The 66,389-nt window shown below is 35.7% G+C and overlaps 1 protein-coding gene across 4 annotated transcripts; it reads left to right on the top strand.

Annotated features, from left to right (window-relative positions):
• Positions 1-21,377: 21,377 nt before the first annotated feature.
• LOC115962957 (protein NRDE2 homolog) lies at positions 21,378-52,639 on the top strand. Of its 4 annotated transcripts, none has more exons than XM_031081847.1 (11): positions 21,378-21,940; positions 22,367-23,126; positions 23,824-24,442; positions 24,592-24,763; positions 28,144-28,504; positions 37,505-37,615; positions 43,003-43,354; positions 44,877-45,102; positions 48,828-49,049; positions 49,660-49,937; positions 52,173-52,639. In XM_031081847.1, the coding sequence occupies exons 1-10, from the start codon at positions 21,456-21,458 to the stop codon at positions 49,811-49,813; spliced, it is 3,462 nt and encodes a 1,153-aa protein (XP_030937707.1). In that variant the 5' UTR covers positions 21,378-21,455; the 3' UTR covers positions 49,814-49,937; positions 52,173-52,639. The 4 variants fall into 4 exon arrangements, with proteins under 4 accessions (XP_030937707.1, XP_030937704.1, XP_030937706.1 ...); XM_031081844.1 differs by having other exon boundaries at positions 28,141-28,504; XM_031081846.1 differs by having other exon boundaries at positions 28,141-28,504; positions 52,106-52,628.
• The last annotated feature ends 13,750 nt before the right edge of the window (positions 52,640-66,389 follow it).

Genomic DNA, 66,389 nt, shown 5'->3' with positions numbered 1-66,389 from the left:
GCAACGGCTATACACCATTCGGATGAAAGAAGTTACACCCATATCTGACCATCTTGATGGATTTAATAGAGTTGTTCTAGATTTAAAAAATATTGATTGCAAAGTAGATGATGAGGATCAAGCTCTAATTTTGTTATGTTCATTTCCTCCTTTTTATTTTATTTTATTTTTAATTTTCATGTTCATTGCAAAGTAGATGATGAGGATCAAGCTCTAATTTTGTTATGTTCATTGCCTCTTTCTTTTGAGAACTTTGTCGACACCATGTTGTATGGTTCTGGGAGAGACTCTATCTTGATTGATGATGTCAAAGATGTATTGAACCCCAAGGAGTTGAAGAAGAAGGTTTTTGAAAATTGGGGCAATAATTGTGTGGACGGTCTTGTTGCTAGAGGTAGATGTAGATCAAATGAATATGGGTCTAGTAGTAATAGAGAAAAATCTAGATCAAAGTCTAGATCTAGTAAGATTCATTATGGTAAAAAGGAAGGACACTAGAAAAATGAATGCAAGCTACCCAAGAGAAAGAGAGTACTTTTAATACATTAATGTAGCTAGTGTTGCATAGGTTAATTATGAGGGTGACAATTTAGTTCTATCAATATCTACTAGTTGCTCTGGTGACGCTTTGGTTCTTGTTTCGGATTGCTCCTATCATATGACTTCTATAAGAGATTGGTTTACTACCTATCGGTCAATTAGGGGTGGTGAAGTTCTAATGAGGAATAATGTCTCTTGTAAGGTTGTGGGGATGGGAGCTGTGAGAATTAAAATGTATGACAATGTTATTAAGATTTTGTCTGATGTTTGTCACATGCCAAATTTGAGGAAAAATCTTGTCTTTGGGTATATTCGATTCTCAAGAGTTCAAATACTCTGGTGAATGTGGAGTTTAGAGAATTAGTAAAAGTGCTTTGGTTTTCTTCAACAGAAAATTGGGAATGGTCTCTATATACAACAAGGAAGCACAATAGTTGGTTTGCAACAATATCTTCATCAACAAATCTAGATTCAGATAATACTTGTTTGTGGCATATGCAATTAAGGCATATGAGTGAGGCAGAAATGTCAATATTAAGCAAACGGGGTTTGTTGAATGGTCAGAAAATTGGAAACCTAGACTTTTGTGAACATTATATCTTTTGTAAGCAATGTATGTTCAAGTTCAATGCAACTAATCACTGGACTAAGGGTAGAGTGTATTATATTCACTCAGATGTTTGGGGTCCTTATCATGTCTATTCTAAGGGTGGTTATAGATTTCTATTGAATTTCATTGATGATTATTCACGAAAAGTTTGGGTGTATTTTTTGAAACGTAAGAGTGATGTTCTTGTCACCTTTAAGCAATATATGATGTTTATTGAGAAGCAGACTACTAAAAATATTAAGCGTCTTAGGACAAATAATGGTTCGGAATATTGCTCATGTGAATTTGATGAGTTTTGCAAGAATGAAGGCATAGTGAGATACCACACTTTTAGGGGAACACCACAACAGAACAGGATTGCAGAACGTATGAACATAACTCTTTTGGAGAGGGCTCATTGTATGCTCTCAAATTCTGGTTTGTCTAAGGACTTTTGGGTTGAAGTAGTAAATACGGCTTGCTAATTGGTTAATAGGTCTCTATCAATTGTCATTAAATATAAGACTCATTTTAAGGTTGGTTTGATACTCTTGCTAATTGCTCTATTTTGAGAGTGTTTTGTTGTTCTGCTTATGCTCATGTGAATGATGGTAAACTTAAGTCGATAGAAAATAAGTGCATATTCCTAGGTTATGCATTGAGGATAAAATGTTATAGGTTATGGTGTACAATTCAGGATCCTCAGGGTTAATAATCAACCAATATATGAAATTTGAGGAATTTGCTATTGTTGACTAGTCAAAATAAAGTATTGGGAAAGTCAAAGACTAGGGTGTTAGTGAGCAGGTGGAGCTTGAGGTTAAAGTTTTGGATAAAGTCTGTGATAGTAGATTAGTTTAGCCTATTAAGGTTGAGGTGCATGATTGTATTGTCGAAGTAGATGCACAACAACAACAACAACAATTCAATATCGTTGTCGTAGACAGAGGAGACAAATTAAACCACCATAGAGTTATGCTTATGTAGATTCGATAACTTTTGCTTTGTCTGTGGTTGAGACTATTGGGGATCACGAACCAAACTTGATTGTTGCAATGAATAATAAAAGCTTGCACCAAAATCAAAAATCGATTTGACACATTACACAAAATTAGACATCGATTTGGAATCTAATTGGATATTCTCTTAGTTTATATATATATATATATATATATATATACATATATTGTGGTACCCAAACCTCCTCCAGAAGTATTTGGGCCCCAATTAATTTATATGTGGGCTTTATCACAATCCTACCAATTAGCTCCAAACTTCACCTGGTCAGTCCATACTCAATCTTTCTCCCTTTATCCCCTCTGCTTCCCTTTGTCTCCCTTTGTTTCCCTAGTATGGTTTCTTTTCTTTTTCTCAATCTCTCTCCCTATTTTTTCCAACCAACCCCCTCGTTGACCCTCTTCTCCCCTTTTATAGTCTCTCATTAGTGGGGTTATCATCATTACCATTTTCCCACTTTGCACGTATTTCCACGTCTATCAGAATCCCAAGGAATCCTCACAACTTCAGAGGATTCTCTTGGAACTTGTTCCAGACGTCAAATAGTGCTCTGTAGCAGATTCCCCAAAGGCACTAACAGTGCTTGGTTATTGACCTTAAGTTGACTGTCCCTTCCCCGACTTCCTTTTAGCTTGCTAGTTAGTATTGGGCCAAACTCGGCCCAAACACAATACAATTTACCCCGAATAGTATCCTTTGACTTTTGCCCATTTTCTCAATGGACTAATCCTATTCCTACTGTGCTGGGCCTTGTTCACATGGGCCATTCTCGGTCTTACGGGCCCAAGCCCCTACACACACACACACACACACACACACATATAAAAGATTATATTAGACTGAATGAGCTTTGTACTTCAATTGGTAGGCACCTTTTGGTGTTTCCAAGTGAGACATCTAAGATTCAAATCCCCCATCTTCGTTGTAACTATCGAATTAAAAAAAGAAAAGAAAAAAAGATTAGATTAGATGTGTATTTAAAAAAGAAGATCATCACTATACATATAGAAGTTATACCTTTGCAATTTTGAAATTACGGATTCCATTTTTTGCTTAAATGAGTAATATAAAGTTTAAGTGAGAACTATTGGTCCTTGAGTTTAAAAAATGAGCACTATTGGTCCCCAAAAGTTGCAAGTGGAATGTTATTGGTCCCTAAAGTTTCAAAATTTTAAAAAATAAGCAATATTAATCCTCAAAAATTAAAAAATGAGTGTTAATACAGAGGTACCAATATCGCTTCTTTTTCAAACTTTAGGGGTCAATGTGGCTCATTTTTTAAGTTTTTGGGACAAGTAGTGCTCACTTGAAACTATATGAACCAAAAGCACTTCATAGGTAAACTTTAAGGACCAACAGTCTATTTTAGTCTTTTTTTATTTACTATTTTTTTAATGATGTGATTAAGATTGTGATAGGATGTGACTCAATTAATCTGTACCTATGTCATTATATTTTGAGTTCTTCTAAAATCACAATATTTTTCACAACTTTGATGTGGCAAACTGTGATTGGCTACCCATCAATTTTATATAGTTCCACCAATTTTTCTCTACCACATCAGGGTCATGACATAAAATGTCCTTAGATTTTCTCTTATATTATTTAGTGGTATGACCATTAGACAATCCGATAGGGTCCTCTCCTTATACAATGAATAATTTCTCTTGTGATAGGGAGTGTTAAATAAAAAAAAAATGTTATTTCTTAAAAAAATAAAAATAAAAAATAAAGAAAATGTTATGACATAATATTTTTTTTTTTTAGAATACTAAGTATTTTTAACACACACACGGGGAGAGGGGAGAAGCTTTTTTTAAAGAAACTTGCAGTGGTGTATATCCAAAATGGCCTAATTCTTGGATACACAGCACAGACTTTAAACCTTATGACATAACATTTTGTTTCTCTTTCTAGGACTCTTTATTGTGTGCATGGAAATTTTGATTGCATAATAAAAAGATTTCAAATTTTTTGAACTGCAATGCCTATAGACCTTCGTAAAATGAATGATAAGAATTTACAGAATATATTTAAAATAAAAATCATGATTTTTTTCATTTTAAATAATAATCAAGAGACATTAAGCTTTTGACTATAGTACCCTATTCCATCAAATTTTGATAGTGAAATCTAGACTTAAATGCTCTTAAAATCACTTAAAAGCACATGCCCCTCTTTGAGGTGCTTCTAACGTGCATACATATATATATATATATATATATATATATAGAGAGAGAGAGAGAGAGAGAGAGAGAGAGAGAGAGAGAGAGAGAGAGAGAGAGAGATGGTTTTGTTGTTACGGGTCTAGCTCTAATTCCGGGTAAAAGGTTACTTAATTTTACTTTGTCTAATAGTCTTATCTTCTTCAATAATAAAATAGTATTATTCGTTATGTCATTCCTTTTTCATTTCTTTTTTGAGGAAAAAGTTATGTCATTCTGTGGGGCCTGATAATTTGCGGCCCAAGCTCACCCCTCATGTGGGCCCAAGGCCCAGGCCGAGGAGAGCAGTCTTCCAAGGACACCTAATGAAAGCCCAAGACAGGGAATGAGGACATGGCCGAGGATAGTCTTACGCTCGGCTTCTCCCAAAACGCACGGGAAAAGAGGCAAACTCGGTACAGGGAAAGGGCAAGAGAAAAGTCGCCAACACAGTAATTAGGGATTCTGCATCTGACAAGCCCATACCCAAGACCATGCCCTTGTGCTTTTTCAGAAAAGATCCCAACCACTCTAGGTATGGAATGACTAGACATGCCTGTACCCCAAAAAAAGGTAATATGAACACGTGGACACAAAAAGGGGAAGGGAACACTGATATAAAAGAGGAAGGAAGCAAAACCTGCAAGGGGGAGAAAGAGGGGGGGACGGTGGAGGGAGTCTAGCCAAACCCGCCCATGCATTATTTCCTGTAAATACTACGACAAAACCGCTCACCTGTGCCTAAGGTCATACCTTTCAAGCCCACTCTCTACAAATGATATTGTGTGGGCCTCTTTACATACGAGTCCAATATTATCTTGGAGTTGTTACAAGATGAGACCCTACAATTGGCGCCGTCTGTGGGAAGGTTTGTGTCTTGGCATAGATGATGGTTTGAGACAGTACCCTTGTCGTTTCTACCAGCCACTTACAGTGCTCTAGCGTAAAGCCTCAATAGGGGCTATGATTCTTGACTAGGGGCTACACTTATAGCGTCAGCCACGCAAATGGTTCAAGGGGCTCGGCTGAGGATTTCATTCCCTTAAAGCCAAGGCCCCATAGATGAGAAAAGCAAAAGTACAAGTTTTGGACAGAACCAAGGCCTTGCATGGTCCTCGGACTCAAGCCTCTGGGGAAACCAACTACTTAAAAGAAAAAGTACAAGTTTTGGACAGAACCAAGGCTTTGCATGGTCCTCGGACTCAAGCCTCTGGGGAAACCAACTACTTAAAAGAAAAAGTACAAGTTTTGGACAGAACCAAGGCCTTGCATGGTCCTCGGACTCAAGCCTCTAGGGAGCTCGTGTTCTAGACGAACTACTATGGGATGCAGGTCTATCTTTCAAGAGGATAGTTGGCTACCTAAAGGGGGGGGCGTAGATCTATGGATCTAGACCTTGGTTCCTGGTATGTATCCTGGTGCAGATTACAAGTTTTGGACAGAACCAAGGCCTTGCATGGTCCTCGGACTCAAGCCTTTGGGGAAACCAACTACTTAAAAGAAAAAGTACAAGTTTTGGACAGAACCAAGGCCTTGCATGGTCCTCGGACTCAAGCCTCTGGGGAAACCAACTACTTACAAGAAAAAGTACAAGTTTTGGACAGAACCAAGGCCTTGCATGGTCCTCGGACTCAAGCCTCTGGGGAAACCAACTACTTAAAAGAAAAAGTACAAGTTTTGGACAGAACCAAGGCCTTGCATGGTCCTCGGACTCAAGCCTCTGGGGAAACCAACTACTTACAAGAAAAAGTACAAGTTTTGGACAGAACCAAGGCCTTGCATGGTCCTCGGACTCAAGCCTCTGGGGAAACCAACTACTTAAAAGAAAAAGTACAAGTTTTGGACAGAACCAAGGTCTTGCATGGTCCTCGGACTCAAGCCTCTGGGGAAACCAACTACTTACAAGAAAAAGTACAAGTTTTGGACAGAACCAAGGCCTTGCATGGTCCTTGGACTCAAGCCTCTGGGGAAACCAACTACTTAAAAGAAAAAGTACAAGTTTTGGATAGAACCAAGGCCTTGCATGGTCCTCGGACTTAAGCCTCTGGGGAAACCAACTACTTACAAGCAAAACTACAAGTTTTTAAGAAGAGAATTGCAGGGTTTAGACATAGCCTAGACGTCGTATGGCCCCAAGAGTCTACCCCAGATGAGAGTTACCCATTGATAGTTGGGTTAATTCCTAGACTGACTGAAATCCGCAGCCTACCCTCGGATCCTCGATACCAAGGGAATTGGTGCAATTGTTATAGGGTCAGGTGTTGTCAAAACATGGCCAGAGCCCCTCACTGCTCGGAAGCCCCCCTTAGAGGGTATATTTATTATTTATCGTTCTCAGATGATTGCCGCGCCTGCCTTACGGGGCATTAAGCCGTTATCTTGGTTAGTTTTCTGAGTTTAACTTACTGGGAATTGTCGTTATTATACTTGATAACACTTGATAATGCCGATAAGTTCATATTGGTAGGGTTCTGTTTCAAAATTTCTTGCTCTAAATATCACTAAGGGAAAATACATGCATAGCACACTCGTTCACAAAGTAATGGCTGCCGAAAGGAAAAGTATTTAGAAAGAAATAAACTCATCTTTTATTAAGACAAAGAAACAGAACAGTGTACAATGAAGAGCTGGAATAAGCTTATACTAAAGCTAACTACGTAAGCGAAAAGAAAAGATACAAGAGAATAAAGAGAAAGCCGAGGAAGAAGCGCAGAGGAGGGGTTGGCTACTGTTCCAAGATGTTGTCTAAGGAAACTATTCCTCGACACTTTTACATGCCCATAACTCAGGCAGCCAAAGAACCCAACTTGGGGCCTACACCGTTGAAGAAAATGTGCAGGGAACCTGACCCCAGGCTAGCACCGCTTGAAGAAAAGGTGCAGAGAGCCGGAAGTGGAGGAGCCTCCGTAGAACCACGCCTGCGACAAAGCAGACGGTGCTGATGGCGAAAAACCTTACTTCTGACGCGTCAAGAATCTGACGCGACCAGTACCTGCTTCGGATTTTGGCTAAAAGAGGGAGAGATATCATCCCCACCTTACCAAAATGGAAGATCATCTTGAGTCTGTGTCTACCTTGTCCAGACCACATCACCTTGAGCCTCGGAGGGACCTGGCGCCTCTGCGGAGGGTGTAGTTTCTTCACCCCTACACGTGCCTCAAGCATATTGCACCAAGGGTGGGAAGCGCTAAGTATGGAGACTGTGATTATGGCTGAAGGGTTACGGTTGTGAAGAAAAAATTGATGGGTTTGTATGTAAGAGGAGTAACCTACTGTCCTACTTATTTAAAGGGAAAGGAGGAGATATTTAATCTACGCAGAGTTCCAAGGAGCGCTACGGACAAGAAGGGCTTAGCCTGATCTCCAACGCCACCTGCAACCAAAAAATTAAAAGATCCTCGTGAAGGCGCGTCTTGAGCAATGTAGCATCAAAGAATGCCGTGTGGCTAAAATTTAAAGGGGCACCTCTTATAATTCGGTGCATCTTCTATGCAAATGGAAAGGTACAGACATCAATGAAGTACAGAACCCAAGCGAATCATGATGTAAGCCCAACATAACCAAAACCCTCCTCTCCAACTAGAGTTGGGCAGCAGGATTTTGAGGGGCTATTGTGGGGCCTGATAATTTGCGGCCCAAGCTCACCCCTCATGTGGGCCCAAGGCCCAGGCCGAGGAGAGCAGTCTTCCAAGGACACCTAATGAAAGCCCAAGACAGGGAACGAGGACATGGCCGAGGACAGTCTTACGCTCGGCTCCTCCCAAAACGCACGGGAAAAGAGGCAAACTCGGTACAGGGAAAGGGCAAGAGAAAAGTCGCTAACACAGTAATTAGGGATTCTGCATCTGACAAGCCCATACCCAAGACCATGCCCTTGTGCTTTTTCAGAAAAGATCCCAACCACTCTAGGTATGGAATGACTAGACAGGCCTGTACCCCAAAAAAAGGTAATATGAACACGTGGACACAAAAAGGGGAAGGGAACACTGATATAAAAGAGGAAGGAAGCAAAACCTGCAAGGGGGAGAAAGAGGGGGGGACGGTGGAGGGAGTCTAGCCAAACCCGCCCATGCATTATTTCCTGTAAATACTACGACAAAACTGCTCACCTGTGCCCAAGGTCATACCTTTCAAGCCCACTCTCTACAAATGATATTGTGTGGGCCTCTTTACATACGAGTCCAATATTATCTTGGAGTTGTTACAAGATGAGAACCTACACATTCCATTATGAAGTATTTGTTAGAATTGTTTCTTGATTACTTAATTTGTATTTAAGCTTTTTAGATTTTTAAGGGTTGGATCTGTACCATCCTCATGGTTTAATCATAAACTAAAATCAATATGGATTACAAAGGTCATGAGATAAAATTGTATTGTGAAAGGAAGTAACTCAAAAATGTACATTTCTATAACTTTTGCCCGTTTTGAGTCTTCTAAAAAGATATTATATAAGGGTTCTAATTAGCTTAGCATGTAAAGTTTTCTATTTGTCGAATAAGAGATCGGGTATTTAAACCCTGCCACAGTGAAAACAAAATGGTATCTTAATCTAATGATGAGAGCAATCCTCATGAAATAAATGTCATATGTTTAAGTTCTACTATATCTATTATCTATCAAATAGGTGTTATATTTCTTTACCAAAAATCTTTTCCACCCACCACTTTATTATCATTTATCTACTTTTTTGGGGGGAAGCAAATAAAAGCTGCAAATAATTTTTATTTTTTTATTTTATAATTCGATAATTGCAATAATACATTGAAAGAGAAAAGCACTAATCTCCACTATTTTTTTCGGAACATGTTAAATGATTGATTATAATTGAAAAACAAATCACTTTATAAAGGTCCTCTATTGACAAGACTTCTAATTAATATATACACCGGTCACAACCAACCACGTTAACAATTGTAAAAAAATGTTATTATTGCATTGGTAGATTTATTAACAGAAGTGATAACAACATAGTATAGAAGACTAGAAGTGAACTTATAATTTATATATTTTTTTCAATACTTTGATCATGTTTGGTATTCATGAATAGATAGACTAAAATGGTTATTCCTTTTGAAACCATAGTTTTGTTGTTTGATTGCATTTTTATTATTGAAAAAAAAAATCCACAATAACTATTCCTTAAATATTGTAATAAGTGTGTCAATAGGAGTGTAAGATATTTTTTTCAATAAAAGGTAACAATCGAAATTATTGATTGCGTTTTATTTTTTAAAATGTTGAGAAGTATAAGGATATTCAATTTTTATGTATTCATTTAAATTTCAACCAATTATTAACTCTTTATGAAACATGTCTTTTTTAAAAAAGCTTGTTTCATATTTTATCATTTTATTCAAAGTGAATTTGTTAGTTATTAGGATTCAATATTTACAGGAGATTTTGTTAACATTTTTTTTTCTCTTTTAAAATTTATTGGATAGTAACTTTGTACAAATGATAATGATATTAATTGTAAATTGTTTCATTTTATATAATTGAATGCTAATCAAGACTCACAAATAGTATAAATATAAAGTTTATTTTAGAGATTTTATTGAAATATGATTCTATTCTATCATCTTATCATGTTGTATCAAACTTCGATACACATATTCAAATATAGTTTAATTATTGTGTTGTTACAATATTACCAAATAGATGTGTAGAAATGGAATTATTTTATCAATAATTTCCTTTATTACTTGTAATATTTACATATAATCTCAAGTAATAATCATTACTTTCAACAAAAAAATAAAAAAGTAATAATCATTGCAGTAGACAAGCATACCCTTAGAAACAAGCTTTTTTATCGTAATTATACAATGGGTAAATGGTTGTTTTGCATGGTTTGGTTAAGGCTCTATGTTGCATAAGGTCGAATTATTGTGAAGATTTATTGGGCTACAGTCTAGTTTTTCTTTTTCTTTTTTGAAAGCAAAGCCAATTTCATTCAATTAGAAATAGAGATAGAATCCAAATACAATGCCTCTAAAGCCAAAGGCGGTGAATCTTCTATTCAAACAATATCCTCACTAAGATGCTTAGCATAACGAGCTAAATAGTGTGCTACACCATTTGCACAACGTCTGATGTTATGAAAATCCACACTTCGCAAGCAATTGGCCATACATCGAATATCATCATAAAGATTTCCTAGGCGAGACAAATCTACCCGATCTGATTTGATGGAGTTCATTACATTTACATTGTCACCTTCCACAATCAGTTCTGAAAAACCAGCATCCACTTCAAATTCCAGAGCTTTTCTACATGCCAATACCTCTGCCTCCTCGCTGTCCACTACTGTATAACTCTTCGACGACAAAGCTACCATGACTTGCCCCCTGTCATTTCGAATTATCACTTCTATACCCAAAGCTATCATGTCGTCAAACACCGCTGTGTCAAAGTTGAGTTTATACATAGTTCCCTTGGGTGGCTGCCAGACCTATGCATGAACATTAGACGCCGACATTGCTAGTTGTGTTTGTGCACCTTTATACTCAGCTAAAAAGCTACTTGCTCTTGCAATAAGTCTGCCAGGTTCTTGCATATCTCCTTAATGCAAAATCAGGTTACTTCCAATATCCTTCTTAATTCAATCCCAAAAGTTCTCCATCCTTGTTGTAATTTTCTGGCAAGAATAATGATAGTTCGTCATAGCCCACCTACCTTAAGCTCTGTCATTGATAAGTACTGCCCAAACGAGTTGGACCCCCGTTGCAAAGTGTAAGCAGTATCACCTTCCCTGAATGTGAAAAATTGCTTAGGACTAACCCCAATCATGGTGTGTTCCAGATTCTGCATTATCCAAAGAGCTGCACTCTTGCCCATAAACACTGATTGCATGTAGTATTTTCCCCGTTCAAAAATCTTAAGGGAGAAAAAATTCCCTCCTTCCTCAACCACCAACTGAAACAACTTAGATTCAAAAGAAACTTCGAAATCCCCCCATACAGATCCTAGGAAATGAAAACTAAAACAGGATTTCTGGCTAATTCGAGGTAGCTGGGCCTCCTCTCGTCACAATGCTATAAAAATGAGATTTAAATCATTCCAAATTCAACTGAACATTCCCCTTATTCTTTAAATGACATGCTCTCTAGTGAAATAAATTCTCCTTCATTGTAAAGTTGCAACGATCAAGCATAACTAAAATATCAGGATTCTCATTTCTAATTTTTTTTAGTAAGTTACACATGCACCCAATGGGTCTTATCTATTTGTAGTATTAACAATATTTATTTTATAACTCAACTAAAATTAATATGAAGGATGATCTTAGTCGGATGATTTAACAATAAGAACTCAAGAATTAATTGTCTAAGGTAGTTTCATGAAATTGATTGATTTTAGGCAAAACAAAACTAGTGAATTGGTTCGCAGGGAATACTAAGCATTTAATGTGCCTGAAGTTTACAATAAATCAAAGAAATATATAGAACTAAACACTTTTCTAGATGAGTAAATCAATCAAAAACATAATAACATAAGCATTAAAACCATAAAATAATTGTTAAGAACATACCAATAAACAGTTGGGTTTCATCCATTGCCTTAACAAGGCTTCTAGCAAGCCATAATACAAATAAAACTGTAAAGAAATTTTAAGAAAACCAAAATTACTTTCTACGGCAGCTCTCCCTTGAATTTTTCCCTAAATAGCCTTTAAATAGGTCAAGGAATCCTATTACATATTGAATTCTCATTTGGAGAAAATCCCAGGTTTTCAAGCTTTACTTAACTGACTTTTTGGCCCATTTAACGTCAGAATTCGGACTTTGGGTAAACTACAAAGTTGTAGCCCTTTAATTTATATTTTCAGCCCAACTTGAATCATCTTGAGTGGACATCTGAGCCAAAATTTATGCCCAAAATACTATCTGGTGCGCAAGCTAGAATCCTAGTCCGAATTGGACTTGGATTTGGTGCAAATTTCCTTTGATTCCTTGCTCCAATTGAACTCAAATTTCATTGGGTTGTTCTACTTTAACTTCATTATGGCTCTTGTAAAAGTAAAGTCCATTAGCCTTCTTCTTTGCACAAATTTGCTCATTTAATTTCATTCTCCTACAAAAGATAATTTCACGCATTAATATTCAATTAAGCACAAAGTTGATTATTCAGCATTATTTTAAAACCAAATATAAAATGCATGAATTAACTCAAAATGAGTATGATAATGCTTTCTAATAATGATATAAATATGCAAAATTAAGCTATTATCTACATCTAGCAAAATCTGAATCTGAGTAACCAATGACCTCAAGATTATCAGATCTCTTAAAGGTGAGCATGTAATCCTTTGTTCCTTGCAAATACCTCATCACATTCTTTGCAACTTTCCAATGATCCAATCCTGGATTGCTTTGGTATCTTCTTAGCATACCAACTGCAAAGCTAATGTCGGGCCTTGTACATGTTTGGGCATACATTAAACTTCCTACTGCAGAAGCATAAAGAATTCCTCCCATTTTTTTTTCCGTTCCCATTCATTTTGTGGGTATTGCATGAGACTGAATTTGTCCCCTTTTTGAATTGGAGCAACCCCAGCAAAACATTTCTCCATATTGAATCTCTCTAGAACTCTTTCAATATATGCTTTCTGAGACAACCCTAACAGTCCACATGATCTATCTTGGAATATTTCTATTCCTATCACATAGGTTGCCTCACCCATATCTTTCATTTCAAAGTTCTTAGAAAGAAACTTCTTGGCTTCATGCAATAAGCCAGGATCACTACTAGCAAGCAAAATATCATCAACACACAAAATTAAATATATAAACTTACTCCCACTAATCTTTAGATAAATACACCGATCAACAATGTTTTCTTTAAATCCAAAAGATGTAATGGTATCATTAAACTTAAGATACCATTGTCAGGAAGCTTATTTAAGTTCGTATATTGACTTCTTAAGTTTGCAAGCTAAGTGTTCCTTAACATTAGTGGAGAAACCTTCAAGTTGATCCATATAGACATCCTCTTCTAAACAAGCATTCAGGAAAGCATTTTTCACATTCATTTGGTACAACTCCAAATCATAATGAGCTATCAATGCCAAAATGATTCTATGTGAGCCCTTCTTGGATACAGGGGAGAAGGTCTCCTGGTAATTAATGCCTTCTTTCTGAGTGAAACCTTTGGCCACAAGTCTATCTTTAAATCATTCAATATTGCCATTAGAGTCACGCTTAGTCTTAAAGACCCACTTACTACCAACTTTCTTGTATCCTTCAGGCAATTCAACAAGATCCCAGACTTTATTTTGGTCCATTGATTTCATTTCATCTTTCATGGCATCCATTCATTTAATAGAATCAACACTTTTTATGGTTTGTGAAAACAAAACCAAATCCTTACTTGTTCTTATATCAAAATCAGATTCATGAAGATAAAACATATAATCATCAGAAATAGCAAACTTTCTTTCTCTTTGAGATCTTTTTAATGCTATTTCTTGTGGTTCTTCTACCATCTATTCATTGTTGATCATCTCATTATGGAATAGTGGTTCATTAATTTGTTATTCAACATTGTTTGGCTGTTCAACAATTGTTGGAACAACAATTTCATTTGAAGTTATAAGTAGTGGAACTTGTACCCTAACTTCTTGAATATCCACATTTCGTAGATTATCACAACCACTGATTTCACCATTTTCAATGAATCTAGCATTACTGGTTTCCACAATTCTCGTACTATAGTTAGGACAGTGGAACGTATACCCTTTAGACTTTTCTGGGTAACCTATAAAGTAACCACTGATTGTTCTTGAGTCTAATTTCTTTTCAAGTGGATTATAAATTCTAGCCTCCGTTGGACAACCCCAAACATACAGGTGTCTTAAACTCAGTTTTCTTCCTACCCATAGTTCAAAAGGGTTTTTTGGATCTGCCTTACTAGGAACCCAATTTAATAAGTATACAACGGTCTTAAGAGCATACATCCACAATGATAAGGGTAATGTGGAATTACTTAACATACTCCTAACCATATCCATTAGAGTATGATTGCATCATTCAACTACACCATTTTGTTGTGGTGTTCTTGGCATAGTGTATTGTGCACAAATGCCATGCTTTTCAAGGAGTTTAGCAAACAGGCCTGGGCATTGCCCTAATTCATCATTCTTTCCATAATATTCACCACCTCTATCTGATCTAATGATTTTCACTTTTCTTTCTAATTACCTTTCTACCTTAGTAATGTACACCGCAAGGGCTTCCATTGCTTGAGATTTTTCATGCAATAGATAAATATAAGTATAACGTGAAAAATCATCTATAAAGATGATAAAATATTTTTCTTTACCGAAAGATGGAGCATCAAGAGGCCCACAAATGTCTGTATGGATAATATCAAGAAGCTCTGTACTTCTTGTGGCACCTTTCTTAGTGTGTTTGGTTTGTTTGCCCTTAATACAATCCACACACACACATATCAAGATTTGTAAAGTCTAGGTTTGGGAGAATCTCATCTTTTACTAGTCTCTCTAATCGGACTGTCGAATTGAAAGATATCACGAGACCAAGTTTTCACGGTCTGCATGCATTTCATTTAAGTGAAACTGATCACAAGTGATTAATTGAAATTAATTTTGATTGGTTAATAATTAAAATTAATTAAATGATTTGTTGTAATTGGTTAAGTATTTTTCTTGAAGTGAGATTTGTTGCATGAGATTAAAATAAATAAGCTGATAATATTTAAAGATTGTAGATAATTAGGCTTTTGGAATAATTATTTTAAAAATCCTAATTGTCACTTTGGGATGAGGTTTATCATGAAAATTTGAGTAAAGAGATATGACCAAAATACTAAAATGTGTTTTGATATGAAAAATCAGCTTACTCCTATCCAAATCTCCTTTTTTTTTATTATTATTATTTTTTTTATAGAATTTTCCCCATATGTTTTTTGCTTATTTTTTAAGATGACTGGACTTACTTTTTAAGCAAACCTAGCTTATTTTCTGAGCAACTAACACCTCTATAAATAAAGGAGGCCTCCTAACATTCAGCAGACCTAATCGCTAACCCCTTTGCCCCTTAACGTAAAAGAAACTCTAGAAGTCTTAACTTTAAGATTTTCTTTTCTGTTAAGTGAAAATACTTTAGGACTTAGAGAGACTCACTCTCTCTCTAACTCTAAAGTAACTCCCCCTGCAAAATTTATTCATGCATTGATGCAAGTATCACTTCTACTCTCTCATTAACATGTTCATTCTTTCATTAACATGTGCATCTGTATATATTTTCTCTATGAACATTAACTTCAAATATGATTTTCTTGTTTATGAATTTTTATTTCATAGAAAACATGTAATGGTTGTTTGTTCATGTTTGCTCATGTGTCTGTTCATATAGATGTAGGATAAATATAATATAATCTTAGATCTGTTGTTCTTAGTTAACAAAAAAATCAGATTTGAAAATTCTTTTTAAAATCCATTCTGTTTTTCAATAAAAATTCAGATCTGAAAATTCATTTCAAACCTATTCTGTTTTTTAATAAAAAATTCAGATCTGAAAATTCTTTTCAAAACCTATTCTATTTTCTAACAAAAAATTCAGTTCTGAAAATTCTTTTCAAAACCTATTCTACTTTCTAACAAAAAATTCAGATCTGAAAATTCTTTTTAAAATTCATTCTCTTTTTTAATTAAAAAAAAATCAGATTTGTAATTTCTCTTTGAAGTTCATTCTTTTTTTAATTAAAAAAAATCAGATTTGAAAATTCTTTTGAAAACCCATTCAGCTTTCTAACAAAAAATTCTGATCTGAAAATTCTTTTTGAAATTCATTCTGTTTTTTAATTAAAAAAATCAGATTTGTAATTTCTCTATGAAGTTCATTCTGTTTTTTTAATTAAAAAGTCAGATATGAAAATTCTTTTCAAAATCCATTCTGTTTTCTAACCAAAAATTCAGATCTGAAATTTTATTTAAAATTTATTCTGATTGTTAATAAACAAATAAAAAAATGAAATTTTTCTTTAAAATCTATTCCCCTTTTGATTAAAAAATTAGATCTGAAACTTTTCTTTTAAATTATTCTTTTTCATAATTTGAAATTTAATATGAAATTTTTCTTTAAAAATTTTTTTTTTGTAATTAAAAAAAATCGGATTTAATTTCTTCACACAAGAAGAACTACAGATCTAAGATTTTTGTATAATATTTAACTATAGATTTGAGAATATACATACAACATGTTGCATATTATTGTTTAAGGGTACTTAAGTGATCATAAAAAGTCTAGAAGACTAGACTTTGTCTGGGCATAATGGGTACTGTAGGGATAAGAGGCCTAGAAGGGGATATTGGGCCGTGAGCTGTGTCCAAGGACATTAAGTTGTCCGAGGACAAGAAGACATTAACAAGGACATACAAATTAGTGGGCTGTGAAAGAAGTCTAGTTGTAAAGGGTTAGGAGTGTAGTCCGAGGATAGACACCTCATCGGCTAAGCAGGGCAGAGGTCAAAGACCCAACCTTTCATCAAGGACAACGCGCCAGACAGTCATACTGATAATGATAAGTATCAAAAGGGAATAAGACAAAGGCAAGCTGAGAAATATCTAGGGGATAGCTGCTACCTCCGCATTGAATATTCTGCAGCTAACTCTCTGGCAGCATTAATGTGAAGGTGATACCTTTACAATAATATTCAGCCTTACAGCTACCCTTAAGGACTTCAAGAAGGTGCTGATGGGACAATGATCAAAACCAACAACTTGATTTACACATGGAGGGCTAAGATGAAGTGAAGCAGGGGAATATAAAGAATTACAAGGGGATCTTCTGAGAATTGGTAGAAGACTGTAGTCCCAAGAGCTGTAATTGTGTTTGAGTTCAACAGAAATATATAAGAATCACCCTCCTCGGACTTTGTCGAGGAAGATTTTCCTTGCATAACCCCGTTTATTTTCTTTTTTTAGCAACCTTTAAACCTACTGTGATTGTTATCCAACTCATTGAAGTCTAGTTTCTAGCCCACTCTCTACAAATTCATTGTATTGGGCTCTTTGGGTCTTAATCCTTTTCATTTTTTGGGCTTGGGAACCAAAACATGTCCTTACAGGTACCTAACACCTTCCTATTCTGTAACCTAGCCCCCGAATATTAGAATCTTAGATTGGTAGAACTAGTGCTTTATTTTGTTTTGGTAGATTGTATCTAGGACCAAAGCTTTGTAATGATTACATAGATTGTATTTAGGACCAAAGCCTTGTAATGATATTTTATCAAATTGTATTTGTATATTCAATTAATGAAACTTAAGGAATTTCAGATATGCAAATTGTACGTCATAGTTTTTTTTTTTTTTTTTTTTGGTATTTTCTTAATTTTTTTAATAAAATATAAGTGGCGACTCTACATAACCCAAAAAGAGAGGTGTTGATGCCTTTATCTTTTTTTGAGAGCACTAAAAGTTTGGTCTCTCACACATGGTTTTTCTTCATTTTTTTAGGATAGAAAAGACTTGAAGAGTGGTTTTTCTTCATTTTAGGAAAAGGGTTTCCATGGTTTTATTGAAAACCATGAGTTTTAATCCAATTTTCAAAGAGAGTTAAACTTTTTGTTTTTTGTAAAAAGGTAACTAAAAAGTTTCCAAGAAAACAAAGTTTGGTTTTGAAAATCATTTTGAAAAAGATTAGAGAAAAGGGAGCAACAATTAATTTTGGAAAATAGTTTTGAAACCCTAATTAAAACATGAGAAAAAATTGATTTAGAGAAAATGGTTTCCATTGGTTTTCTTTTATAAATGGGAACTTTGGGTTTAAAAAAAAATCCATGATTTTTATTCATCTTTGAAGACACATGGTGTAAGAAGGTTGTTTTAAGAAACATCTTTTATAAGGGAATTTTTCTTAAGCAAGTCTTAAACCTTATCACATCTAAGCTCATGGGTTCTTTTCCATATTGAAAAGTGGGAGTCTTGGAGACTTGTATCATTTTCTAGGAAACATACGCATATTACTTAGTAACAAAGTTTTGAACCAACTTAAGAAAGACTCAAAAAGGGGTTTCCATATATTTTTGAAAGATGATAGAAAAAGCTTTTTTTAAAAATTAAAATCATTTTTGAAAGAAAGAGAAAGAAAAAGGGGTTTGAGAGGAAGACTTGAAAAATGCCCCTTTGGAAGGCTTTTAGGGGTTTAGGAAGAAACTTCTTTTGAAAACATTTTTTTAAAAAAATGGATGGTCATTGGAACCATTTTTATCTTTTAGAAAAGACATTTGCTTAGAAGTTTATTTACCCAAGCTCTTTGCTCTATGGTAATCTAGAGTTTATGGTGCTAGCTAAAGAGTTAGCACCCGAAAACCCTATTACTCATGAGAAAGGGAGAGTGGAAAATAAAAGTACATAAATAAAGGACATGGAATTTAAAGACTTGAATGTAAAGGAATTTAAAGACAAGACAACAAATAAAGTGCTTGAAATCAAAAGAATTTAAAGACAAGACAATAATGTAAAATTTATTGGAAATTATTTTTAGAAAATTTTCCTAAATAAGCTCTAATCTTGCCACATCCAAGCTTATGAGTCCTTTTCCATAATGAGAAATGGGAGTCATAGAGACCTCTACCACTCTCTAGGAAACATATCCATATAATGCCTAGGTTTAGAACACATTTGAGAAAAACCCATATATGATAAGGCTTCATTTTCCCACTAAGGTTGGTTGCTCACATGGATAATGCCATTGCATACCATCTAGTTAGGAACATGAAGATTTATCATATATATTAGGGTTGTTTTCTCAAGTGAGAAGACAACCAAAGAAAAAAGGTGTAGAAAACATTTTTTAGGTGTAAAGAGAGAGAGTGAAGAGAATAATAGATGAATAGAGAACAATATGTAAAGAACAAGAAAATAAATGGACAATAAAGTAAAGAATTTCATATATGTAATGGAGTGTTTATAAGAGAAAAGGAAAAGAAATGGGTACAGCCGTAGGAAGAACTAACCCATTTCATTACAAAGCTTACCCACTTACCTAAGGCTTTTTGGAGATGGATGGTGGAGAAGGGAGGGGCTGGATTTTTAGAGAGGTTTCGTAAGGAAAAAAAGCTAGACTAAAGAAGAGAGAGAGAGAGAGAGAGAGAGAGAGGAGAATTTTTCCTATTTTTCTTGATTTGTTCATGACTTTTCCGAGAGAGAGGGGGGGGGGGGGTGTAATTTATGGGTGAGGAGAAATTGGAATGGGGTGTTGCTTGTAACACCTCACCAAAATTTTGTGCCTTGCTCCCTACACTTTCCTTTTTCATCTTTTTCTTGGTTTTGGTCTAATCATTGTGCTGTTATTTGGAAGTCTTTTCGAGCGCAGATTTCTTCATGCACTATTCTTGAAAAATTCATTTCTCCTAATCTGTGGTGGATATTGTCAAACCCTTTTAATGGAAGGTAGGTAAGACATCATACTTCAATCTTGTTAAGGTAGATTGCTCCAATTGTGGGTGAATTGGTACAGTTTTTTGAGCAAAAATGTTCCAAAAACAACTATTTTTATCTTAAAATAATAATACATTTAATCAGGATTTTGGTTTTCTTTTTTTGATATCTCATTTATTTTAACTTTGATTTTGGACTATGAGCTATCGTTTTGAACGGAATTTCATGATATACAAGATGGTCCAAAATTTACCTAATTTTGCACATTTAGAGCATCAACATCAGTGAATGCAAAATAGTATAATAATTCATTTTTGCACATTTAACCCCAAAAATCACTGACATCAGTTTAGTCAAACTTGTGTAAAATAGCATTAGAGCTACAACAACTGTACAAATATACAATGTTACTATTGATGTGTAAATTGATAAAGAAATAATAAAAAATAAGATTGAGAGAGAGATAGTATGATTTGGGAGAATAATAAAGATTAGATAAAGAAATAATAATTTAATAAAATGTAGAATAAATTAGATAATCTCTTTTCAGAAGAAATAAAATAGATAATCTGATGTAGGATATTTTGAAAAGTAGTTTTATAAAATAGAAAAGTAGCTGCTTATGCTAAAATAGACGAGTTTTTGCACGAGCTAATGCGAATGCTTTTACTATCCCAAATTGCCTCCAGAGTCCATAATATGAGCTTGAATACTATTTTTCAGATTTTGCACATTTTTAACTTGATTTGTTTAAAGATAATTACAAATTGTAAACCATTTTTCCAAGGCATTTAATGATCAAATTGTTCCCCAAGAAATTGTGGGCCTTTTTAGTCTCTCTAACTCTTAGGCCTATAAAATGAAGTTATAAGACAACTTATGTCATCATTTATTTTAGCATGCTTTATTTATTATTGAATCAATAAAAAAATCCTATGAATTATTAAAATATGTTAACTATCATTAAACAAATGTTGTGGAGTGCCACACACACCTTCACCGCACATAAACTAACTGCTGAAACTATTTTAATAGTTCAAAAATATTTTACTACTTTGTTTTTGGCATAAAGAATTCAAACAAAGTTTTGAACTGATATGCTAAGAATAAAATATTCTCAAAATTCTCCATTTGATATGATATGTTGCTTTTTCCGTTCATTAGGATATGAGACCTTATATGCTCCTAACTTGAGGTTGGTGATAAAAACAATTAGACATTAAGTGACCAACCACATTTAGAAAATCTTATGATTAATGATGACTCTATTCATCCCTCAAAACACGAGAGCTGGGGTCAGCTCATAATCTAGTATCAATTGCTCATTGACTCCATTGAAAACATAGAGGGTTCAAGTCAAATATTTTTTTTATTTTAACAATCGATTTTTGGTATAAGCGGATTTTTTTTTTTTTTTTTTGTTGGTATAGGTGGAGATTTTTTCTTTTTTTTTGAAACTGTGTAGGCGGAGATTAATTAATGGGTATTGATGTTTCGGTAACATGTTATAATGGTTTCCTTGCTTGTTGGTATCTTATCTCAAAAAAAATAAAAAAAATAATAATAATAATAAAAAATAGAGGTACTGTGGGTGGTATATATATTTTTCCCCAGAATGGGTACTTATTATAGTCATAGAAGTGATCAGTTGCAAAATCCGAATACGAAAACGTGGAAGTCATAAAAACCCTGAGGCAATGGAAGAGGAGAAGGGTTTAGCAGAACCAAAATCCTCTCTATTTCCTCTATTTCCTGCTTCGGACGCCTCTCAATCCCACTCTCACCAACTCATCACTCCAACCCCCCCAAGTCAATGGCTCTCAAACTCCAGCTTCACCGCCGACCTCTCCGTCATCAACGACGCCGTTTCCATCCAACCACAACCACAATTAGAAGAAGAAGAAAACGAAGAAGAAGAAGAAGAACCAGAAGAGAAGCAACCTAAATCAAAGGAGTATGAGTTTCTTGAATCCGACCAAGACGATAACAAAATGAATTCTAAGAATAAGAAGAAGAAGAAGAAGAAGAAACGGAAACGGTCCAACGAGAGAGAAGACGGTGCCAGAAAGTCCGGTGTTCGAGCTTGGGCTGGTTCCGATTACAATTCCAATTCCAATTCCAAAGATTATTACTTCGAATCGCGTGGCGATCCCGATAATTTGGCTTTCGGCTCCCTTTACAGGTTAGGTTACCTTCAATTGCATATTTACTACATCATGCACAAACATATATACATCAACTCTTTTTAGTTTTAGGATTCTTAGTTTGACTTGTATTCTAGTGGTTTCTCTAAAAAGTCTAGTGAATTCATTTCTTAAATTCAACTCCACCACAAAAAACAAAACATTATAGTGATTAATTTTTAGTTCTATCAAATTTTGGACACAACCATTTCCACACCAAAATTCAAAATATGCTTAAGCGTCGGTTTGTGATTGGTGAATTCAAGTTCACTTTTTCACAAGTACCAATGGCAGTCCCATGTGCAAGTGTTGATTTCTAACCACAAGTTGACACCCGAGCATGTTGTGGATTTAAGAAAACAATTGATGCACTTTGATGTTACTGGTTTAAAGGCTGAAGGTTTAAAGTTCTCACTTTACTGCAGGATGGATATTGCCCGCTACAAACCTCATAACCCTTTGAAGCTATCCGGGCTTTATAATCAAGGTTTGTACTGGTGGAACCGGACAGGTGCAATGTTGGATAGAGATGGTGATCTTGATGCATTGGATAGTAAACTAGTATCTGCTGGTCGTTATTGGTCTGCAAAGTACACAGTTTTGGAGCGCAATAAGAACTTAAAGCGTGTTCGTCTTCTTGCACCCATAAAGTCGACAGCAGATGATTTCATTCCTTTATCAGACATTCAAACCTCCCATGAAGGTGTGGATAGTGGTTCTGTCTCGAGAGCTTCAATAATTGAAGAATCTTGGGAAGATGAAGTTCTACGCAGAACACGGGACTTCAACAAATTGACAAGGGAGAAGCCGCATGATGAAAAGGCCTGGGTAGCTTTTGCAGAGTTCCAGGACAGGGTTGCGGGTATGCAACCCCAGAAAGGTGCTCGCTTGCAGACACTTGAAAAGAAGATAAGCATACTGGAGAAGGCAGCTGAGCTTAACCCAGATAATGAAGATTTGTTGCTTTGTCTTCTGAAAGCTTATCAGAACAGAGATAACATTGATGTCTTGATTAGTAGATGGGAAAAGATACTCATGCAGCATCCAGGGAGTTACAAATTGTGGAGGGAGTTCCTGCATGTTGTTCAAGGAGATTTCTCTAGGTTCAAGGTTTCAGACATGAGAAAAATGTATGCACATGCAATCCAGGCTCTATCTGCTGTATCCAGCAAGCACTTTAGGCAGGTTCTCAATCTAACATATTCCAGTTTTTCTTTTTCATGAGGATGGCTAAATGAATAATATATAGATGAAATTATCTTTTATATCTCTGCTTTTACTGTTTTGGACAATCAAAGCCACTAACACGTGGTTCCTATTAATGCTTGTGGATAGTTTAAGTTTCAGATTTCAATAGTTCATTTCGCATACATACTGCACGGTGTATCTATTCATATGTTCTGGCTTTGGTTTCAAGCTTTGTATATATTGTTGGAACTGTTTTTAATATCATAGGCTTTTGTGATGATTGATTTCCTAACATGTTATCAGAGCCCTGTTTGGCTAAGCGTTTTTTAATCAAGTTTTGGCTTCCTTCTGTTCGTACATGTGAGGGCTGCATACTTGTAAGGCCTGTTCTTCATTCAGGACTGTTAGTGAGCTTGCACATGAGGGAAAATGTTGGTGCAAATTTTATTTACATTGTTGGACATATTTTCCAAATGTAAACAACTAAAAAAAGGGCAAGCAGTTGTGGTTTATCAATATGTAGTAGGTTATGAATAGATATTCTGACATTTTTAACAGTGTTATGTTTTTCATCTTTTTATTTTATTTTTCATGGCATGGGTAAAAAAAAAAAAAAAAAAAAAAAAAAAAAAAACCTTCTTAGAACATGTTATGTCACCTCATTTTGGTTTTTATGTATTCTCGTTTAATGCAGGGTCATCAATCTGCAAAGCCATCAGATACTGCAATTGTTCAGCTGGAACTTGGTCTTGTTGATATATTCCTCAGTCTATGCAGGTTCGAATGGCAGGCTGGCTACCAGGAGTTGGCTACTGCATTATTCCAGGCTGAAATTGAATTTAGTTTGTTTTGTCCTTTACTCCTGACTGAGCAGAGTAGAAGGAGACTTTTTGAGCACTTTTGGAATAGTGACGGTGCAAGAGTTGGAGAAGAAGATGCCCTTGGTTGGTCCACATGGTTGGAGAGAGAGGAGGAGAATAGGCAAAAGGTTATCAAAGACGAGGAGACCACACGTGATAATGAAAAAGGTGGTTGGACAGGTTGGTCTGAGCCACTTTTCAAAGATCAGGATGGTAGTAGGAATTCAATAAACGCAGCCAACAATAACTTGGATGTTGGGGAGCTTCAGGAGGAATTTGAGGATGAAGATGTCAAGCAGGAAGATGAAACTGAAGCTTTGCTGAAAAAATTAGGTATTGATGTTGAAGCTGAGGCTAGTTGTGAGGTTAAAGAAACTTCAACTTGGGCTAGATGGTCAGAAGAAGAGTCATCTAGGGACTGTGATCAATGGATGCCTCTTCGCAGGAAATCTGGTTTCTCTCTTTCTCCCTCCCTCCTCTTGTGTATCTATGAGATTTACTGTATCAAAGCTTTTCTTAGATGTTCATTTCTGAAGTTATTTGTATCTGTTCTTCACAAATAAATGCTCATGTTTTGAAAACTGAATTTGACCATGAAACAGCTGGGGGCTCACATAGTGATGGGACACCTGATAGAGAAGGTGATGAGCAACTTTTGAGGGTTATATTGTATGAAGATGTCAATGAATACCTGTTTTCATTAAGCTCAGTAGAGGCCCGTTTATCTCTCATATCCCAATTCATTGATTTCTTTGGTGGGAAAATATCTCAATGGTAAGTTCTCTATTGATACCATACCTAATTTCCCTCATCTATTTGTGCTCCTACTCTATAAGCTTGATTTGTACTTGTTTGTTTCCTTGTCTTTTTTTCTTCTTTTTTTTCCCCCTTTTCCCTTTTCCTAGAAACATCCAAACATAAATTGAAAGCAATGAAATAATAGATAATGTTTTTCTTTTTCAAAAAAATACTGATTTTTTTTGTTTTTTTTTTGGATAGGTATATATTCTGAACCAATTTTTTCATATGAATTGTTTTGTCCCGTTGCTTGGAACTTTATGGGTATAATATAAAATCATTAGTAAGAAATCTGAAATGTGAAACAGTGGCATGGGATGGGTAGTCTGTGGCTGTGTAGTGGAGCCCTAGTTTTAGAAAATAACTAGCATAACTGAGGGTTGGTGTCATTAAGTGGTTTAAATTGATTGATGGGTTATATTGTTACGAAATATGAACTCATACAGTTAATCGATGGGGGGCACTATACACACAGAAAGAGTATCTTTGGGAGTTGTTCTTCAAGAATTCATTTCTAAATGGAACCACTTTTGACAATATGTGGGGAACTTCTGAGTTTTTTGTTCCTTTTTTTTGGTTATCTTCTCATACAGCTTTCAGAATTAGAAAGGCCAATTGACTCTTGTTTTAACATGCGATTGTGACATTTTCCCATAACTTTCTTTGCACACTTGCACATATTCCTAGGTGCCTTTCTTGTTAATGAGAACTTTTGAGGCTTGGTTAGAAGATATAAATGGATGAACCTAAGTACACAGACACTACAGCTGGGTGAGCAAATCACTTCATATTTTCTCCATAAGAAAATAAAATATATTAGAAGAGTGCAAAAAGGTTGTGTGATCCTAATACACAGAACATTTTTTTTTATAAGTAGTAATGTTTTTGATCATCTTAGGGAACTTTGGGGGTATATATGTACTATACATAATCTGTTCCCAATGTATTCTTTTTTTTTTCTGATAAGTAAAAAAAGAAAAAAAGAATACATTGGGAACGGATTATGTATTCTTTGTAATTTAATTTTAATTAATAAAACTGCTGTTACTTATCAAAGAACAAGCTTACCTGTAATTTTTTTTTTTTTTTTTTAAAAAGTATCTTTGAAATCCAACATATTAATAAAAGAAAACAAACCATTACAACTGCCCATTCATATAAAAACATAATTTTTATGTCCAGAATTGCAGTTTTGTTCTTGCCAAAATAAATCTTCAATGGACAAATAAATCCAATTGAACATGAATGTTACTGTGAACACTGAACAATACTGTTTAAAGTGACAGAGTGACAAAGGCAAAGTGAAAGGACGAAGAGAAACAGGGAAAAGAACACACTTAGGTGAACATACCTCAATATTATATATATATATATATATCACCATTAATTGTTTGAGTAAATCAAGAACAAATATATAAGAACTCTTTCTTCTAGTAGCATTAGAGCTCTAAATATGATTAATAAAGGTATTACCAAACCAAAGACCAACTTAGACTCAATGAAAATAAACCTAAGACAAGATATCCTATCTCAATTATCAAAATATCCTTATCATTCATGCTGCAGAAATTATAGATCTTAATTCTCTATACCTGTGGGGTAGCAAACAAAAACTTCAAAGAGATTTCCTATGGGTGGCGTGGGTGATGAATTCAAATTTCACTTAGTGAATTGGGATTCTTGCTGTGCTCCTATTTGTCATGGGGGATTGGGCATTAAGAAATTAACTCTATTTAACCAAGCATTGTTGGGAAAATGGTTGTGGTGGTATGGAAGTAACAAATCGGCATTATGGAGGAGGATTATTGAGTTGAATTATGGTTCTCCTAGTATGTATTGGTGATCAAGGGAGGCTCGGGGCTCTTATGGTGTGGGTCTATGGAAATATATCCATTGTTGGTGGGGTAAATTTGTGGGTTACATCAGATATGATGTTGGTTGTGGTACAGATTTTGGCATGATTTGTGGGGGAAAGCTAATTTTAAGGATTGATTTCCTGGTTTGTACCTCCTAGCTCGGGATAGTGAAGCTACTGTGGCTGATTATGTAGAATTTAGACATGATCAGATTTATTGGCACCCAGTGTTCAATCCTGCATAGCAGGACTGGGAAGAAGAGGCCATGACTCAGTTATGGAGTTTATGGGAATCGTATTTGTTTTGGGGAGGCCGATAAGTTGGTGAGGATTCCTTTGGAGAAAGAAGGATTTTAGGTAAAAATTTATCATTATGCTTTGCAAGGGGGGAAGGGGGGGTGGGGTTACAAAATTTTCTTAGAAGTGTATTTGGAGAGTTTGCGTCTCACCCAGAATGGCTTTCTTATCTTGGTGTGTGGTCTTGGGTAGGGTTCTGACAGCGGACAACTTAAAGAAAAGGGGTATAGTTGTTACGAAGTGGTGCTTCATGTGCAAAGCTAATGTGGAGGATGTAAACCATTTGTTCTTACATTCTTCTGTGGCATCAGATCTATGGGCTTTGATTTTCTGCTTGTTTGGAGTTTTTTGGGTGATCTACATCTAGGAAGTCTTTGCGTCTTGGAAGGAGGGCTGGTCTGGTAGAGGAGGTAGTGGGAGGCTGTGGCGAGCTGTTCTGGCGTGTCTTATGTAGTGTATTTTGTGTGAGTGGAATGCGTGGTGCTTTGAGGGAGATGAACACAGTGTGGTTTAATTAAAGAAAGTTTTCCTGAAGATTTTATAATGGATCTGATTGACTCCCTTGTTCTTCATGGATGGGTTTCTTGATTTCTTGGCATCTTTTCCTTCTCATTAGTTGTGGATTTTTTTCTTTTCCCTTTTTGTTCTTTTTTTTGAGCTCCCGATCGTATACTGCCAGTGCCCATATACGTGGGCACCCGCTTTTTTTTTTTGGTTTTTCGTTGAAATTATTTACTTATCAAAAAATAGATTTGTCCCTAATTAAAGAATTAACCATAACTTACAACATGATATCCTAAAACTAAAATTGTTTTAACCCTAGCATACTTATAGCCACAAAGGCATCAGCAACAAAGCTTTTGTTGCAAAACTTTGGGGTTGGCTATGGATCCTCAACAAACTAATCAGGGTTGGCCACATGTATTCTCACTCTTTGGTGTAGTGTACTTAAATGATATCCTTAAAACCATGTGACTTTTGCTTCAATCGGATTTTACACATTGACTCAAGAAATTAAATCTTGAATGGATGAAATTCCAAGTAGCAACAAATAATCTTCCATGGTTGCATCAGAGGATTTCCTAGGTTTTATTAATGTTTATATTATGTGTGCAACTGAAATCAGAATATACTGTTTTGTATAAATTCTTATATAAAATGTAATAATAACTGATCAGTGACATTAAGCTTTCTTCCCCAGCAGCATTTGCACAAACAATTCTAGTTGGATTGAGAAAATCCTTAGCTTGGAGGCATTGCCAGATGTGATATTAAGTACTTTGAGAAGGGTTCATGATACTTTAACCAAGGCTCAAAGCAGTTTGAGTAGTTTCAGTTTGGAAGAGCTTTTGGGCAGCACCAATGATATTTCTAAGAGAACTGACATGATGAAATTTCTCTGCAATGCTACCTTACTTTGTTTAACTGCTTTTCCACGTAATTACATCTTGGAAGAAGCTGCTTTAGTTGCTGAAGAGCTATCTGCCACGAAAATGAACTCTTCCCGCAGTTCAGATACCCCATGTCGAGTTCTAGCGAAGCGTATGCTAAAAAGTGATCGACAGGTATTATATTTTTGTTGTTATATTTCATCCATGAAGGGTACACACATGTACATGTTATATCTCCCATTTGCAAAATACAAAAAAAATTTCCTTCCTTTCAGTTAAGAACCTGATATGTTATTATTTCACTGGAGTTTGCTGCAAAACAACAGAAATGCTGATGTACTACTTGGTTGAAGTCCTTTGGTCTGTTCTGTGAGCTTCTGTTGGTATTAATTGAAACAACTAGTTTCTGAAAAAAAGGGTTTTGAAGTAGTCTTTTGAAGAGAAATTGAGAAGTTCCTTTGTAAAATTGGCAATTGCTAGAAAGACACACAGATCACATGGTGACAGGATGCAAATTTTTATTCTTTCCTTCAAGTATATATTTCTCATTTGCTAGTTTATTTATGGTCATATTCATCTATAATTGATATGCCTAGAGTTTCTGAATGTGTAAGTCCAACTGGTGACCGTATATACTTGAATATTTCGTAGTCTTGCGCTATTCATTGTACGAAGTTATCTTATTTACTGCATGTCTAGTATTATGTATGTTGACCGGTTATTTTGGTATTGTAACAATAATAGCTTTCATTATTCCATCATGTTATCTTTGGTTATTGTACTAGGGTGTCCCTTTTTTTATATCAATAAAACTTATTACTTATCAAAAAAATGTTATCTTTGGTTATCACTTAAACACGTTGGCTGCTAAATATTTTCAGAGTGTGAAAAATTTTATTGAAAGAGCTTTTTAGTTTGCTGGAATGTTCTCAAAGCATAATAGTTTTTAGTTTATAATAACAAAATGCCTTTTCTTGAGTTCCTTCTAGATTTTTTTTTTTTGGATAAGTAACGTAAGAAATTTTATTTTAAAAAACCAACAAAGTACATTGGAAGTGTACTATAGTGGCACAAATCAAGAACTCAGATTACAACGATCAATAAGATCGAGGAGAGAAAAACAAGAATAGGAAGGCAAAACTAAACTCCACTCAAGGAGAGTACAGAAAAAGAAAAATTTAATGTCAAGAATAGACCGTTCACAATCCTCAAAGCATCTAGCATTCTGCTCCCACCATAAGCACCAAAACAAACAATGTGGCACAAACCTCCATAAACCTATATTTCGATGTCTACCAAACTTCCCTTGCCAAGAAGCTAACAACTCACTAACTTTGTACGGCATGACCCAATGTATACCAAACAAACAAAAAACCATAGACCACAGCTCATATGCTATAGGACAATGAAGAAGAAGATGATCCACTGATTCCCCTCACTTTTTACACATAAAGCACCACTACACTATAATATGCCTTTTCCAATGATTATCAATAGTTAAGATCTTACCTAAGACAGTAGTCCAAGAAAAGAATGCTACTCTAGGAGGAATCTTTGATTGCCACATCATTTTCCAAGGAAAATCAATGACAGAAGGAGATAAAGAGTGATAGAAGCCTTGAACCTCAAAATATGTCATCATTGTTGGCTTCCAGCGAAGTTTGACGTCACCAACACCCTGCACATTCGTAGAATAAAGCACAAACCAAAAAAGATCCAACAATCCTGACTCCCAATCTTGTGGTGGACGACGGAACCAAATATTCCAATGAAGCCTCCCATTAGAGAAATGCATAACCTCCAACACAAAAAACTCCCTTGTTCGACTAAAACTATACAATTCTGGAAATGCTTCCTTAAGAGAACAACCCCTACACCATACATCCTCCCAGAACTTTATCCTAGTACCATCACCCACATCAAACCAAAGAAATTTAGAAAAGTCCAGCTAACCACTTCTAATGGATTTTCACACACTAACACCATAGGTCCCTAACATCTGTTTGGTACACCAACCACCCCCTTCATCCCCATATTTAGCCTCAATGACCTTTCTCCAAAGGGCATCTCTCTCCATTCCATATCTCCACAACCATTTGCCTAACAAAGCAGAATTAAATCTTCTTAGCCGCCAAATCCCTAATCCACCATGATTGGTTACAATCTGTCTCATTTTCATTAATTTAGTTTGATATGTCTGTTGAGACTTAGGGTAATTTTGGCATAAGCTTTAAGTTTTAGCCTTTAGCTTTTATCTTTTAAATTTTATATACAGCTTTTTAATACTTTTTTTTTCCCACTTTTTCTCACTTTTTCAAGGTATAAGTATACTTTAACATACTTTCATAAAAAAAAATTTAGCAAAAAGTTAGATAAGCTATTCCCAAACAAACACTTAAACTTTTAGCTTCTATTTTGAATGTTAAATAAATTTTGGCTACTTTAATTGTCATTTGTGGGGCTCATTCTGATGGAGAGGTGTCCTATTTAATGAGTTTACTATTAAATGATCATCTCTCTCTCCCTTTTTTTTTTTTTTTTTTTTTTTTTTTAATTTGAATTTTAAGGAAAAATGAATAATCTAGAATTAGATCATTTTGATTTGCATCCTTAGACACAGTGTCAGAATTGTAATTTCTTGCAAATTCTCTGCAGCAATTTACTTGGCCCCATGTTATTTTTATTAGTCATATAGAACGCCTGCTTATCTCTGATCATGAGTGCTTCCTCTATTGCGTTGTTTGAATTTGTCTCTTCATTATTTCTATTAATGTTTTATTATATAACATAATTTTGATTCATTATAATCTTGTTTCAAGAGACGATTTGGTTGTGCCTGTGCCTTTTAATTTGATTATGTAGTGCCTTTCAATTCTATGATTTCTCAAAATTGATTGTTTATTAGAGCTTTCCATATTTGTATCAAACAACATAGTGAGTATTTTTTAGCAAATTGACCTTTCACCTAAAATAACAAACAAAAGCAAGGAAATAGATTTTCTAATCTTTTGCACTTTTGGCTAATATATTAACGTGTTGCAGGTTCTGTAATTAATTAATTAATTTTTTTTTTTGAAAAGTAGATTCTGCAATTAAATTCTATCAGTATCTGATGTTTGAATACCTATCATCATTCTTTGTGTGTTGAACTTGAGATTTCCCATCTAAACCAGATCCTTGCTGCAGTCTTGACCAGCAGGTCTTCATATAGGCATAGAATGCCTTGTTTGGTAGCTTCGAAACTTCATCTATGATTCTCCCATCCACCACTTTGAACTTAACACTCTCCATTCAACCAGTTATCTTCCTAATGTCTTGCAAGACCAGCTGCAACTCTCATGCCCGTCTTTGTTCCCCGACTTGACTAGCACTTAATGTAATACCCACCTCACTTAAATTTAATTTAATTGCTTCTATAGGGAAATTGATGAATTATTTAATTTATTTTGAAGGTGATATTATTTTATATTATGATATCTACAAAAGAAGATGTAATGTGGAGAGTTATTTTGTGGATTATTCATATTTAAATTTTAGTCTCCTTATCAGTTAAGGAAAAGGACAAGAGATTAAAATCTATTTGGATTAGGAGTTTAAGTGTTATTGGAATCTTTTAAAGTTCTAGGCTTCTAGCCTATCAAAACAACCTTAATTTGAGTTTAATTGGGAATTAATATCTTGGAAGCTTATTTAAGTTTTATGGGTTTTTTAGAGGCTAAAGAGATAAGTTTTAGTGGGTCTTAAACTCCAACCCAAGTAGGAAACATACTTAACATGTAAAGCTGATTTTATTTAACGCTCTGTTTGTTTTAGCAATGATGTTTTCTAGAAAATGAGTCATTTTCCAAGAATCATTTTCTATAAAACTATCTCATTTTCCAATATTTGATAATAACTTTAAATGAGTTGAAAAACAACCTCTTAACTTCCTTTATTTAGCTTGTTGCGAGATTTTCATTGTTCAAAGTGTTCACCATCGTGAACATGATGTTCAATTTTTTTTAATAAAAGTCTTATTACCTATAAAAAAAAATAGCTTGTTGCGAGATAGAATTGTTTTCCAAAAAAATTTAGTGGAAAACAATCTCTAAAAATAAGCTATACTTTTTATGTTGACTAAAGATAGTTTTCCTTCGATTTATCTTTTTGTATGCTACTAAACGCTGGAAAATATGGAAATTTATCTTTATACAAGATTTTCCATTGAAACAAACGGAGCGTAAGAGTACTAATTGGAGTGGGATTGGTCTTCCTAGACTGAATTAGAGTGTTATTTTAGAGGTATATATAAGTGTGCGCGCATGCGTGTGTGTATTCTGGGTCAAGAAAAAAAGAAAAAAGAAAAAAGAGAAGAAGAAGAAGAAGAAGAATAGAATAACATGGTACTACTAGAGCAGCCAGCAAGTTCATATTGTATTGAGGTAAACATCTAAGAAGAAGAATAGAATAACATGGTACTACTAGAGCAGCCAGCAAGTTCATATTGTATTGAGGTAAACATCTAACTATGCACGCTTTATTGGAATCATTAAACACATCTTTGATTTAGGATTCATCATCTCATAGTCGCATGGAAATCTTAGAAATTATATTGATATATTCAAGGGAAAATAGGCTATCATGGAAGTACCTATATAAACGTACTTTAGAGAATGTGGATTGGTTAGAGAGGCCTTTTGAAGAGGCAGAAATCTTGACGTTATTCAAAGTTTTCATGGTGATAATCCCCTGGTTCTGATTGCTTCCCTATGGCTTTTTTCCAAGCTTGCTGGGGGATTGTTAAGCCTGATCTCATGGCTGTATTTCATCATTTTTTTGCCAATGGTCAGTTTGAGAAAAGTTTAAACGCAACTTTTGTTACTCTCATTCCTAAAAAACATGCGGCTAATGAGATTAGAGATTTTCGGCCCATTAGTTTGGTTGGGGGGGTTTATAAAATTATTGCTAAAGTCTTGGCTAATCGTCTCTGCTTGGTGATGGGGGATATAATCTCAGCATCTCAGAATGCTTTTGTGAGGGACAGACAAATCCTTGACCCTGTTCTTATTGCTAATGAATGTCTTGACAGTAGATTAAAGTCTGGGGTGCCGGGGCTGATTTGTAAGCTGGATGTTGAGAAGGCTTTTGACTATGTAAACTGGAATTTTCTGCTGCAGATGTTAGAAAGAAGTGGATTCTCTACCAAATGGAGACAATGGATTCTCTTTTGTCTATCTATTGTCCGTTTCTCCATCTTGATTAATGGCTCTCCTTGTGGTTTTTTTGGTAGCACCAGAGGCTTGAGGCAAGGTGATCTGTTGTCTCCATTGTTGTTTGTTTTGGTGATGGAAGCTCTTGGAAGAATGTTGGACAAAGCAGTTCTTGAAGGTCGCATGTCGGGTTTTAGTGTGGGTAACTTGGAGGGAAGATCCATGGCGGTGTCTCATCTCCTTTTTGCGGATGACACGCTAATTTTCTGTAAGGCTGATTTAGATCAGATTTTGATCCTTTGCATGATTCTTATCTGGTTTGAGGCAGTGTCAGGCCTAAAGATTAACCTGGGCAAGTCAGAATTGGTTCCGGTTGGGGTAGTCAATACTATTGACCTTTTCTTGGTTGTTCTTGGCTGCAAGCAGGGCTCTCTCCCAATGAAATATCTAGGTCTTCCTTTGGTTGCTAAATTCAAGGATAAGACTATATGGAATCCTATTCTAGAGAAAATGGAGAGGAGATTGGCGGGTTGGAAACGCTTATAATTATCCAAGGGAGGTAGAGTCACCCTAATCAAAAGCACCCTATCTAATTTACCCACTTTTTTTCTTTCTTTTTTTCCTATTCCTGCTAGTGTGGCTAACCGAATTGAGAAGCTCCAGCGGAATTTCTTATGGGGCAGTTTTTGAGATGATCCTAAAATTCATTTGGTTAAATGGGCTACTGTTTGTTCTCCTATTTCTTCGGGTGGCTTAGGGATAAGGAAGATAAGACTTTTCAATGAAGCTTTATTTGGGAAGTGGCTTTGGAGATTTGGGATTGAGGAAGATGCCCTTTGGAGGCAAGTGATAGAGATGAAGTATGGATGTGTGTGGGGGGGCTGGTATACCAAAGCTGTGATTGGCCCTTATGGTGTTGGTTTATGGAAAAATATCAGTTAAGGATGGCCTTCTCTCTCTCGCCATATTCTGTATGATATTGGTGATGGGTCTAGAGTGAAGTTTTGGAAAGACCGGTGGTGTGGAGAGACTTCTCTTGCTGTTAGATATCCAGACTTGTTCAGATTTTGCAGGAATAAGGATGCCAGTGTGGCTGAGCTTATGATGTCCACCAATGGTGTCCTCTTTTGGGATGTGAGATTTGTTAGGAGTGTGCATGCTCGGGATCTAGAGGCTATGTCCGACTTCATGGTAACTATTTATGGTTCGCCTATAAGGGGGCGAGGTGAGGATAAAATGTGTTGGATTCCTAGCAAAGTTAAGGGTTTCTTGGTTAGTGATTATTATAGAAATTTAGCTGGCACCGCTTTCTTTGGGTTTCCTTGGAAAAGTATTTGGAAGCAGAAGATTCCCTCTAGAGTAGCTTTCTTTGTTTGGACTGTTGCTTTAGGGAAATGCTTGACGATTGATAATTTACGTAAAAGGAAGGTGTGGATTCTGGATTGGTGCTACATGTGTAAGAGAAATGGTGAATCAGTTGACCATCTATTTCTTCATTGTCCTTTTGCTTCGGATCTATGGTCTATGGTTTTGGGACTTTTTGGAGTTTCTTGGGTTATGCCGCACACTGTTCTGGGGCTGTTATGGTGTTGGCAAGGCAGCTTTGGTCGTCATCGAAATGGTTATATTTGGTCCATCATTTCTCATTGCTTATTGTGGTGTCTTTGGAGGGAGAGGAATAGTAGATGTTTTGAAGATTCTGAGAAATCTATTCCAGACCTCATGGTTCTCTTTTTTAGAACTTTAAGGGATTGGTTGTTTGCTTTGTAAGATAAATCTTTCCCCTCTTTTATTGATTTCCTAGACTCTTGCAATTTTTGTATTTGATTTCTTTTCCCTTGTACACTCCCTGTGCACTAGGGTGTCCCCTTTATATCAATATATCTTATTACTTATAAAAAAAAAAACGTACTTTAGTTTATTGATTTTGAAAGAGATCCTAATATATATGTAGAGTAGTATCACCGTTCTTTATAAGTTAAGCATAGGTGGTGTTCAATGGTATATATATAGGTATAGTAGATTGTAGTATTAGTGTTTACACTACAATTATATAAAATATAGTATAGACATGATGTATGTTAGATTTAATACTGCGAAATCTTCACAGTGGCTAAGGAAAAGTTTTATAAGAGGACTTTTTGGTTATTCGAAACCTGCCCTTATTGAGTTATTTGATCTTTAATTAGGTTCTAGTTGACATTGTTTCAGACAATTGAAGTGAAGCTTGGTTTAGCAACTAGAGGTAAGTAGACTTCAGAACATGACGTCTCTCAAGACGTTAATATTTATATATATACATTTTTGCAAAAGTGAAGTTTCAAAACTTATATTATTGTTAATGCTTTATACACACCTAATTTTATTATTTCTTGTGTGTTATTTTGAAACTGTATATGTTAAGAATGACTCAAAAACTATATATTTGAGAAAGCATTTGTTATATGATATATGATTGGTATTGATAATACTATAGTAAAGTAAGAATAATTTCAAACGGTCAGCTAGACAGTCTGCGACCTTTGCCAATACATGGTTAAGTGTTGGTCTTCGACTGAAGTAGTGTTTTTGTGGTATGGTGCAGTGTTATCGTTTGCTTTTTGGAGCCAACGTGGCCTCTTTGAGAGTTTCCCATGGGAATCACCCACCGAGTGTTTAGCATTTTTTGTCTTTGTTTGACTAATGTTTTCCATATCGAACTACTATTTTATTGTTATTGACCTTTATAAGTGGAAAAATTGTTTATTACTATAATATATTGTTTCTACCTATTTAGTGTATTTTGGCCATTTAAAGTGGTTATTATTTTATTTATTGATTACAATGTTATAGCTAAATATTTTTTTATGACAATTTTACAGAATATATTATATTACTGTTAAAACTATTTGTAAATATTTTGTAAAGATTATATTTTGTCAATGATACTATTGTTTTGTTTTGAAAGACATACTCATGTTATGTAGTCTCTTATTGAGCTTCTAGCTCACCCCCCTTTCTCCACCCTTTCAGACTAGAGCAGTGGAATATCTTTTGGTGGTAGATCATTGGAGCCATAGATTGAAGATTTCTTTTGGAGCTATGTTAGTTGATGGACTATTTTATTATGTTTTCTTAGGATAGTGAGTTTAGTATTCTTGAAACTATTTGGGATTGTATTTGGAGACTTTATTGTTAAAGTTTTAGTTTGATGGATTTTATAAGAAAGACTTAATGTTTTGATTCTTATTTGTGGATATTTAGTTATGTTTTGTTCCATTATAGCAAATGTGGATTATTTATAAGACAGGTCGTGCATCTAAATCCTTGGTATGGGTTTGGGGTGTTACACTTTAGGTTTCTGCAACCCACCCCTTGTAGCATGCATCAATGTTTCCCTGACAGGCTGACAGCCATAGGCTGTGATTCCCCATTCCATTTCTGTGGTTCACTAGATGACATGATAAGTTTAATCTGTTAAGAAGTTAATGTTCGACAGAGTTCCAATACGATATGACCCCCCCCTCCCCCTTCTTTTTTTTTTGTACATAAGTCAAACACTTCTCATCCCACCTACATAAAGAAAACATAAAGCTGTGTATTCGAGTTCCCACCTACATAAAAGAAAACATAAAGCTGCATTTTTGAGATATATCATTATCATGCTTGAGGTTGTGGTGTAAGCAATGCAATCTAGGAGGCATGATTAATTATGGAAGTATATTTTCATTCCCTTACATATGCTGTCTATAAGCTTGGGATCCTAGCATAGGATAGCTAGTTACAGTAATTCTCTTTCACTTTTTCTTTTTCTAAAGGTGGCAAGTAAGGTGGCTTAATTATAACTGAAACTAGTTGCACAAATGAGATGCTTGAAAGAGGCAATCTTGTCAATGTTTAATGCTATGCAGAGTTTTCTCTTATTCTTTTTTTGTATCTTAATTATCTTAGTTTTACCTGGGTGTGAGATTTCTTTTTCAGTTGTCTATTTTGGTCTTTGTTGTAGGATGTATTACTATGTGGGGTATATGCACGAAGGGAGGCTGCTTATGGGAATATTGATCATGCGAGAAGAGTGTTTGACATGGCACTGTCATTAATAGAAGGGCTTCCAATGGTAAGGTCTCTGTTTATTTTTTTCACAAAAAACAAAATTTAGTTTGGTTTGCCGAAGAATGTGTTTTGTTTTGTTATGTCAAAGAACGATTAGTTTATTTTCGCTGGTCTCTGTAGCACATTTATTGATACAAAATGAAGTCTGCCTTTGGATGGGTTTCACTTGCCAATTATCTAGAAAGACAACTTTTATATGTTTGTGGGTAAATAGAATTATTGGTTACATATGAACTGAAGCCTATAATGCAAGTGGTTGACAAGTTGCTATGTGATCACTGACTACAAGGTGTCGTGTTGCTCTTATTGATAATTAATTAAAAGATAATTTTGAAGATTCAATGTAAACCTTCTTATGAAATGCCCATGTCTTTTGCTATTTGCATTTCATAACTAGAGCACCATTGAGTTTTGGTACAGAACATACTTAATCTTTATCTAAAAGCTTTTGACTTGTAATATGATTTTATTTATATAAAATTTGCTTATTGCTGGGATGTTATTTGAATCCTGGTTTGGGTAAATGTAAGATTTTTCACTAAATATTCTCCTCCAAAAGAATCTTTCATAGTTCATTACCGTATATGCCTCCCTTTTTTTATTTTTTATTTATTTTGTTTATTTTCATTTTTTATTTATTTTATTTATTTTCATTTTTTATTCTCTTGCATTTCTGCGTATAAAAAGAATGTAATAAAAAATCTGGCTCGATGTTGGTTTAAATTGCATATTTTTCTTCCTTCTAACTGTAGACATTAGTAATACTGGAAAGTAGAAAAATATCCTTATTATTACGATGGTTCCTCTTCTCATTATAGAGTTTCGTCGAACAGTTTGGGGGCTATTGGCAGTTATAAATGAATTTAAGACTTCTTTCTTGGAATGTTAGGGGATTGAATAATCCCCAAAAGAGAGAGGTTTGTAAGAATCTTCTTAAGGAATGGAGGTGTGATATTGTTTGTCTCCAGGAAACTAAGCTTTCTTTGGTAAACTCTGCTGTCTTGCGAAGCTTATCGGGTAGTCCTTTCAAGGATTGGGCTGTTTTGGATGCGGTTCAATCTTCTGGGGGGGGGGGGTTCTGCTGATTTGGGATACACGGGTGGTCGAGAAAATTGATGTGTTGGTTGGTCGGTTTTCAGTTAGTGTTCTTTTTAGGGGTGTTGTGGATGGATTTGAATGGGTTTGTACTGGCATTTATGGCCCAAACGCAGACCTTCATAGGGCTGTTTGTGGGAGGAGTTATCAAGGGTGCGTACTCGTTGGAACAAATCCTGGTTTTTATTTGGTGATTTCAATGTTATTAGATATCCTTGCGAGAGGCTTGGCTGTGACTCTTTCAGCCCAGCCATGTTTGCTTTTTCAGATTTTATACAGATTAATTTCCTAGTGGATTTACCATTAGAGGGGGCTTCTTTCACTTGGTTTAGGGATTTCAAACTGAAGTCTGTCTCATATCGACAAGACATTGGTCTCTGCTGATTGGGAGGATCATTTTGGAAACGTGTCCCAAAGGGTGCTTCTTTGGGTTATTTCTGATCATTGTTTGATTTTGGTGGAATTTGGTGTTGTGGGGAGGGGGCGCGGTGCTTTTAAGTTTGAGAACATGTGGTTAAAGGTGGAGGGTTTTGTTGAGAAGGTTCAACAGTGGTGGATCAGGTATTGCTTTACAGGATCACCTAGCTTTGTTTTGGCTCAGAAATTAAAGGCTCTTAAAGAAGACCTAAAAAAGTGGAATAAGGAGGTTTTTGGTGATTTGGCTTTTAAGAAGAAGAGTTTGCTGTTTGAATTATTGGGTTTGGATGCCAAGGAAGATATTCTGGGCCTTTCACATGAGGATCAAGCTCGCCGTACTCAAGTTAAAGGTGAGATAGAAGTTTTAGCTTCCATGGAAGACTTTCTGGAGACAAAAGTCCCGAGCTTTGTATGTGAAGGAAGGTGATAACAATACATGCTTCTTTCATGGATTAGCAAATTCTCATATAAGAGCTAATCATATTAGTAGTTTTGAGGTGGATGGGGTATTATATGAGGATGAACCTGTTGTGCAGGCTCAGGTGGTCCAAGAACTTTGGATGTGGTATCAAGAACTTTATACAGAAACGGACACGTAGCGTCCAACTGTGGATGGGTTGGATTTTGATAGTATTGGGGAGGATGATAGGTTGTCCCTTGAGAGAGAGTTTTCGAAAGAAGAAGTCTCCTAGGCACTGGCAGAGATGGAGGGGGATAAAGCCATTGGCCCGGATGGGTTCACCATGGCATTTTTTCATAAATGTTGGGAGGGTAGTGGAGGATGATGTGATGGCTGTTTTCAAGCATTTTCATAGGTATTTAGTTTTTGAAAGGTCTCTTAATGCTTCTTTCCTCACTCTTATTCCTAAGAAATCTAATGTTGTCAATATTAAGGATTTTCGGCCTATTAGTTTGGTGGGCAATGTTTACAAGTTGCTATCTAAGGTGTTGGCGAATAGGTTGAGGGTGGTTTTAGATAGTTTAATCTCGGAGACCCAAAATTCCTTTGTTGTTGGAAGAAAATTTTGGACTCTGTGTTAATTGCGAATGAGTGCCTGGATAGTAGATTGAAGTGTCATTCCCCGGGTGTAGTTTGTAAGCTGGATATAGAAAAAGCTTACGATCATGTTAATTGGGATGCCTTGCTTTATTTGTTGAATAGGAAGGGCTTTGGGTTGAAGTGGAGGGAGTGGATTAAGGCTTGCATTTCTACTGTTCGCTTCTTAGTTCTTGTGAATGGTTCCCCGGTAGGCTTTTTTGGAAGCTCTCATGGGTTGAGACAAGGAGATCCTCTATCCCCTCTTCTTTTCCCCTTGGTTATGGAAGTTTTATCTCGGATCCTTAAGAAAATTAAAGATAGTGGTCTGCTTCGTTACTTTCGTGTGGGACCAGTGAACTCTATCAGGGTTCACATATCTCATTTGCTTTTTGCAGACGACACTATTCTGTTCTGTGATGCCTCTAGAGATCAGTTGTCGCCTATTAGACTGGCTTTGTCTAGCTTCCAAGCCTTTACTGGTTTAAAGGTGGGGAAGAGTGAGATTGTCCCCGTGGAGGAGGTTGGTAATATTGATGCTTTGGCTAATATTCTCAGTTGTAGGGTGGGTATCCTGCCCATGAAATATTTGGGCATGCCTTTGGGCACCTCGTACAAGATTGCATCCATTTGGAACCCCATTTTGGAGAAGATGGAGAAGAAGCTGGCTGGTTGGAAGTGTCTATATTTGTCTAAGGGTGGTAGGCTTACTCTCTTGAAGAGTACCCTCTCTAGTCTTCCCACATATTATCTATCCTTATTTACCATCCCTGTAGTTGTGGCTGACAAATTGGAGCGTATTCGGAGGAAATTCTTGTGGGGTCTTCGGAGGAGTGTTTTAAACATTCTTTGGTGGCTTGGGAGAAGGTGTGTTCACCTCTAGAGATGGGTGGTTTGGGGGTTAGGAAGTTAGGTCACTTCAACCAAGCTCTATTAGGGAAATGGTTATGGAGGTTTGGCCAAGAAGGAACTAGTCTTTGGTGGAGGGTTATTGCCACCAAATATGGCGAGGATCAAGGGGGGGGGGGGGGGGGGGGAATGCTAAAGATTGTAGAAGGGCACATGGGTGTGGCCTTTGGCGTGGTATTAATTTCGGTTGGGAGAGGTTCTCCAAACACTTGGCCTTTGTGGTGGGTGATGGTTCCCGTATTCGTTTTTGGCATGATAGGTGGGTTGGGGATTTCTCTCTTAAAATGCTCTATCCTCAGTTATTTGCATGTTCTAGTGACAAGGAAGCCTGTATTTCTGACTTGTCGGATCAATAGGAGGATGGGAGTAGTAGATGTTGGAATGTGAAATTTTATAGGAATTTTCATGAGAGGGAATTTGAGGTTGCCTTCTCTTTCCTAGAACTCATTCAGTCTCGGATCCCACGAGGTTTTGGGTGGGATAGACTCCATTGGTGTCTTAATAGGAATGGTAAGTTTGATACTCGGTCCTTCTATCATAAGATCAGGGGTTCAGCTCCTTCTTACTTCCCATGGAAGGGGATTTGGAAAGTCAAGGTGCCTAAGAGGGTGGCTTTCTTCTTGTGGACCGCAACACATGGCCAGATCCTTACCTTGGATAATCTTTGGGGCCTCCATTTGGCGAATAGGTGCTGTATGTGCTGCTGTTTTGCGGAATCGGTGGACCATCTTCTCATTTAGTGTCCGGTAGCTTATGCTTTGTGGGTGAAAATGTTACAAGTTTTTGGGATTCAATGGGTCATGCCAGGTTCTGTGGTGAGTTTGGTGTCTTGTTGGAGTAATTGGTTGGGAAAATATGCTTCGGACGTTTGGAATATGGTTCCTAGTTGTTTGATGTGGGTTGTTTGGTTGGAAAGAAACCAACGCTCTTTTGAGGGTTTGGAGAGAACGCTTGATCAGTTACAAGATCTCAGCCGAAATACTCTTTTTGAATGGGCTAAGTGCTAGGGTTATTCAAACTGTTCTTCTGCTTTGGAGTTCTTTTCTACCCTTAGTAGTGCCACTTAAGTTGCTTCTCTTATTCTCTTTTCAGTTGTTTTTGTTTGCTGTTTTTTGTGTTCACCATCATGAACACTTGTAATGGCTGTTTGTGTTTTTCTTGTTGAATAAAAGTCTTATTACTTATCAAAAAAAAAAGTTAACCAGTTTCTAGAATGTGATTCATAGGCCTAGTTTATGTAAAGAGTTCATGGTTGTGAACCCTTGGGCTTGTTTTTTGTACTCTTGGTGATTATGAGCCTTGTCGATTTAACAGATGGCTCAGTACTTATCACCTGAATTTTGCTTAGATTGTACTGATTCTTGATAATAAAAAAATTTCTTCCTTTTAACTGTAGACATTATGGGTTTTTAATTTTTAATTTTTAAACAATGCAATTATTGTAGTTGACTTAGGTGCTTCTCCATTTTAACTTATAATTTCTTTTGGCTTTATAAGTTAGAGAAATGGTTATATTTTTTATTGGCAAGTATTTATACTTTGACTACACTGGAATCCAGGACCTGTGACCCACTTGAATTAATGGGTGGATCAATGGTCTGTTTCTGAAACATTTCCGTCATATAAATTGCTTTTATACATTTGCTCTTCATAATTGATCATATCCAGAATTGCAATCCAAATATTGCTTTCCTTTTTCTTTTTTTATTCCTGGGTCTGGTTATCCTTTTCATATTAGATGTGACCTTTTCAAAGTAGTAGTTATAGTATTAGTTGCAATGGAGAATTTGAAGTTAAAAATTAATGAAGTTGAGGTCTGAATTTGTTTTATGGAGTTATTATAATAATATTTTTTATTTTCAATTTTTGACTGAATTTGTTGGAGCATGAACTATCATGATATAATATTGTATTAACCATTAAACAACTGGCAGGAACTACGGTCTAATATGCCTCTTCTATATTTTTGGTATGCTGAGGCAGAGCTTGCCAATAATCCTGCTGACAGTGGTGAAACATCATTTCGTGCGCTGCACATATTATCGTGCTTAGGAAGTGGTGAAACATATAGTCCATTTAAAAGTCAACCGTCAAGTTTGAAACTGCTGAGAGCGCACCAAGGGTTCAAAGAAAGAATAAGAACTGTAAGATCAGCATGGGTATGTGGTCTTATAGATGATCAATCTGTTGCTCTCATATGTTCAGCAGCTTTATTTGAGGAGTTGACATCTGGATGGGCTGCGGGTATTGAAGTTTTGGATCAGGCTTTTGCAACTGTGCTTCCAGGTTATTAATATTACTTTGTACTTCTACCTCTTTTTCAATCTCTACATATGTCATGCTAGTACCTATTCTTTCAAAGTTAAATTGATGCATTGCTTTATTTGACTGTAAATTTCTAGTTTCTGCCCTACAAATGATCATCATAGCATAAGCTATACGGTTTAGCAATCAACACCTCATATTTTCTAGTATAAAACTTCTACTTGTGATGTAGCTCAAGTGGTCAGCAGTGGGTTGGGAAAGAGACAGTTTTTGTTTTTGATTAAAAGTCAAGTGAATGAGAAATAAGTAATGCGGTAAAGAGAAATTTTTATTATTATTATTTTTTTTATAATTGTAATTTATTAAAAAGGAAAAGCGTATACAGGAAGTATACAAAGATTTGAAAAATAGAAAGAAACAAAAGAAAGCTAAAAGATTAGCGATACAAGTGCAAAGAGAGTTTTGTTATATTTTGTTTGTTTGTTTGTCTTTGGTGTTGATGATGAACATGCTAAGGAAGACACTCTGTTTGGGGCTAATGGAGTATAAGGCATGAATTAATATTGCACATTTTGGAAACTAGGATATGGACACAATGATACCAATGCAAAATATAAATGATACAATTTTTTTTTTCTTTTAAAAAAAATAAAAATTCAATGATTAGATTATTTTAGGGTAGATTTTTAAACTTCCCCATTGAAGCTCAAATTCCTAATTTAGGTTGAAGATTATTCTCGAAATGTTCAAAATGTCTCATATAGGTTGACAATCTCTATGAGATAAGACCTTCAGACCTTATTGGGCGTAGTGGTTTGTCTAAACTCTACACCTGGCCCCCCAAAGGGCTATGAAAATAATAGAAAATCAATGGCCTAATTGTCTATGATTAACTATTGATCCAGACTAGTTAAAGCTGATTGGCTATTTTCCAACATCGGATTCTTTGGAATAATTCTGGTGCTGCCTGTATTGGGTAACACATTGGGAGCCACTTTGATGGACGAAGTTCTAAATCTAATGCTAAAGAAATAGTTAACACTGAAAGTCAATCCTAAATAGCTGGCTCTTGCAGATGATCTCCTTTAACAACTGGACCCAAACCCATGTTGTCAGATAGTCAGGCATTGCTTTCAACAATGCTACACCTGTTCTCCTCTCAAAAAATAGGAATTGTGCACATTACCACCTATATTTCATTGTGGACAGGGAAAAGAAATTGTCACTTGTATTTTAGAACTTTTATGAGCCATCCTACAAGCTTTGGAATCTGTAATTAACAGCTGAGATATGAGTTTCAATTCAATAATGATTTCCACTACCATAGAGGACAAGTAATAATCAGTCTTATGATTTTGTTATATTACAACAGAACACAAGTAATGGCATTTTGCTGCGATTAACTGTTATCATCACTGGAGAAATTAATTTTATGCATTTTAGAACATCTCAACTTTTTCCAATTATAATTCAATTTATCATGTTGAGGTTTTTATTTTATTTTATTTTTATATATATATATTTCTATGTTACAATCCCACAGAAAGACAAAGTCATAGTTATCAACTTGAGTATTTGTTCAACTATTATGTGAAGATGCTTCAGAGACATCATAAGCAATTGAGCCTATCAAAAGTCTGGGAGTCCGTTATTCGGGGGCTGAAAATATATCCTTTCAGCCCAGAACTTTTTGGAGCTTTATTGGAGATTGGTCATCTTTACACAACTCCTAATAAATTGCGGTGGATGTTTGATGACTTCTGTCACAAGTAAGATCTTCATCCATATGTCTAATCATACTTATAATTTCTTAAATGAATGTTAGGTGTTCGTGAATATTATGAGAGAGAAATTTATGTAAAGAATTTAGAACTCTAAGCTTCCAACTCCATACCTTGAATCTGTTGCTAGCCTAATTTTAACAATCTAGAGCCCCGAATTACAATAGGTGATGATTTGATATAGTTGGTCCTTTGGGCTTTCCATAGGCTTGAATGGCTCGGTGAGGGGCTGTGTTCTCTTGGGTGGTGAGGCCTCGTGGTTTGTCCAAATGACCTGACTGGCTTGTTTGCCTGCCAAGAGTGAGAACGACTCTTGAGAGGTTAAATTTGCTTGAAGAGTAAGAGGGGGTAAATACAATCAACAACATTCTATTGTGGAAGACATTTGAACAAAAGCTACTTCGTTTTTGTAATTGAAATCTCTCCCACCTTCATAAGGAGTTAAGGTGTGTCCCCCTAAAAAAATAAAAACTAGTGAATAGGTTTTAATGGGACCCATCCCATGAAATTAAGGACGGCAAGGCTGCGGGATGGGGTCGGATCATGGGTGCTTTATTTTTGCTCAGCACCTCTTCGGGGTGGTTAACACCGCATGGTGTAGGAGTGGCATGCTGGGCAAAGTGTGGGTGGAGGCATTTTTGGCATCCCTAATGAGACCCTTGTTGTGGTGAGAGAGAGGGGGTAGTGTGTTCTTAATGAAATATTATTACTTATCAAAAAAATATTAAATAATGGATAGAGGACAGTTCCTCCAACTCACTACATGGCAATTTAAAAGATTATCCATGTGTACTTTTAGTCACATGACCTTAGATCTATTTAATAGTCATGCGATTTATTTAAATGATTTAATAAATCACATGATTTAATATACATGGATGTTCATATAAACCATTGTGTAATGGGTTGGAGGAGATTCCTCCAACTTGGTTTGGTGGAAAATTTTGTCCTCAAATAACACACTTGGGACGGGTTGGACAAAATCCATCCACCCCATCCCCTCTTTGGGACAGGGAAAACCCATACGGGGCGGGGCAAGGTAGGTTCCATGGTGCAGGGCATATTTGCAACCCCTACATGAAATAGGCCGATATATTTCTCTCTTATACAATCTAACTGCCAATTTGTGGAAAGCTGGATTGGACTTCAGATTCTAAAATTCCTTATTGTAGAGTACATACTATGTGGAAAGGGGAGACCTACCTGATATAAATTACTAGACCTAAAATGCTTTCTAAGACTCTAGGTTGCTATGTAACACAGGTGTAAATTTACCAGTGATACCTCTACCAACATGACATAATATGAGTAATGGTATGAAATCTAAGTCTGACACACAGCTGGATTATCTGGCAACTTCATGTCCCTCTCTGAAGAGATCAAGAGGTCAAAAGGGAGGCAAGGGCCTAATATGTATGGATATAATGAAACATGTTTGTTTGACCTCAAATGGTTCATTGGAGTGCAATGATTCGACCTTGAAACCCCTCATCATTGCAATTCCCTTTAGCAAAAGATCTTAATCATTATAGCCTCCTCCGATTGTCCTTTTCTTTCTTTCAGATCTTAATCTAAGTCTGGCACTTTAGTTCCTTTAACATCATGTTGACTGACAGTGCTATGTCCATAACTAGTTTCTTCATGTCTTTTCCCACTTTGATCCCTGATACCAAGCTGCTCACAATGCACCATGTGCCTGCAAGCTTTTTTTTTTTTTTTTTTTTTTTAAAATAAATGACAAAGCAGTGGTCAATATTAGGCCACATTCTAAATTAATTTTCTGTTTCTTGGCCTGGAACCACTTCTTGAGTTAGGCGGCAGCAATGGATGCATATACAATTGGGCCTGGGTATTAAGTTGCGAATGGATCTTTAACAAATCATATGCATGCTAAATTAGGACTGGGAGAGCTTGCCAGATACTAAACTGAGTGACGAGAAGGCTGGCTGACAAACTATGTATAAGCTTTGCCCGTAGGCTTTACTGGCTAAAAGTGAGTCCAAAGGGCCCTTCTTTAGAAAGGTTTCCTACATTATTGGGGGGGCAAAAAAAAAGGATTTGCCAGACTGCAAGTGCCTATTTTTCATTTCTTGGTATTTTTCCTTCTTTGGGTTGTGTACTAAAATTAATTCAAGTTTTCATTCCTATCATTTAAACTAAATAAATGAAAGAATTTCCTAAATTCCTATTTAGATGGTAAAAAAGTTGGTACATTTTAGGACTAAATGTCGTTGTATTAGGTATTACCTAAATTTAACACAATTTTGTTCTATTTATATGTAGTGCATCCAAGTATTTATACCCTATTTTTGATATTGCTTTGTGTTTCAAGTTCAAACATTAATTGAGTCTTACACTTAGAACCATCTCTTGACTTGACACCTACATCCAAGTCCATTTTGTTTTGTAATGAAAATGTTGAAAATTTCACTTATATATTCACTCATTTCAGGACTTGGAAATTGAATCTATGGAGAATCTCTTTACTTTTCATCTAGTCAGGGAGAATACCATTTAGCATTGATTTGATCTAAACATGGTTTTTTGGTGGCTAGTTCATACTGTGATATTTTGAGAAGCATCAGCCTAAGGTGTCTCATAATGTTGCATTTTTCACTTGGATAACTTTGGGTAAGATCTTAATGGTGGACAATCTCTAGTAACAACATCTCATAATTGTTGACTGGTGTTGTACGTGCAAGAATAATGGGGAGTTAATCAAGCATCTTTAACTACATTGCTTAATGGCACAAGGCAGCTGGTCGATTATTTATTTATAGCCGCTTCCACTCTACAAGTATTCTTTTCATCCCTTTCTATGATAGGATTTCACACTGCAAAAGCCTTGAATTTTGACCCCAGTGGCAATCCCAAAAAAGTTATGAGCAAATGTCCTAGCTTACAGCCCAAAATTGAAGCCAGTGTTATTACCCTTCTCACATCTCCTTCTGGGACCAGTTCACTCTTACTCAGATTAACTTTCAGGCTGAAATTGCTTCAAAATATAGGAGTACACAGCGAAGGTATTTAAGTTGAGTTATGTTTGCATCAAAAAATAGAATTGGTTCATTTGCAAAAAGAAGATGAGAGATCTCCGTAACCCCTCTGTTCTTGCCTGCCACCTTAAATCCTGCCAGAAAGCCTTCTGCCAAAGCCCTTTGTATCATCCTGATTTACAGATTAAGACTTTCATAACCAAAATAAAAGATGTGGAGATAACCAAAATAAAATACTTCCCATTTTCTAATGAGAAGTCATATTTCTAATTACTTTTTAAAATAAAATAAAAAATAGAGAAGTCATATTTCTAAACTGTAGTCATAGTTTATTATTTTTCTATGAACTTTTTATGCTTTTGGATATAATCTATGTTTTAGAAGGAATTAGCCTTTATAGCTATTTTCTACAATAAAATCCTTGTTTGACAATGCTTGCGATTTGCATGAGGTATTCATATTAATTTCCATAGCTGTCCAACCTTTTTTGGCAAATAAAGGCCGTTACACTATGTAGGTCCAAAAGTCAAGACTTACCAATGCACTAGAAAATAATAAAAAATGTGCATTTGATGTGTGTATTTGATTTGGATGGACGTTGCATTTCCCATTTCCAAGGTTCAATATTTTGTTGCATTTCAGTTTTTTGGTACATGATCATGATTGTTCCATAATTTTTATTCATTCTCTTATTTTAAATTCATCCAATATTGTCAGGAAACCATCTGTGATTGTCTGGATTTTTGCTCTGTTGTTCGAGATGAGTAGAGGAGGTTCCCAGCATAGGATCCATGGATTATTTGAAAGGGCATTGGCAAATGAGATTTTGCATAACTCAGTTGTACTCTGGCGTTGCTATGTTGCATATGAGATTAACATAGCCTGCAACCCTTCTGCAGCCAGACGAATTTTCTTCCGAGCTATCCATGCCTGCCCATGGTAAGGATTATTGAGATCATATTGTTCCTCTCAGCCTTGAAACAAACGGTTGTTTTTGCTTTGTTCCTATTCTGATTTTTATTTTTCTGTTTCAACCTGTTTTTACTCTCTATATCTGTCTCCTCCTTTTTTTTTGGCCAGGTTAGATTCCTTTTATACTACTTATCCTGAATGTGTCTCATAACCCTCTTTGAAAGACTTAACCGAACACACCCCCCCCCCCCCCCCCTTCGCACCCCGGTCCCCTTTTTCTTCCTGCTGTCTTTTGCCAGTTTGAGTATGTCTTTGTGGATCAAAGCCATGATATTTTCTTGGAACTGAAATTGTTGCCATATGTGGGCTTGCCCTGCTGCAAACTCTCATGTGACATCGCACTAGTCCCCAATGCCAAGAATAAAATTAAAACGAAAATACAACTCATAGAGGAGTCAATTTTGGGATTATATCACCTAGCCCCTAATATATCGGTTAAATTTCTAGGTCTGTGTAAGTGAATGCTCTGGAATGACTGCTCTCAGATATAGAGCATATATATTTTGAACTTCCAGTGTACTCCCAGAGATTTGCTTGTTCTGTCTTTGACCACCATTTTGTTCTGTATAATTGTCAGGTCTAAAAGTCTTTGGCTTGATGGTTTTCTCAAGCTGAACAGCATCCTAACTGGAAAAGAGCTGTCAGATCTCCAAGAAGTCATGCGGGATAAAGAATTGAATCTGAGGACAGACATTTACGAGATCCTTTTGCAAGATGACCTCATACCATGACATTCTTTCCAGCCATTTCTTATTATTCTTCTAGCAGGCAGGAAATTGAAAAATTGTACGGATTGAAGATGTGCAAAATCTTGATGTCATGGTTCACTATCATGGAAGAAAAGCATTTAAAATAGTGAGTATATGGCATCCTCTTTTCTACGAGTGCTGGTGAAAAAATGCATAGAAATTGAAGTCATTTCTCTTTGAAAACAATTTAAATTATTTTTATTAATTGAGGTTCATGAGTAGAGTAAAAAAAGAAGCATGTATGGAGATATGGGATTCAAACTCCACTTAAATTAAAAATCAATTGGTCTTTTAATCTAATAGTAAAGAGCAATCATCATAAAGCAGGTGCCATATGTTGAAATTCTTGTATCTATTAAAAGAAAAAAAATAAACATGTATGGATTGTAACATAATTGAAAAAAACTGAGACAGAGAGAGAGAGTTTGGAAAATATCTTAAATTTGTATTCAATTAAATTGTATAATCATTTACATTTAAGGATGGCAATTTCTGCCCGACCCGATCCTAATGGGGCGGATTTTACTCGGTCCGATAAGGAATATGGTCGGGTATGGGTTTTTTTTTAATAAAAAAAACCCGAACCGGGTTTGGGTTTTATAAAAAATAGGGCTTGAAACCCAGCCTAGACCCAGACTCGGACCCAGCCTGGTTATTCTTAAATTACTTAAAAAACCCCCTATAAATATATAAATATATATATATATATATATATATATATATATATATATATTTATAGTTATAGTTATAAACTAACCCTAACTCCCTCATTTTTCAGCTCTACCTCCTCATCCTCACTCCCACATTTCAGCTCATGCCTCCTCACCCTCACTGCCTCACATGTCACATCACACAGCACACGGCCTCACACAGTCACACGGACAGTCCATTTCACCGCCTCCCCCGATTTTGTTGTTTCTTTGACTGACGAACTTGAAGCCCATGTGTAATTGTCGAGGTACAAAAGTCAACTTTTGTTGTGAAATTTTTTGAAGTGGGATGAACCAATTTATGTATCGTTTTTGCTTCTTAGAGATATACTGGTCCCTTTTTAAATCATTGTTGTCCCTTGTCGCCTGCAGATACTCTTGAATGACTCAAAATGAGATACCTAGTTCATTCGTTTTATGATTCATGATATCCTATAATGATTGGTTTGTATATTGTTAGAAGTGGATGCAACTGCAATTTGCTGGATTACTTTGTTTTCTCAGTGGGGAAAGATCAACGGTTGAAGGAGTATTTTATTATGCAACTTTTCTAGTAATTTACTGTGGCAGCATTTCAAATTTGCAAGTCCTCACCTAAATAGATATCATAGATGTGAAGTCGACCTTAGTATGCAGTGTGCGCGCAAGGTAGTCCAAATAAAGTTAAAATGGTGTTAGGATAAGGAATTAGGCCAAAGAGTATTCCTTTTAAAATGAGTTTAAAACTATCATCTATAAGTTTCATTACCTATGAATCTCCATAATTTATATTTTATATACTAAAAAGAAAAAAAGGTCCAGAGAAATGGGCAATGGCCATTCAATTCTTTATATTTTTTTTGGTTGGGCCATGATTTGGGCTGCGGAATGGGCCCAAATCTGGCAGGGCTTAATAGGGCTGTGGGGCCCGGCAGGGGCAGGTCCGGGCCCTGGGAAAAAAACCCGGTTAATAAATGGGCCGGGTTTGGGCTGCGAGCTAAGACCCGCAGGTCAGGTTCAGGTATTGGAAAAACCCGGCCTAAACCCGACCAGTTGCCATTCCTATTTACACTAAAGCACTATTTATGTACACAAAGTACAAAACTAACTCTATCCAATTAGTTATAGCACGTGTGAACACAGCCCACGTGTATGTACATGTGTGAAATAATTAAAACACTAAATTACTTGCAGTTTACACTAGCTTCTGTTGTTTAGGTGCTGCTTCTGTGGTTTAGCTGCAGATTTAATCTTCAACACTAACTCTTGCTTCTGATCCTCTTCTTCTCTTTTGTTTTGATGTTTAGAGCTTTTACAAAGTTAACATCAAATATAAGACCAGATTACACTTTTGCCCCTTTATGTTTGAGGTTGTTTTCATTTTGGTTCTTTTATGTTAGAAAATTTTCATTTTTCTCACGTTTTACTTTTTTCAAAATGGTCATTTCTGTCCATATTTGTTAGTGATGTGGCCGTCAAATGTCTAAATAGCAGTTGATTCATGTATAAGTGAGACACTCACATGTTGGATGTTGCCATGTCATTAAAACTAGCTGTTTATTGTTTCCTTTTTTTGCCCCCTCAGTTATCATACTGCCATGCACTCCAACCTTATGTCTTCTAATCAAGTTTGAGGCTCTATTTTCTATCAGAGGGTTGGATGAGATTTGGTGGACAATTTACAAACATGAGAAAGAGCAGTGGCTGGAAGCCCAATCACGGGGGTTGATTCGGTGGCCTGAGTCATCGTTGGCATATTTGGATTAGAACAAAACACAATAGAGTAGGAAGGTGAATTTGAAGGAGATTGAGTTGCCTCCAACTTTTGTTCCTTTTTTGTGCCTCTTTGCTTACTCTAATCACCTTAACTGGCCCTCATGATTTTCAGCTCATTTGTACCTTTTTCATTTACCTCCTCTATCTCACCTTTTTGCTTGACTTTGCATTAGTGTTTTGGGTCTTTGATCGTATGAGATGTAAAGGACGAAAAGTTGTAGGAGATAATGTTGATATGTAGAAAATTGTAGATAGGGGTGAGGAATTGTTGATCCGGCTGGAATGGTTAAATTTGGGGGTTGCTGAGATTTTGGTGGGTGGATTTGTAACTATAGTTGTGTAATATGTGTGGGTTTGGTTAGCTACATGGTTTAAAAACCGAACTGGACCGGCCGGATCGACCGATTCAATCAGGAACTAGACACTCATTCGGTCCAGTTATGACTAAAAACCGAAAAGTAGCCAAAAATCGAGAGTAATTAGGAATTAGCTGGTTCAATCATGAAAACTAGGAAACGGTATGATTGAACCGGTTATTGGCCAGTTGTGTTAAAAACTAAAACTACACCATTTTTTAAAAAGTTGCATTTTTTTCCCCTTCAAATCTAGCCTAAAACCCATAAAGAATGAGGATCCAAAATTGTGGGAAGGAAAAAAAAAAAAAAAACTCAATGAAAAGAGAGAGAGGGGTAAAGAACTAAAGATTAAAATGTGATTCTTGATTATTTTATGCTGTATTAACAACAGTAACAACAAAACCATTCTAGATCTTTTCTCTCTTAAACATCTCTAAACTCAATCTCAATCAAAATACAAACTCAAATCATAATTTTAAAACTAATCAAATTAGGACCAAAAAAAAAGAAAAAAAAAAAAGAAAAAAAGAAGAAGCAAAGCTGACCCATCTGAGCCTTGGTGGGGAGGACAAGTGGAGGACAAGCATGCGTGAACGCCGATTTAAAAGGTTGTCTCTCTAGCCTTTGTCATCTGTCGCCGATCTCTAAGAGAGAGAGAGAGAGAGAGAGAGAGCTTTTGGCTGTTGGTATGTTTTGGAATCTGGAGTGGACGAAGTGGTAGTCTGGTAGAGAAGAAAAGCAAAAGGAAAAGTCAAAAGTGAAGATAGAGAGAAGGGAAAGAATATGTGTGTGGAGGAGAAAAAATGAGGGAAAAAAAATAAAGAAATGTGTGTATGAAAAAATAAGATAAGGGAAAAATAAATAAAGAATAAGAAATTAAAATTAAAAAATGCTATCACAATATTTTCATAATAAATTTTAAGTGGTGGGTTGTTACTTGTTACTAGCTAATACTAGTGAAAAAAAATAATTTAAGTAATGTGTTCAAATTAAAATCAGTAACAACTTATCACATATGATTTATTGTGAAAATATTGTAAAAATGTTGGAAACGTGGCACTTCTTATTAAAATTAGATGATTTTACAAGTCATTATATCATTGCCGCTCCACTAGATTTGTTAAAAAAAAATATCATTGGAAAATTTAAAAATATTACCGTTGGGTTTTGTTATTTTTATTTCCTAAATTTAATACACAAAAACTAAACTCACATTATTTTTTAAAATTATATATATATGTGTGTGTGTGTGTGTGTTTAACTTGAATATTCGTAATATAAAAACTTAAAATATATTTTTTTAAATTTTTATTATTTTAAAATTATTAATTAAACTATTTATGACGTCACTGATTAGACCATCGGTTTGACCCTAGTCTGACTAGAAAACCGATAACTAGTCCATTTTTCGGTTCTTTTACCGTACCAATTTTTAAAACCATGGTTAGCTGTCCATGGAGATGGCAATGTGCGTGGGGTGAACTTCCCTTGGTGATCGAGTGTTGTTTGGCCATGGTGGTCTGACATCGTTTTTGTCTTAGTATGATTCAAAAAACAATATATATATTTATTTATTTATTTTAGATGAGGAGGTGTATTTGTATCTTGAATATCTCTTTTGAAAAAGTCAGGATGTGCCAATTGAAATGATGTTTACAAGATAATAAGAGAGGATGGGATGAGTTTAGTTATTAAAGAACTAACCCATCCCTATAAGGTTACAAGTCATTTTTTTCTTTTTTCTTATTTTTGTGGGTTTCTGGGGCTATTTTTCAGAATTTCTGGGGCTATTTTTATTTTCTTATTTTTCTCTCATGAAAAGTTCCAATTTTTTTACAAAAAATTGAGGGGGTATTTATAGGGAAATGAGGAAATGGGAGGCTAGCTCTAGGTGTAAGTGTGTAACATGTTACACCTAAACGAGCCTTCCATTTTTGCCACCTCATTAGCCTACTTTGTCTTTTTCTAATTTCTGGCCCGATTTTTGCGCAGCTATTTAGAAGTTTTTTCAAACTCCGTTTTCTTCAAACTTTATATGCTTGGAAAGCTCTGGATGTCTAGTAATGGTCTTGGCCTCACTCCATTTGGAGCTACTATCGTTGAGATATCGTGCTCGGAAGGAAGGTGATGCAGTGCTGAAAAATTGTATGATGTTTTTTCTTAAAAAATTCATATCTTCTAATACGGAGCAGATATCGTCAAGCCCTTTTGATGAAAAATAGTTAAGAATTGGTTCTTCAAGATGATCTAGCCTGCTCGCTCTAGTTCTTGCCCAATCGGGACAGATTATTGCATGAAATCAAGTCAAAAACTGTCAGTTTTTCCTATAAAAAAAAATAGAGGATTTTATTAGGGTTTTTGGTATTTTGGTCATATCTCATCCATTTTAACTCTAATTTTAGCCCATAAACTATCGCTTTAAAGGGAAAAATATGCCCTACGAGAAGGTCCAAAATTCAACGTGATCCAATGGTCAGATCAAAAAGTCAACTTTTTTACCATAGCTAAAGTTTTAGCCTTAATTGCTACAAAAATGATTTTCAAAACTTATGACCTTTTGATTCGCCATCCCATCATATTGTATTTATTTTTACCCCTTTTTTACTTTAAAATTTATGATTTTGCACCTTATTTCAAATTTTCTTGATTTTTTGGTTTTTGTTTTGATGCACGTGAATCGGTGCCGGATAAAATACGGTATCAACAGTACCAATATCACATGTGATCATACTTTTGTCACATTTGATAGTTCTCTTACTGTTTCTCACATTTGATGGTTTCATTGTCACATTAGGCAGTATCAATATCACATTTGACCATACTTTTGTCACATTTAGTAGTACCTTTATTTTTTTTCTTACATTTGACAATTCCATCATTACATTAAACAGTACCAACATCACATGTAACCATACTTGTATCTCATTCAATGGTTTTTTTTTTTTTTTTTTTTTTCCCTCACATTTGACTGTTACATTAGGCAATACCAACGTTACATGTGACCATACTTTTGTTACATTCGATGATTCCCTTATTTTTTAGTCACATTAGGCAATACCAACATCACGTATGATTGTACCATTATTAGATTTGGTGGTTCCCCTTTTTTTTTTTTTATGTCACATTAAGTATTACCAACATCACATATTACCGTACCATTATGATATTCAGTGGCTCCCTTATTTTTTTGTCATATTAGATAGTACCAACGTCACATTAGTCAGTATCAATGTCACATTTGGTGGTTTTTTTTATTTTTATTTAATCAAATTGGACGGTACATTAGTCACATTGGATGGTAGCAACAAAACATTAGGCAGTACTATCGAATTTGACTAAAAAGTAAAAAATAATATAGCTAATGGTCAAAATACAATAGTAATCATATATGAAAAACTTCAAAGCCACTGAACAAAAAGGAAGACACACGTGTAATAATAAATGAAAAACCAGAATGACTGCAATGATTTATGTAATGAAATCAAATTTTCTATATAAAAAATAAATATGTAAAATTAAAGTTCACATTACAAATTTACTGAAGGATTCTTCAATGGGAAATTTTCACATGGGTTTTCTTCGGGAATAATCGAAGCAAGTGGCTTGATTTGTAATTCAAATCTGCCTATTACGAAACTTCAGTTCAGATTTCACAACATCCTAATGCGAGTACTCCAAAATTCCTAGAGGAACACAAAAACCAATCAAATAGGCCCAAGTCTTCACAATAAATTCAAGGAAAAGGAAAAAGGGATGAAGAAAAAACCTATCCTACTCTCACTTTCACTTGAAATAAATAGTTAAACCCACCATTCAAAAACTCAAATCTTGACGATAAATTTAGTGAAAAAGTATGGAAAATGGTTACCTAAGATTTGTATATAGAAGAGGTGGTACCATTATCAAATTTGGTGGTTCTCTTATTCTATCACATTTGGTGGTATCTTTATTTTTTTTTTCTCACATTTAATAGTTCCATTATTACATTAGGCAGTACTAACATTACATGTAACCATATTTTTATCTCATTTAATGGTTCTCTTCTTTTTTTCTTTTTCTTTTTTTTTCCTTTTTTTTTTTCTCACATTTGACGGTTCCATTATTACACTAGATAGTACCAATGTCACATGTGATCGTACTTTTGTCACATTCGATAGTTCCCTTATTTTTAGTCACATTAAGCAATACCAACATCACATATGATTATACTATTATTAGATTTGGTGGTTTGCTTTCTTTTTTTTTTAGTTACAGTAGGTAGTACCAAACATAACATATTATTTCTATCCAAAAAAAAAATCACATATTATTGTACCATTATGATATTTGGTGGCTCCCTTATTTTTTAGTCAAATTAGATAGTACCAACGTCACATTAATCAGTATCAATATCATATTTGGTGGCTCTTTTATTTTTGTTTAATCAAATTGGAAGGTACATTAGTCATATTGGATGGTACCAACAAAACATTAGGCGGTACTATAAATTTGACTAAAGAGTAAAAACTAATATGGCTAATAGTCAAAATACAACAGTAATCATAAATGAACTTCAAAGCCACTTAACAAAAGGAAGATACACTAGTAATAATAAATGAAAAACCAGAATGAGTGCAATGTTTCATGTAATGAAATCAAATTTTCTATATAATAAATAAATATGTAAAATTAAAATTCACATTACAAATATGCTGAAGGATTCTTCAATGGGAAATTTTCACATGGGTTTTCATCGGTAAAAATCAAAGCAAGTGGCTTGATTTGCAATTCGAATCTACCTATTACGAAATTTCAGTTTAGATTTCACAACATCCTAATGCTAGTGCTCCAAAATTCCTAGAGGCTAGGAAAACAAAAACCAATCAAATAGGCCCAAGTCTTGACAATAAATTCAAGGAAAAGGAAAAAAAGGATGAAGAAAATACCTATCCTACTGTCACTTTCACTTGAAATAAATCATTAACCCACCATTCAAAAACTCAAATCTTGACGATAAACTCAGGGAAAAGGTATGGAAAATGGTTACACAAGAGAGAGAGAACGTGAGACGGCGAGAGAGGAAAAAGAAAAGACTTATATTTTTTTTTTCCTTGTATTTGATTTCATTTAAATTACATAAACGGCAAGATTAAAATAAGTGAAATCAATAGTTAGATCTATAAGTGGGTACCGTACCCACACAAGAAAAGGTGGGTAGCGTAGAATGACCAACTATAAAAACTTAAAACTTTTAGACAATATTTTATTACTTATACCAAATTGGTATTGTGGGGCCCAACAATTCGTGGACCAGGCCCATTCGCCCTTAGAGAGTCCGAGGGCCCAATCCGAGGAGAACTGTGGCCCAAGCTCCATGACGCAGAGCACAGACCAATTTTGGGAGGCAGCCGAGGACAGTCTAGTCCTCGGCAGGCCCATAATCCCCCCAGAACAAAGGGATAAATTCGTGAGGAAATCCAAAATACCTTGGGGCGATTACCCTAAATACCCTTCTGGATAAGGCCCAATGCCTGACAGAACCGTACTCTGCAGCTTTATCAAGTCATCCCCAACAATTCCGGGATTAGACTGATGGGACCAATGTCAGTGTTTGTAAAGACTGACCCTACACGTGGACGAAGGACATCGAATGCACGCTAGTATAAAAGGAGAAGTAAGTGAATCTAGTAAGGGTGGGGGGGGAAAAAGAGAAAGACTTCATGAATAAGATCGCCGGAACAATCCATGCACAAAACAGAGAAGGTCCTCCGTTGGACAGCCGGAAAGAACCACAAGGGTCCTCGGATCAAGTCCGAGGAGCCCATTCTCAGAAGTGGCAGCATGGCGGGGCTTTAAACGTTTAGGCCCAGTTCATTTTCCGTAGAGACCTTTCTGAAATCCAGACCGGACCATCGCCCCGTGACCAAGCCCAAGCTTTTCAAGCCCACTCTCTACAAATTGTATTGTGAGGGATTTCTCCAGCGTGAACCCAAAAATGTCACTGGGCCGCGCAGGAATCGTGCCCTTACAGGTATTTTATTTTAGAATTAAGAATGAATATTAATGTCTTATTCTCACAAAAATAATGAATTTAAGTGAGGTTTTTATATCATTTGTATAATCTATTTTGTAGTCTTATAATTTTTTATGATATATTTTTGTCACTATTTTTAAGTTCCATAAAAGAATTTTTATTTTTTATTTTTTAGGGGGGACCAATTCATACATTGCAGGATGCCAAACAATTAAAAATTTTAATTTTTTCACTATTCTTACTTTTTTTTAATTAAAAAAAAAAAAAAAAAAAAAAAAAAAAAAAAAAAAAAAACCTTGGGCCTGAAGTGGGGCCTTGGCCATATGTAGCTCCATCCCTGAGGTCATGGATACCCATTCCATTGTCGACATTTAAACTAAACCAAGATTTTAAGTCTAAGTATTCCCCAAATAACTTATTTTTAAGTGCTTAGACTTAGAGAGTGCAAATGGATAAATGAAGACTCTCGTAACTGCATGGGTAATGAAATACCGAGTACCGACTTCCAAGGCCTCTTAAATTCACTTACAATCAATTTTTATAAAATCCTTTCTCTTTCTTTTCTTTTTCTCTCAAAAAAAGCATAAGCTCTTAACAAATTGGCAAAACCTAAGCTTAAACAATTCCTTAAATTATAGAATAGACAAACAATGTCAAAGTTCAATATGATTCATGTTCCCAAATTTCACACACAAATTTCTGTCCTCAAGAAACCGACAGGTTTCGGCCTCAATCAATTCATTAAAAGGCTTAAACTTGTTTAATTTTTCATGGGTTTGGAACCATTTCCCTCAAATTTCATACACATTAAGCCCAAAAATGTTTTGATTTTTGGGCCTTGGCTCTTTCAAGCCATAAGGCTCTGTACGCTTCCAGGCCATAAAATTTTTTAAGACCACGGACCTCCAAGTCTCCAACTAACAAGACACAATAGCCACCATACAGCAATCATGATCACAACATACACAACTAAGAAGCCCACAAATCCAAAATCAATTAAAGAAAATGAAGCAGGGAAAAGAAACTTCACCTAATTTTCTAAGCTATCCTAATCAAAGATGTCTTGCAACACTCCAATGAGCGATCGGAATGAATCTGTATGCAGGGAAATTATTTCAAGATATTTAACTAATTTTGTAAAATGCTATTTTAATCCCTAAATTTTACCAAAAGTTTTTTTTTTCATTCCTAAACTTTAAAATTTTCTTTTTTCATGCTTAAACTTTGTAAAGAATTTTTTTAATATAGTTTAGAGACAAAAAGGGATAAAAATAAAACTTTTTTTTCAATAGTTTAAGGACAATAAATGAATTTTTTATAGTTAGAGATGAAAAATAAGCTTTTGATAAAGTTTAGAGACTAAAATATTATTTTACCATTTTTTTTATTAGCACAATGTTGAGGGCCATTTGTGAGAAAGAAAGCCCAATAACAAGGGCAACAAAGAATTGACAAAATAGGCAGCAAAACCATTAGGCCCAAGCGGTAGGAATAATGGATCACAGGCCCAAGAAATAAAAAAATGGGTCTTGAAGAGGCAAGTAGGCTCAAAGAAACCCGGAAAGAAAGAAATAGCATCTCATGGGCAGTGTATGAGGTAGAAAAGCGAGAAAGGGCCGCCGCAGGCCCAAGGTAATGCAAACTAAGAAAGTAAGGGGTTTATGGCAAGCCCATAAACCCCAAGGATGAGAATAAAGTTATTGGGCCAGGGAAGCCCAATGAAGTTAGTAAAAAACCCATGGGAGTGTGGAATTAGCAAATGGGCTAAGGAAGCCCAAAGAAAGCAAACGGACCAAGGATGTCCAAAAGAAAGCCCAAAGGGACATAGGAGCCCATAAGTAAAAGCAAAACAGCGGCCACGCCAAGTCACTGAGAGAAGGAATAAACGGCTGGCCCAAAAGAGGCACAGCAGGATTAAGTTATTACGGCAGGAATAACAAAACCACATTGCAAGAAATAAAGAAAATCAAGGAGTGGGCCAAAGAAATGTAAGGCCCATCATCAGACAAAGTCCAGCTTTTGAATGGAGCGGGAAAACAAAGAAAAGCCCACATAAGAGGTCAAAAAACACGGACAGCGAGCCTCCAGACCACGGCAAACGCATGAGCAGCAGGCAGATTTTTGGACATATCTGAAAGGAAAGCACGCGCGAGGCCCAGACACCACCAGCCTGTACCCAGCCAATATGGGACGTGGTGGGGTCATGGGTCAGAGGTAAGAGATAAAGGGGGTATGGTTTGGTGGTGGGGAGAGGGGAAAAGACCTATTTTACGACTCTTGCCCAAGCCCTTTTGGGAGGTACGTCCTGCTGGGATGACAGACCACCCAAAAGAGGCAAAGTTGAGGGGAAACCGTTAGATGCATGCCTTGAGGGAAAGAGAAAGAAAGCATTTACGCCGTGGCAAGTAAGAGTGCTACGGTAGACTAACAAACGAAACAAACCTGCCTTTGTCTGGCAAGGGTGAGTGCCACCTAGACGAACCCTTTGGTGGTCGGCAAGTACGCCTAGACCAGACAAAGACGGTTAAGGGGCAAAGTAGTAAAATCTGGTTACAGCAGGCACTATAAAAGGACCCTTGTCATGCCCTGAATAAGTGATCGAAAAACAGAGAGCATGGCGGAGTAAAAAAGAAAAAGAATACAAAGAAAACAAGAGAAAGAAAAGAAAAAGATAAGAGAGAAAACAGAGGAAAAAAAAAAAGATAATACAATAGGCATGCACCAGTAGGTCGATTTCCCTCTCTCCCCTTTTAAATCCTGCTCTCTTCCAAAAACATAACAAGGATTCCTTTTGGGCATTAACTATTCAGGTCTGACTCCCTCAAAGCCATTAATCCCCACGGCAGGATCTTTTTCTTGGGAGATTATTTGCATTGAGAAGGGGTGTTCTCCCCTCTTTGGTTTTGCTTCTGTGGACCAAACTTAAACTTGACTTTATGCTCATTTTTTTGATTAGTTCATATTACCTTCTTTCTCCTTTACTTTCTTTGTAAATGATATTGTTATGACTATAATTATGTTTTAAAAGTAGGGATTACTTGGCCATTTTTCATTAAATAGTCAGAGTGCTCTGTTTTGTTATTATTATTATATCTACCTACCGTAACTCATCTGAAACAGTTCTGCTTGCCGTAAGCACACTCCTAGCAAACAAGGCATAGTTTGTGTGCAAGCCGGCCCAAGTTGAGTCACAGTTGGACCGGTCTCAACTCCCTTACTCAGAAACATTTGGGCCCATTACTGCGGGAGGCAACCCAGCCCAACGCATGATACGCAAAAAAGGCCCCTACACACAATTAATCTCTAATTTACGTTGGGTTTTAAAATCAAGAGGAAATTACACTTCATCACCCTAAATTATTCCTCATATTACACTTTGCACCCTCAACTTTTTGAATATTCGTTTTGCACCATAAATTATGACATTTGTTATACTTTGCACCCCGATGTTAAGTTTGCTGTTAACTTGGATGAAAATTCAAAGTTTATGGTGTAAAGTGTAATCAAGAGAATAGTTTAGGATGGTAAAGTGTAATTTATCTTTTGTTTTTAAAGTACTGAGAAGATGGGCAATTAGGTCTTTTCATGTGGTGTCATATTTTTTTTATCCCTGTTAACAACAAACTTGATGTCGGGGTGTAAAGTATAACAAGGATCATAGTTTAGGGTGCAAAAAATACATTCGAAAAGTTTATGGTGTAGAGTGTAATCATAGAAATAGTTTAAAGTAGTAAAAAGTAATTTTCCCTAAAATAAAAGGTGTCTTCCCACCAATTAAATGACCAATATCTTTGAATAATATTTCCAAAACTAGTGTTCTTTATAAATAATAATCCCCATCATATTTCATATTTCTCAAAATTAGGATTTTGTGTATATCGAAGTCTCACATAAAATTGGATGCCCTAAAAAATGTGGGGAATTAATGAATTTCCTAAATATTTGAAATCCAATCGACTATAAATCAAATAATAAAATAGTTAATGTGATGGGATACAAAAAATTGCATAGATCAGTGAAAACTAAAAAAGAGAAACAAAAATATTTTATGGAATACTAAATTGAAATTCTAGATCACGAGAAATTATTAGGTCCACTAAATGACTGCTAAAGTGGTCCTCTCAACCAATTAAATGCTACCACCTCACTTGGTAATTTTAATTTTTAATTTCTTATGCTGATTAAAAAGTTGACTCACACATTTGCATTTATAGGTGACATCATTTCATTGGTTGGGATGACGACTTCAGCAATCCTTTTGGTGAACCTAATAATTTTTCATAGAACACAAGGTTTGTATGCTTGCAAATTTATTGTAGGGCTTTAAACAAGTCTCAAGCAATGGTGCTTTCAATCTTTCATAATGTAATTATGAGATTTGGCTTTAAAGTTGATAACGATAATGTGTATTAACAGAATCCTAAGAGTATTTTTATAATTCTGTGTTCATATATACATACACACATTTGTGATGATATTTAATTATTAGAACATAAGGTTAGAGAAATCATGTTGCATCTATAATCGACTATTTGGATTTGGCATTTGTAGCGTGAATTTAATGTTATTACAAGAATCGCCAAAAGCATTGTAGCTCAAATGGTACTTCCTGGTATTTCTAATAAAAACATGTAGAGTTTAAATCTATCTCTGTTATTGATTTTTTTTTTTTTTTAAATGTTAATTTTGTTGCGAAAACCATGACAAAAGCACTACGTTTTTTTGGGCGGTCGACATGAGATGGAGAACCACTTATGTATAGTCTTTTCGATCCAAATAAAGTGGACTTATATAAAGTTGCCACTTAATCTTTAATTATATCATGAAAAATTTTAGAACAAATGGATACTCTTATTCACTACCGAACAGGGACGGAGCTATTGTTGGACTTGGGGGGGCAGTTGCCCCCCTAGATTTAAAAAAAAAAAAATATATATATATATATATATATAAAATATTATTTTTAGCAATTTGTTTCAATAAAATTGCATTTTGCCCCTCAACAATATTATTGATATTTTTAAAAGCTATAAAAAAATTAGCCTAACAACAAAAATTAAGCCCAAACAACCACCCAAAACAAACACGAAAAAAAAAAAAAAAAAAAAAAAAAAAAAAACTCAAAGTCGATTCTAACTAGAAATTTCTAAGCCAACTTACGACAAGACACACATATAATAAAAGGGAAAAAGAAAAAATTTCTAAGCCATTACCAAAAAAAAAAAAAAAAAAAAAACCTAACTTTTGGCAGAAGACCTTAGAACTAAGAAGTTAGGCAGCAGCACTACAGCAGTGTAGCAAAAGCAAAGGCAAACCAGTGCACCACGCCTGACGCCACCAATCCATCGCAACGATCAGCACCACCTAAAGGCCCGAAAACTCGATAACATTTTATCCCTCTCTCAGGTCTGAGTCTCTAATGCTTGATTAGTTGGTTGATTAACTTAGATTTAATCATATGTGTTGACAGTGTTGTGAACAAAATTGGAAGAGAGGCAGAGCTGAGAGACTCCACCACATCCGAACATAGAAGAAGAGACTAGAAAAAAAGAGTCAAAGAGAGAGAGGTAGACTCTGACTCCATCTTTGATCTTTCTCTTCTTTTTCTTCTTCTTTTTTTTTTTTTTGTTTTTTTGTTTTGGTTAAAAGGAGATTGCATTAAACATTAACTAGCCAAAATGGCCAAAGTAGCAGTGGTAAGTCTACCATAATACAAACCATTAGCATTAGAAATTACAAAGGAGTTTATATCACTAGATGGAGGGGTATCAAAAACCGCAAAATCCTCATATTAAGATAATCCCCTCATAGCCAAGGCGTTGAAATAGAAATTTGCCTCTCTAAACACATGTTGCACTCTGATCTGATGAAAGCTTTTAGCAGTGATCTACAATCATTGAGTAGGGTAGAAAAAGGTTTGTTAGATACAGTATTAGATTGCAAAAGATCAACAATGGTTTTGGCGTCAAGTTCAACTTCTAAATTTTGGATTCCCAGCTGGTTTGCCAAAGTCAGCCCATCTCTTATGGCCCAACACTCAGCCATTACACTCGTAGCAACCCCAATAGATCTAGAGAATCCCTTCACCCATTTTCCTGAGCTACCCCTAATGACACCTCCCCCACCAGCTTTCCCTAGGTTTCCAAGCAACGCCCCATCTGTGTTCAGCTTAACCAGTCCATTGGAGGTTTCATCCATCTAACCGGGATTTTAACCAAGTGATTTTGCTTCCTAATCTTTGCCACACAGTAAAAGTACTCCAAGGCTTGGTTGATACAAGAATTGTGTAGAGAGAGATTTGAGGGAGTGTTGTCTTTGAGGGAGTGTTGTCGAAACAAACGTTATTTCTTTGTTTCCAAAGAGACCAAATAGCAAAGGGAAAGAGTGTGCTCCACGGTATGGATGACTGATGGTGCACACGGCTTAGGCAATTAACTCGAAGTCAGTCAAGTAGATTAGCATCAATGGACTATCTCATGGTAGGGGGTATTTGGAGTCTGTCCTAGAAGACTCAAGCAAATTCGCAGTCATGTAGCATGTGGATGATTGTCTCCTCCTGTCTATTGCAAACAGGGCATTGGTTGTTGCAACTTATACCTCGAGAAGCCAAAACTCCTGGGACGCTGTTATGATGACAAAGCCACAGGAAATGGACTATCTTAAGGAGTGTGTCAATTTTCCAGATCCACGTACACTCCACTGAAAGGGGGTTCTGGAGGTTGGTCCAAGTTCGCTAGGCGATAGGTGGAGCTTGTGGAAAAATCACCATCCTTGGATGCAGTCCACATTATAGAATCCTCACCCGTACCAAAAATTTGGAAGGGAATAGCTCAAATACTATATTTGATGTGTTGGGGGAGGTCGAAGGAGATTAAGTTCCAATTCCAAGCATGATTTTGGTTTAGCTCAACCACTTTCAACTCACTCTCTACTAAAGGTAGAGGGCCTTCAATAAGTTCGCTTAGAGTGCTTCCCTTTATCCATCTGTCATGCCAAACTCTAGCTCTTTCTCCACTCCCAATTCTCCACCCAATGCCTTCGGAAAAGGTGGCAAATCCAAGCTTGATTGCTTACCAGTTTGGGGATGAAGGCAATTTGTCCGGATCCTGTGATCTTCTTCTTGAAACTACACAATAGTTATTTAAAATAACTTTTGCCCACAAGGAATCCTTTTCTTGGAACATTCTCCAATTCAACTTTTCCAAGAAGGCAATGTTCTTTCCTCTAGCCTCTTGTATCCTAAGTCCCCCTTCTTCTTGGGATTTTATTATTTTGTTCCACCCAACAGGGTGGATTTTCCTTTTCTCATTTGTCGTTCCCCATAGAAAATTCCGATTAACTTTGTACATCTTTGATCTTTCTCTTTCAAACTTTAATGAGGCCAAAGTTATATTTTTTTATAATAATAAATGGTGGTTAGGTGGTGTCTTTTTTCTAGTCTAGTGACTAACAACTGTGAACTATGTAAAACAACATGATGCCTATGTGATGTTCTGACAGTTCTGTGCATTTTAGTGTAGATTTGTAGTTTTGTTTGGTAGTGTTTTTTTCTTTTAAAAAATTAAATTTTTTTTTTAGGTAAATAATTAAAGAGATTATTTACAACTTTAAAATTTGTTGGTTATTTGTTAACTGCTTGTGTGCATAGTGTTTATCTATTGTGTGTAATGATTGTAAATTACTGACCATATAATGACATGATAATTTCAAATTATATTTTATTT

Source organism: Quercus lobata, chromosome 10, assembly GCF_001633185.2.
Source record: "Quercus lobata isolate SW786 chromosome 10, ValleyOak3.0 Primary Assembly, whole genome shotgun sequence".
Lineage (NCBI taxonomy): Eukaryota > Viridiplantae > Streptophyta > Magnoliopsida > Fagales > Fagaceae > Quercus > Quercus lobata.
This window is presented reverse-complemented; position numbering and strand designations above follow the sequence as displayed.

Coding starts and splice junctions, on each gene's coding strand:
- LOC115962957 (XM_031081844.1), top strand. CDS start 21,456: ATGGAAGAGGAGAAGGGTTTAGCAGAACCAAAATCCTCTCTATTTCCT. Junction 24,443..24,591: donor GCCTCTTCGCAGGAAATCTG/GTTTCTCTCTTT, acceptor ACCATGAAACAG/CTGGGGGCTCACATAGTGAT. Junction 45,103..48,827: donor TTTGATGACTTCTGTCACAA/GTAAGATCTTCA, acceptor CAATATTGTCAG/GAAACCATCTGTGATTGTCT.